The following is a 69,583-nucleotide window of genomic DNA, read 5'->3' on the forward strand; positions in this document are numbered from 1 at the left end:
CAAGTGCTCAATGGGCCTCAGTTTTGAGTAGAGGTCCCAAGGCCCACCCTATGCCTCACTTAGGGCCAACCACACTCAACTAATCCTGCGATGAGGATTCAAAGAAAGGCTCAAAGAGGACTAACATGAACACTGTCGGGTTCATTTTATCTTTACGTTAAAATGCTTATCTTCTCTGGAAGCCTGGGTGGCTCAGTCAGTTGAGCGTCTGACCCTTGATTTCAGCTCAGGTTGTTTTGTGGTCATGGGATTGAACCCCAAGCTGGGCTCTGCACGAGGCATGAAGTCTCCTTCAGATTCTCTCTCTCCCCCCATCTCAAAATAAATAAATAAACATTAAAAAAATCAAATTAAAATAAAATAAAATACTTACCTTCTCATCTGCTGACTGACTTTAGAACTACTCTAATCTCGCAGCAGTATTCAATGTCCACTTTTCTCCACTAACTTCTTCGGTTCTTAAATATTTAAATGCCTGCCATGGGCAAGAGGAGAAAGCAAAAGGAGAAAGAGGATATTCAGAAATGGTATGACTGGGTCAAGCTCTTCTCGTCTTTCAGGGAGGGGAACTTGAGCACCCCTAATGGGTGTTAGCCTAATGGGGATCTTAGCCCACCTTGACTTTTTTGCTTCCCAAGGAAGCCCAGTCAGAGAGTGTACAGGTGCTCACGGATTTTCCTGGCCACCACCTCCTAGGGAATGGTAATTCTGTGATGGGAAGGAATCAAAAACCAGGTACAGAGAGCAAAAGCTAGCTTCACACACAGCAGAGAATGGGAAACTGACTTTTAGGTCCCAGAATTATTGTCCAGGACCCCTGGAACTCACTTAGCTGACCTCTGAAGAGTAGTTTATTTATTAGTGTGAATATTAAACGTTCACATTTTTTAACAAATAATGAGGCTTATTTTTTTATGAATATAATTTACTGTCAAATTGGCTTACATACAACACCCAGTGCTCATGAGCCTTATTGGTATTTTGGAATCATATTCACCAAAGGCCTTCAACAAATAAAAGTTATTTTGTACATTTGGAAATACTTGGAAGACCGTCATTATAAACATATAAGCATAGTACCTGCATGAATATAAATAATTGTTGGGAATTGATTATATCATTCACCCTTTCCACCAAATCCTATTCTTAATAAGGGCAGCATCTGATTGGAATTGCTTAAACCTTGTCATTATTTCTCCTATAAGCAACTGCAGACTGCAGGCTTAATTAGAATGAAATTGGTATTTTGAACAGGTATTCTACCCTACATTAACTAACTGGATATAAGGCCAGTAGCATATGATCCATTATAATAATATATAATAATTATATAAGTAAAGGACACACATGTATATAACATATGTTTTTTAATCCTCATATATTGGAGACATATTATATTATATTATATTTTAGGAATATATATATATATATATATATATATATATATATATTCCTAATAGTGGGATTAAAAAAAATTATAGCTCAAGTCACAACATTTGAATCGTGAAATCTGTTGCAAGGATGAGAAAATCCATTTATTGTACTGAACTCCATTTATTGTACTGAAAGCAAATGCCTGTTTAGTAACCAAAGAATGTACACCTTTGGAGAAAGTAAATTACAGCCCACTTCCTACTCAGGTAATTACATTCTCTGCTGGTTTAAATCTCCTCCCAAGGTTCTGTGCCCCACACAAGGTTCTCCCTGCTCTGACTTTGAACCTCTGGACTTTGGAGTCCATTGGAGCATGGTCCCCACTTTTTCTGAGCAGCCCCATCCTCAGTCCTGAGCAGAATTACTCTTATGATGGGGGTTGACTATTTATTCATGTGTCTGCCATCTGCCACCCAGAGCTGAGAGCATCTTCCTGGGGAGACTCTACTTAAGAGCGGTCACAGCTTATTACCTGTCTATCTGAGGTACAAGCCTGAATGGCTTTTAATTTTTTGATGCTTAATGTAGAGAAAATAGAATTGCTTTTGACTGATCCTACCAAACTCTATGATGCATGCACTTCTTTTCTTTTTCAGTGGGTTACAGGAAGCTAGCCGAACAAGACTCTATGGAGAGGGGCCAGTGCAGTGGAAACACCGTGCGAGGGGCCACATTGCAATCTTGGGCTACTGGCTCTGTTACTATCTGGTTAACCTTAACCAAATTCCTTAAGGTCTCTGAGTCTCAGTTTCCTCATTTTTTAAAATGTGCTAAACACACAGTTGTTATAAAGAGCAAATGAAACTATGAATGTGCTATCACCTATGTAACACACAGGTAGGCATTATGATTGTTTACAAAGTACAAAACTATTCTTATAAAGATGTATAATACACTGTGTATCATGCTCACCACTGGCATGCTACCTTACTACTTTATGGAGAAGATTATATACTATAAAGGAGAAGTTTTATACTAGTTATAACTATATTAATACAGTTATAAGAATGATATTGTTAATACTAATATATAAAATTAATATGAATATTAATATAGTTATAAGAATAATGTAGAAAGTATATTAATAGAACTACAGTGAAACCTTTAACAAAATCACAAGGTCTTAAGGAATTGCAAGGCAATGCTCACTTTTCCAAATTTTGGTCTATGTTAAATTGTCAGTGAAGGCTGAGCTGGTATCCTATAGATGCCTGAGCCTGGAAGAAGCACAATTACATTTTCATTGGCAAACAATTCTACTCCCTCTATAAATCAACATCATTTCCTCCTGGCCTCTCCAAGATTCAGCAGCTGTCATAAGGTTGCCAGGTAGAATAATGATTCAGGACCCACAGACCACACTGTCTTATTGAACTGCTCCCAAGCTCACTGGCTCTGGGACCCAATAAATCATTGCTTTACAAGTCATCTGGAACGCAAGGTGCAGCCCAGAGTCAAGAGTCAAGGTTCCACAGTACTGTTAGGAAATATTTGTTAAAGGGAGGGGGGAAAGATTTTCTTCTTTTGTCACATAATAACCTTTCTCTTGATCCTCTGACTGGTTTCCTATCTGCATGTTTTTCATCCTCTGAATATTTAACAATGCCACTTCAGTGTTCAGATACCATTGTAGTTTTGTTTTTTGTTTTTTTTTCTCTTGATCTTGAAGCTCTTCCAGAGCCCCTACCGTTTTTTTAAATATAGAACTCAGGATTCTTTCTTGTGTGGCTTCCACCGTATTCTACCCCACTTCCCATGGAGATTACACACTCAGTAAAGAGTCGGCCTGTTTTCAGTGTCCTGAGCAGATGGAGACAAAGTTATTCTCCACTTTTGTTCCAAGAAACAAGGCAATGTTGTGTTGCCAAGTTTTTGCTTTTTTGTATTGAGCAATTGGAATAATCATAATACCAATCTCTCTTCTTTATAGGAGTGTTACTATTTATAAAGTTCCTACCCCTCCAGTCTTTCACCATCCTGGTCTCTCTTGGAAGAATTGAGTGTGAATTATGCTTCGTGATAACACAGAGAGCATGGGTGAAGGATAAAGACTTCATATATTGAGCAATACCTAAGATTCCAGAAATTATTAGATTTGCTGATGAAACTGAAAACACAACAAACTTCTCTGTGTCTTCTTGTTTGTGTATAAGACTTTAATCACTCCACTTTACTCATGGCACCTCTCCTGATTTCTTCACTTTTTGCCATGAGAATAATGCTTTCATCATGGGAATCTACCTCCAAAACCAAGAGGACACTGTATACACTGTATGTTAGTCAACTTGACAATAAATTATATTAAAAAAAATTTTTAAGGAGGACAAAAAAAGAATGATGCTTTCAGTTTATGAGCAATAATTTGCATTCTTTATACAAAAATGAATCCATGGACACCATTATAATATTGCTATGGGGGAGACAAGATTCCTGATGAATGCTCACATTAGTGGATGGAATTCTACGAAGAAGCAGAATAGTAGCATAGACTCAAAATATCTCCCCCAAAATAAATTGTGGTGGTGGATTTAATCTGTGCCCACAAATTATTTGGTTCTTCTGCCTCCAGGAGGGGAACTCCATTCTCCTTCTCTTCGATGTGAGCCCAACTTAATGACTTAAAAGAGACATAAAATGACTTAATGACTTATGACTTAAATGACATAAAAAGAGAAAAATTGTAACACTATATGGCAAATTCTGGCAGACACCACCTTAACTAAGTGATCAACGTTAATATCACTGTAATAAGATATATCCACATTTGTATCCTCTAACACAATAGGATAAGAAAAGCATATCACCTATGTGGTGTGCCTCCAAATCCATAACTCCACAATTCATGAAAAACATCAGATAAACCCAAATTGAGGGACATTCTACAAAACAGCTAACCACTACCTATCAATAATGTTAAGATCATTAAAGACAAAGAAAAAAGAGAGAAAAAAAATCATCGATGGGAAGAGATCAAGAAGACGTGGTAATTAAATGAAATATGGATTAGATCCTGAACAAAAAGAGTATATTAAGGGAAAAACTGGTTAAATCTGAATAAAGTTTGTATTTTACTGACTAGTATCAATGTTAATTTCTTAGTCTCAACAAATGTCTTAAGGCCCTGTGAAGTGTTGATGCTAGAGGAAGCTGGTTGAAGGATTTGCAAGACCTCTCTGCTATCTTTGCAGGACTTTTGTAAAGAAAAAAATATTTCAAAATTAAAAAAAAATGGTAAATAATGTGCATGTTTATGGACATGTTTAATGTAAGCATAGATGGGCTAAGATAATATTCATTCTTTCACTCAGTTCATTCTCTGTACATTTCTTGAGAGTCCGCTCTGTCCTAGGCACGGGGGAAACGGTGCTGAAGGTGGCTGAGATTCCCACACTCATAGAACTTACAGTCTGATGGGTATAACAGGCAGAATGAGTGATACAAAAGACAGGATGCTGCAGGTGCATGTCATGTGGTACCCAACCTGTTCTGAAGGTTAGAGAAAGCTTTCCTCAAGCAGAGGGGTTTGAACTGAGACTAGAAATGTCATGTAAGACAGGGATGGGAGCTGTTTGGGCAGAGAGGGGACACTTCCAGGCAGAAGGAGCAGCATGACAAGGACTCAGAGCAAGGAATGAGGGATGAGAAAGAAAGCCAAGAAGTGAAGTTAAAGGGTAGAGAGAAGGATCTAGACAGGAAGGCAGGGGCTAGATCATTCAACGTCTTATAGGTCAGGGAAAAATTTAGGATTTGGTGCTAAAGTAGTAGGAAAGCCCTGGAGAGTGTTAGGTAAATTATGTAATTATGTTGCAACTTCTGTCTCTCAATTTGATTAGTTCCCAATTTCCTAAATCAGTATTGCTCATGTTTGAGAATGGATTAAATTTCCTGATTGTTAGTGACTTTCATAAGAAACATATCATTTACTTTTCATCCTGACCCCAACTCCAACCTCAGTTCTTATTTTAGGGGTGAGGAGGGGAAAGGACTTTAGCCAATTGTAACAGGATCTGATAGCCCAGGAAACAAAGAAACCCACTGCTGAGATGAGCCAAAGTCTCAAGTAAAACTTTTGTTATTCAAAGGCTCTTGTAGTACAGAAAAAAAAAGTAGTACAGAAAAAAAAAAAAAAAAAATGGCAACAGGTTGTCCACGGGCATTGTTGCTGGTACAGGGAAATGGCTCTTTGTCCCCCTCTGGCAGGGAGCAGAGTTGAAATTTTCTTTACTGATTGAGCCAACTGTGGGTGACCTGTCTCTGGGCAAGCGAAGGTATTAGCCAGTTCGCTCCCCAGGTCTCGTTTCCCTTTGCAAGTCCTCTCCCCATCATCAGAGTCTTGGGGGGAGGCAGGGCCCTACCTCCCACTATGGGTGCACCTGACTTAGGGTTAGCTAACTGGGTGTCCGCACCCAGATCTCTGAGACACAAGCTATCCAGAATTCTTCCAGGGGATGGAATAGTCACAACCAGGTCTGGGACATTGGTGGCAGCAATGCCAACAGAGGTGTGCAGAAACCAGATAGGTTCTGTGGCATGATTTGTGGTTCTCCAGTCTCCCTCAGCTCCTCCTCATTTGTTGATCCTTATTCTCTGTGGGAGATCCAATGTCTTCCCAATAAACTTCTTTATCTGCAGGTCTTTTTCTGACATTGATGGCAAAATACATGGACTGTTAAAAATAATTCACATTTATATAGCACTCAGCATTTGCAAGCAATGTTCTAAGTACTTTGCTATACACATTATCCCCTTTAATATTATAAAATAGAGAAATAGATTTCTCTGCTGACAGAGGGAAGCCATGTGGCAGATAATTTACTTTTTTTTTTAAGTTTTTTTTCTTATATTTTTAATGTTTACTTATTTTTGAGAGAAAGAAAGACAGAGTGTGAATGGAGGAGAGGCAGAGAAAGAGGGAGACACAGAATTTGAAGCAGGCTCCAGGCTCTGAGCTGTCAGCACAGAGCCTGACGTGGGGCTTGAACCCACGGACTGCGAGATCATGACCTGAGCCAAAGTCGGACGCTTAACTGACTGAGCCACCCAGGTACCCCCAACAGATAATTTACTTTAAGAAGAAAAAACTATGAATGGAAGCCTATTTTCACGCCCAGAGATAAAAAAGTCAGTTTTCTCTAATATCAAAAAATTGGAAGCAAACTGAGATGTTTGAGAATATGGGAAATGAATAGACAAATTATAGCTCAACCACCCCAGGGACTAGTACACAGCCACTTAAAACAATAATGAGCAAAACTGAGATGTGGGACTTGAAAAGCTTATGATTGCAATTGTATAAAAAGATGAAAGCAAATGGTCAAGGAGTGGGAAAAATTATGTGAACATTTAGATCTGTTTTGTTAGGGTGGTGATTATAAGTGAGTTCCCCTCCCCCCCCCACCCCATCCCCACCCCCGGTTTCTAAACTCTGTCTCAGGTTGTTACATTATATCCATAATTTTAGAAGGATGTTATATCTATAATTTTAAAAGGAAATGCTCTTTCCCTCATTATATGTTTATCCCAGTGTTCCAGGATGATTCTTCTGCAAGTGTTGGGAAATCCCTACAATCATTCCCTTGGCAACCATTTAAGATAATGAACTTCAGGGTCCCTCTAAAGTCTATGCTGTTAGGGCAAATATTGACCACAATGTTGAACTGAAGTTTTCAGTATCAAATCCCAAAATGGCCCCAAATTGCGATCCCTATCAGTTTCTGTTGTAAGGTTAAAACCCTAATCCAGATGTACATATTTGGGGATGTAACCTACCACTGCCCTGACCCAATCATTCTTGCTTTGTTTCTGCTTTGCAGAGAACTGGGACGTCAGCTTCAGTTCATGAAACTTTGTAGATTTTTGAGACATCAGTCCTTTGATTCACACTTTTACCTTTTATGCAGGCTCATACCCTGGGGCATTTCCTAAACCCTCAATTTGTGATGCTCTTATCCACTTTCTTGATTCTTAATCTTGTCTTTCCACTTCTGGGGATCAAAATCTACCTTCATCAAGAAACCTTCCCCAGTTCCCTAAGGAATTCTCCGTAAGACACCAAACAAACTAACAAATAAAATTAATTGAAAAAATTAAATTAAAATAAAATTAATGAGTTGAACCACTAACGAAACAAAAGTGAAAATTACAATATTTGTAGGTCAAAAAGGATCTAACATCTACAATTTCACATGGTTTGGTCTAATTAATAGCAGGCAGCACACCTACAGTGCACAACATTGGCAGCCCTTGTAGGTCACACTTCAAAGTCACCAAGGTCACTTACGATTGCCCATCAGAATCTGCAGCACTCCTTGAGTCAAATTTGACATTGCTTATGACAAGTGGGCCCCGTATCTCAAGTTCGCTACCTTTCCCATGCATCCCAGAGATTTATAGTTTGCACCTAGTTGAGACATTTTCAGAAAGAAACTTTGGTGTCCCTCCTGGCTAAGACACTACTAATTTATTTAGCCAGATGATCTTATTAAATAAGAGCTACTAAATAGTTCTACTCAGTCAAACAGCCTGATTATCTTTCAAAATTAAAAAAATGCATGAACCCTGTGACCCAGCAATTTGACTTCTTGGTGACTTGCCCAACAAGTATACCTATACTCATGCAAAATGAAGTATATTTAAGAAAATTTGTTGTTACTTTGGTTTGTGATAGCAAAAGACTAGTTTTAACTATTTAAATCAGTTTGGTACTTCAATACAGAGCATTGGAATAATACATCTCCGAGATACAGAATTGAGAAAAGAGACCAATGTTACGGTATATTTCCATTTCCATGGGGAAGTGGTGTCAGGAAAATATCTCCTGTTTGGAGAGGAACTGGGTGGAACGAGAAAGGGAGGGAAATGGATCTTCCCGAGTGTGACGTTTGGTACATTGTAAATTTGTCTGCCACGTGCGTGGATTACTTACTAAAAAATGAAAGTAATGATTTTTTTATTTTTTTTTATTTTTTTTTTAATTTTTTTTTAACGTTTATTTATTTTTTTGGGACAGAGAGAGACAGAGCATGAACGGGGGAGGGGCAGAGAGAGAGGGAGACACAGAATCGGAAACAGGCTCCAGGCTCTGAGCCATCAGCCCAGAGCCCGACGCGGGGCTCGAACTCACGGACCGCGAGATCGTGACCTGGCTGGAGTCGGCCGCTTAACCGACTGCGCCACCCAGGCGCCCCTAAAGTAATGATTTTTTTAAACGAGCTTTTTCCCTTAAATGAATCAGATTGAGAATTAAAAGCACAATCTTGCTCTGATATTGACTGAAGTAGGAGTCCCTATCATTGACTTTAATACAGTTATATTCGCCTGGTTCATTCCAACCTTCCTGAAGTATTTATGCAAAGGGTCATACCTCTCCTTGACGTGAAATTCCCAGACCACTCTGAAGTGTCCTTGGTTTGCTCTTTCAAGGCTGGAGAAGGCTTAGCGAGGCAATTTCAAGGAGAGGCAGGGCATATCAAGGAAATTAAGCATAGATATAGATATTACATACATAGATTTATATCTTCTTGTCAAGAGCTAAGAACACTGGCCTCACAGTCAATGTCTCCCCAAATTTATACAATATTTATTTGCTTCTAGAAAATTAAATTGTTAAAATTCTTGAAAGTAGAACATTCTTTTGAGTAGGGAACATGTTCCCCCTATAATTTTGAAAGCAATTTGAGCCTCATTTCCTATTCAGTCACCACTATCTGTTAAGTACTAAGAATCAGGCACACCAAAATCTAGGATAATGTTTTTCAAGGTTGTTCTATTTTTGGTTTAGTTCCTTGCCTTTAACTTTTAATTGTCAAGTAAAGCTAAATCTAGGTCAGTCCCTTATGTAATAGACCACACATTTGATCTTTGGGAAGATTTTAGACATCAAGGCTTTTGAGGGCAGAAAAAAGAATGATAGTAAAAGATAACCCATCCAATTATGTTTTTATTTCAGTAGTCCTGGTGCTATACCAACCCAGTCTTCCTCAAAACAACTGTAGTTTGTAAGTGGCCTGGGCAATTCACTTTGGGCGAAAACTGAAAACTTTGGGAGGAACACTGAAAAATAAGTTTATATTGTACTCAGGTGTTTCCAACTGGGTTTTCTTTCCTTTGCTGTTGGGAAATGCTTAAGCAAATAGTATTAGAATATCTTCAAAGCCTCTGGCAGACTAACTGCCAGACAGGTCCTTCTGTATCCTCAAAGATGCCATCTGCCCCACTTTCCTGCTACCCCTAAGTTGCCTTCAGTCAGACCTCCCAGTATCATTAGGATACGTGTATCAATTCCCTTCTAAAAATGAATTTTCTGGGGTGCCTGGTGGCTCAGTTGGTTAAGCGTCTGACCGGCTCAAGTCATGATCTTGCGGTTTGTGAGTTCCAACCCTGCGTCAGGCTTTGTGTTGACAGCTCAGATCCTGGAGCCCGTTTGGGATTCTGTGTCTCCCTCTCTCTGCTCTTCCCCCACTCATGCTCTGTCTCTCTCTCCTTCAAAAATAAATAAACATTAAAACATTTTTTAAAAAATATAAATCTTCGGAGGCACCTGGCTGGCTCAGTCATACAGCATGTGACTCTTGGTCTTGGGGTTGTTTGTTACAGTAGAGTCTACTTTTTAAAAAAGTGAATTTTTCATTTTTTAAAGGGAAATGTAAAAATATAAGTAATTAAATTTAATTGAAATGAAAACAAAAATTGAAAAGTAAAGGAAAACATATGCCACATATATACGACAAATTGTTACTATTAATAAATAAATACTCTAATATTTTAAAGAGAAAAGAATATGAATTGGTCATTAAATATATAAAAAAATGTCAGGGCTCCTGGATGACTCAGTCAGTTAATCCTCCAATTCTTGATTTTGGCTCAGGTCATGATCTCACAGTTCATGAGATCGAGTTCCTTGTCGGGATCCACATTGATAGCACGGAGCTTGCTTGGGATTCTCTTTCCCTCTCTCTCTGCCCCTCTCCTACTCACTCACTTGTGCTGTCTCTCTCTAAAAATAAACATTTTTTTTTAATGCCAAACCTCATTAATAAAAAAATGCAAATTAAAATTGGTATTATTGGGGGCGCCTGAGTGGCGCAGTCGGTTAAGCGTCCGACTTCAGCCAGGTCACGATGTCGCCGTCCGTGAGTTCGAGCCCAGCGTCGGGCTCTGGGCTGATGGCTCAGAGCCTGGAGCCTGTTTCCGATTCTGTGTGTGTCTCTCTCTCTCTGCCCCTCCCCCGTTCATGCTCTGTCTCTCTCTGTCCCAAAAATAAATAAAAAGCGTTGAAAAAAAATTTTTAAATTGGTCTTATTTCACCTGTCAAGTGAGCAAAGATAAACACTGATGTTACTATTCAATATCTGCTACCACGTGGGAAAATAAACACTCTCAAAACTTCCTATAGAATTCTAATTCTATACCTTTCTAAAGGGCAATTGGGCAAGCTGTGCCAAAAACTTTAAAAGGTACAATTTTCCAGGGCACCTGGCTGGCTCAGTTGGAAACACGTGCTTGATCTCAGGGTCGTGAATTCAAGCCTCACACTGAGTGTAGAGATAACATAAATGAATAAATAAGTAAACAAACAAACAAATAAACTTTTTAAAAAAGTACAAATTACCTCAGTCAACTAGTTTTACTTTCTAGGATGTGTTATATAGAAATGTATAAAGATATATGCAAAGTCACCTGTAAGAGTGGTCATTGCACTGCTTGATTTTTTTACTGTCAATATGTCAAGTTCACAAAAGAAAAAAGCTTTTCCTCAAAAAACAATGTAAAGGAATAAGTGAATCTCCTTTGAAAAGCATCTACTGTATGTATGAAAAGACTCATTTTCCTTGGGGTCTTTTACTACCCATTAAAATGAACTGCACATTATTTTTACAGCTTGAAGTCTTCTGAATAAATTTGTAGATGTTCTCTTCCAAAGACTCAGTCTGGAAAGATTAATCTTTGGTTTTGGTTTTCAAAATGAAGTCTATTAAGTGGTCTTAAAAACAGAAGTGGGCATCGTTGTTCATGCAAATTATTGGTGCTTTAAAAGTCTTGGGCTTGGTGAGGACTGGCTTTCTCTTCCTTTGCACTGGATTGTAAATTAGGGGGAGAAAGCAATGGGAAAGCAGCCCTGTAATGGAGGCACCCACTGTCCTACACATTTGGAATGAAGGCCAATAGACCTTCTAAAGTTTGGAGGCCTGGAATGGGCCTTTGAGATGACAGTGGAGCTTTGATTTTACGATTACAATTAGAGATCAAGGTGAGCACCCAGTGCCCAAAGACTTGCCCTGATGGAAATGAATACACACCTGGCTCTAATACCATAACCCAGCTAGAATACAAATAGAGCATATTATCAGCCATCAGAGCATGTTGTCCCTGAGTAGCAGCAGACTGAGGAGCAGACTTTAAATCAAAATGAAGGAGAGTGCCCCAGAGCCCCTCATCAACCATTCCTCTGCTGGGCTCCCCATGGAGCCAAGAGAGAGGGAGGACCTTTCTGTAAACAGCCAGATCAGCAGAATGAGCCCTGGGATTCAACAAAGTGTCAGGTGAATTCACTGTACACAGATTCTCATTTGCCTCTTCTTCTGTCTGACAGATTGCTTCTTTGCAGACCTCCAGAAGGAGGCAAATTGCTGGGAAGGGTGTGAGGATAGAGGTACACTCATATACTGCTGGTAGGAGTGTAGCAATATTGGCACATGATTTGGGGAGAGGGACAGTTTGGCAGCGTCCCCCAAGTTTTAAAATGCACATACAGTGTGGTGAAGCAACTTTGTTTCTAGGAGTCTAGATCAGTTGGTTAAGTGTCTGACTCTTGGTTTCGGCTCAGGTTATGATCTCAAGATTTGTGGGTTTGAGCCCTGCATTGTACTCTGTGCTGACAGCAGGGCTTCCTTGGGATTCTCTCTCTCTCTCTCTCTCTCTCTCTCTCTCTCTCTCTCTCTGTCCCTCCCTGTTTCTCTCTCTCTCTCTCTCAAAATAAATAAATAAACTTTTAAAAAATGAAATACTGTGGCCATGATTTAGAAAGATTCTCTTTGTTAAATGATCCCCCTTGGGGGGAACATCCTTGATTTCCTTAAATGAGCATAGATATGTGTGTATGTAAATGTCCAGTTAGCACTGAAAAGAATTTGAAAGTTTCTATAGTTTCTAAAGTTTCTACAGTTAATAAAGATTCCTCTAAAAAAGGATGTAGTTAGGATGGAAGAAGAAAGGAAAACCCACTTCCTACTTTATCAATTTCTGTGTTTATTAAGTAATGTCCACACCCAACGTGGGGCTCAAACTCACGACCCCAAGATCAAAAGTCACATGCTCTACCAACTGAGCCAGCCATGCACCACCCCCAATTTCTGTATTGTTTAAGATTGAAAATTTTCCTTACTGTTTTTACTTGAGTAAGTAATGATACCTTTTTTAAAGGAAACAACCCTGTATCTGTACATTTAATAGCTCATGTGAAGGTTCTGTTTTAGGTGACACTATGTGTCCCTTTAGCTCTTCCCAATCCAGAGGACACGAGTGCTGGGGAGATGTGAAGGTAGTGCCTCATGGCTCTGATGGTCAAACTGAGTTTTGAGGCGGGGTGTTCACCACAGTATGGCAAGGTAAGCAGCTACTTGTTACTCACCCTACATATGAGATCAGAGTGGGATCTCCACTAAGCTAAGAGCTCTGGATCACAGCAGCCTTCTGTTTTCTCTGCCTCTGAGCCTAATCAGTCCCCAGGGCTGGGGTGGGGCTGAGCCCACACTTGAGGGGCCAAATGGGCTGTGATACAAGGATGAAAGAACCTGAGCGAAGGCAGAGAAGGCATTGCCTCAGGAAACTCGATTTCCGTCCAAGCTCCAGCCCTCTCAGCCTTGAGCAAATTTCTCAATCCAATTGATTCTAAAAGTGCTTCAGTTTAGAGGAGGCAGCCCCGGGCGGGCGGCGATAGGGGAAGGAGGGCCAAAAGTGGCATTAGAAGGCCTGGAAGCTGGTTCTCGCGTCCACCCTCTGGTGGCCTTGAGGACAATCACTGCAACCCTCTCAATGCTCTCACTCTTGTTTTTGTCAGCTGTAAAAATAATCCCCAAATGATATCCTATCTATTTGAACAATACATTCTATAAAGATGTCCTCAAAGTCTCACGTAAATCTAATATTCATTATGGTCTGTATAAACGAAGATTGATAAGCCCACAGCCAAAAACTGTCTCCAAGTAGGGAATTATGGGTGACCATTGGCTGACAACTCAGTCGCAGGCTGTACCAAGGCACTTGGAACCTGTTTTTGAAGTCAGAAGATATTTATGGGGGGGATCGTGCCCTGGTTGGGGACCAATGTACACTCCCACTGACCTTTTCTGAAGGATCTCCTCTTCCTCGATCTTCTTGAGATACAAGAGTATACTTTCTGCATCTTTTTTATGCTTTCCTGGAGCTTTCTCCCATGGCCTTGTGTAGAGAAGCTGGTCTCCTAAGTGCTGAACGTTCTAGATCAAATTTGGCCATCGATTTTTATTTACAAAGCTCTCCTAAGAGAGTGTTGTTCTCCCCTCCTCCAGTTCTGTCGCTGTGACTAGAACTTGAATGTCCAGGAACACCGGCAGCAAAGCCACCGTTCCCGCTCAGGGATGCCACTCCCTATCTCAGTCAAGCGCTTAATAGCTGAGGGACTCACTTGTCATGTTTCCCTTTTTTATCTTTCTGTTATTTTACTCCCTATTTTCTAAGTAAGAAGTTAGAACAAAAGGAGAGAATGAGAGAGGGAGGAAAAAAGGACGAAAGGCAGGGAGGGAGAGAGAGGGGAGAGAGGAAGCAGAGGATAAATGGAAAACCTGAAAGATGAATGACAGAAATTGCAAGGAGGACAAGGGAAGGATTTGAGGACAGAGGATGGCCCCATAGAAGCAAGAGAGGATAGTCCCAGAGGGAGTTATTACCTACTATTTTACTGAGAAGATCAGGAAAAAACCAGCTCCAACTCCGCCACACTCACCCAACCGTACCTGAGCCCAGCAGCTCTGCTCTCCCCCATTATTGTTGACAGACCACTCCTGCTACCGACCAGACCAATGTCTCCATGTATGCGCTGTATCCTATTTCTTCTTGCCTTCTTCTAGACTCCGATAAGACAGTTCTCCTCTCTGTCCTTGGCACCACCAATTTTTCCTTCTCTAGTGCATGATTGCCCAACAGAATGCAAACATGTCTTCGTGTCTATTATCTATTTTCCTGTTCTCCGTTGCAACAAAGATTGCAGCGATAGTTATGTTCACTTGTGCTGCCTCAGATTTCTCTCATCTCATTATGTTTCAATCTCACTCCGAGAATATTTTGTTCACTTTACCCAATAGTTCATGACAAGGTCCCCAGTGACTGCCACACTGACAAACCAAACAGCCAATTCTCAGACTTTACCCAGTCTGAACTATTTCATAGCGTTTGATGCTGTCTTTGATTACCAATTGCTCACTCTCACTTTCCTAAAATACTTTCTCCAATTGCCCTCCTGGACCACTCTCTCTTGGTTCTCCTCCTGCTTGGCTGGCTGCTCCAAGGATCTCCTTTCCTGATTTCCTCTCAACCCCTAGACCTTTAAACATTGCCACAGTTTGATCCTCAGACAAATTCTCTGCTTCATTGAGTACCTCACTGATTTCATTCAGTCTCATAGTTTTACAAATTGTCTCCTTGTTAACGATTCCCAAATTCCCCAGGCTGGAGAGCCCCACCCTGAACTCCAGACTCATATATCCAACACTTATCTGACATTTCCACTTAGATTTCTAACAGATGTCTCAAACTCAGTCTACCCAATACCAAACTCCTCATTTTTCTCCATAATCCTACCCAACCAGTCTTCCTCATCTCTGTAAATGTCAAGCTCAGTTTTCCAATTTCTCCAGCCAAAACTTTGACTTTTCTTACTCTCACAACCCTACCTAATCCATTAGAAAAAATAATGATACACCCAAAATCTAATCACTTCTCACGACTTCCACCACTCACATCGTTAGCTCTTATCTGGATGATTGGAACAACCTCCTGACCTTATTATGCGTTGTTGTGGGTACTGCTCGTGGTTCACCACACTCCATCATCCTTTCCTTTCTTTTTTTTTTTTTTTTAATTTTTTTTTCAACGTTTATTTATTTTTGGGACAAAGAGAGACAGAGCATGAACGGGGGAGGGGCAGAGAGAGAGGGAGACACAGAATCGGAAACAGGCTCCAGGCTCTGAGCCATCAGCCCAGAGCCTGACGCGGGGCTCGAACTCACGGACCGCGAGATCGTGACCTGGCTGAAGTCGGACGCTTAACCGACTGCGCCACCCAGGCGCCCCCATCCTTTCCTTTCTTTACATGTGTGTTGACACATTTCCCACTTCTACTTATAGTTTTCTGTGGACATGTGACTAAATTTTGGACAAAGGAATGCAAGAAGGGATGTGTGCTATTTCCAAGGTAGACTTAGAGACCATGGGCATTCTTCCTGCATTGTCTTTTCACTTCCCAGGAGCCAGAATTGGAAGGCCACTGTGAGCCATGTAAACAAGAAGAAAGGGGAGTCTAGATGTGTGAATAATCATGTCAAGCAGAGCTGTGTGACAATATGAAACACACAGCTCAGGCTGTTAGGTAAGAGAAGAACAAACTTCCATCTTCTTTAATCCACTGAATTATAGAAGCTGAGGCTTATGCTATTTAGCATGGGAAGCTCAGGTGGAGAACCTAAAACATACAAGCTTTTCAAGAAAGGGTTTGAGATGTTTCAATTCTGTATCCTCTCCCCCTAAAAATGAGTAGTTCCAAAACATGGAAAACAAACCGTAAAGTCGGCATTAATAAACATCTACATGAATAAAGAAGAGTTAACATTAGGTCAGCACACCAGCTGCAATTCAAATCATATGTTATATACAAATATAATAAAGTTTAAATCATAAAAACAAAATGCACGATTCATTTCCAGCAAAATTCAAGACTCTTTCCAAAAAGTTTATACCAAATAATTATACATACCTGTGGGTACATTTTATTATTTGATATGATGTGTGGTAGGGCCTCAGAGTAAAAGTGCTTAGGTTCTGGGGTGGCCTTAAATGCTACCTGTCTTAGCTATTTACTAGCTGAGTTACCTTGATCAAGTCCTTTAAACTCTGAGACTCAGTTTCCATCTCCTGCAAAATGGGAAAAGAGCAGGAAAATAATACTTATTTCACAGGGTTGCAAAGGTAATCAACAAGTACATTGCTTTTGAAAATACTTGGCATACATTATGGAAATGCATGGAATGAATACTTTTACATTATAGGTTTCATAGAATCTCAGTGTTTGAAGTGCGTCTAGAAGTCAGTTAAGCCTATGATGCTCAACCCTACAAAATTATCTGGAAAGCCTTTTAAAAAAATGTTTATTTATTTATTTCAAGAGAGAGACAGAGACAGAGAGAGTTTAGGTGTGCACACGAATGGGGGAGGGTCAGAGAGAGAGAGAGAGAGAGAGAGAGAGAGAATCCCAAGCCAGTTCCGTGCTGTCAGCTCAAAGCCCAATGTGGAGCTCGATTTCATGAACCATGAGATCATGACCTGAGCCTAGACCAAGAGTTGGATGTTCTACTGCTCAACCGACTGAGCCACCCAGGTGCCCCATCTGGAAAGGTTTTTAAAACACACATGGCAAGACCCATCTCTTCAAAGAAGTGAATTAAGTAGGCCTTGAGATTCTGCATTTTAAGTTTCCTATTCACAAGAAACTCGTATTATTGGTTAAGCACTAAGTGGCTGGATGACAGAGTAGAAAGAATTTTCACATTTTTTTTTAATTTTAAAAATTCAGAATCACACAAATGTATAATTCTATTCAAAAATAACCAGATTAAAATTGTTTGATACAATAACCAATAGATAAATGCATGTTCTTGGAAAAGTCCTAATAAGGCTAGCCCTGAACAGGAGTTCAGGGTATAGGTCAATTTTCTCAACCATCCCTTCACGCAGATTTAGCCAGATTCTACTTGAACATTTCCAATGTCTCCACTCACACTACCTTACAAAGCAGCCCATCCAGTTGTCAGACAGCTATAATTGTTAGAATATTGTTTTTGCAGGTCTGTGTCACAGTGAGGGATGCTATAAACATCATCATGGAGGTGGGAGCATGATCTGACTCACAGCATAACTGAATTCATCGATGATAGTGAGGTACTTGATGACAGGGTTTACTGGATACAATTCTGGTGAGTCTCTGTCTGTCACCAAGACAGAAAACTGACATTGATTTTATCTTCAGATTTTTGCTTGACCTACTGATGCGATTGTGGCTCTGGTTATCAGGGAGCTCTCAAAGTGGGATATGAGTCCTTGTTTAATCAGTGCTGTGTCTGTCTTGTCCCTGATTCTTATTATCTAATGCAAATGGGCTTCCTTATTACCTAACATAGTAGCTTCAAGCAGAGAAAACCATGCAAACTGAAGCTACAGAATTCAAGCAACTGAACATCGTCATGTCCTAGGGACAATGTAAGATTTCTTGGTAAATAAATGTGCCAATTCCCCAATCCAAATGCACTACAATAGCCAAAAGAGAGAAGAAATCACTCTGAAAGAAAGGAGTGGGAATTTTTTAATTTTGCACTTGGTTTCATGATTTTGGAAGAGAACACAGCTTTTTCATTCCAAGAGTATACCAATTGCCCCTGCTTTATCCCCACCTCCACTACCAAATTCCTATTATTTATTCTCATTTGAATGGTCTGAAAATGTCAAGTAACAGAAAGGTTGTTATCAATACTGCATCAGCCCCCGATGGATTAGAGGGAGAATGATGTTTGTGGCTCTCTGTAATCCCTCCATCGATTCTGGGATTCTGAGCTTCTCTAGGGAATGCAGCAAAGCCACAGGAAGTCCCCAAAGGCAAGATGTTGCAGGCTGTTCTCTGGTTCAGCTGCCAAATACAGAAAAAGTAATGTAGGGCAAGAAAATGAGAGGAAACTCTTCCTTGCCTGTAACTCAGAGGCAGATGAGAGCATGGGTTATGTTATTCCTCCTGAGAGCCACCATAACTCGTCAGTCTCTAAGAAATAAAACTTCCACGCATGTCTTCTGTTTCCAAAATGAGCTCCAAAGTCACCTGCTTCAAGTAGCCTTATATGGAATTAGAGATGTGTACTGATGTTGCCTCCAGCCCAGTTCTGTTTCCAAGTCCAAAAATAGATTTGAGGGAGACTTTGAACAAAATCTTTATACTCTCTGTGCTTGAGTTCCTTTAAATTGAATGGCATTTGCCATTCACTTTCATATAGAAGTGAGAGGAAACAGCTGCGGTGGGATTCGTTAAAAGAGAGAGAGAGATTTTGAAGTATATTGTAAAGAGAGAACAATGAGACATAAAGTAGCCATTCTTTACTCTTTTAAACAGTAATTTATATTTATTGAAATTCATGTACACTCATAAGCTATGGGAAGATGGAGCATAGGTGAGTATTTTGATAGAAACGTAGAATAAAATAACAGAATAACAGTAACTGAAAAACTCGGATTTCCTATACACACAAACGCACGCAAATTAGGATCACAAGCACTGTTATGGGCAGTTCTAACGACATTTTCTTTATTCTGCTTTGAAACGTGTTTGTGGGCACTGTATAGGACTGTTTTAAATTCTCAATATTATGCTTTATTTCATTAAAATGAATTTGCTCTAAACAAAATAAAAATGTTCAGCCTTACCTGTCACAAACATGGAGTATTTCATTTAAAAAAGTACTTAAGGATGCCCAAAATGTTTTATGTAAAATATTCATTACACTACAGGAGAATGGGATAAAGAAATGAGGACATTATACATGGTTTTCCTAGAACATCCAGGCCCTAAAATGACCACAACTGACATTAACAGTGACGGTATGTAAAAATCAAGAATAAGATATTACTACTTTAATAACAACAAAAACAGAGTTGAAATCAATGTTTTTATACCATAACTGTGTTTAGAAATATTTTTAGACTATGCAATCATAGGTGCATCAATATTGTAGAATGTTTGGTGTACGTATATATATATATATATATATATATTTTTTTTTTTTAAAAACACACATTTAGCGATGTGTATGCCTCGTGGCAGTGTTTGCTTCATTTTGGAGGAAAAAAATTCTATTATTTGTATTACATACAGAAACTAGGGAAAGCTAGCGTTAGTTTCCTCCTTATTTTAGTTTTCTAACTTTGCATTGTTTCAACATATCTGCTTTGTATTAAATATTGAAACAGGAAAAGAGAGAAATCCCCATTTCAAATACACAGAAGAGCTAAATAGGATTTTAATTTTTTCAAATATGATTTCTACTTTTGCACACTTCATGTACATGCCCCACAGGAGGAAAGACAGAAGAGGTAAAAGTGAAGCACGGTGGAATTTGATTTTGCCACAACCCCAGCAAATGCCTGTTAGATTGATATTCCTTCCCTGCAAACATCTGGAAAGCAGTGGCAACAGAAAGAAGTCCTCAAAACTTGGCCGATCACTAAGGAATACTTCCTTACACGAATAGGGAGCTATGTGGTCGCCACTAGTTCTATGGGTTTCCTCAACAAGACGAAGTCTGCACGTTCAAGTTTTGAAACTATGAACTACAGTATTCCACAGATGATCGCTCCTGGTGTTTAAAAGGCCCCTGCAGAGGTCTAGTCAAAATATTTACATTCCTCTCAAACTGTACCGCCAAGGAAAAGAGAAACATAGTGAGAGGACGAATCAAAAAGAAAACTTTCCTTTCCAGGGAGCGGAAAAAAAGGTGTCAGGCCGCGGGGTCTTCTCCATCCACAGTCCTGTTCTCTTCGTTTAGATCAGGCGTGGATAACACACCTTTCCGGTGAACGTTCCTCTATGGCAGGTGCTTTAGCACGATTTTGTGCCAAAATTAGGGTTGTATCAATTGCTGAGAGCCTGTGGGCAAAAGAAAGCCGTGAGTGGGCGTGTTTAATTGTCAAGCGTGTTCCCCGGGGCGCTGCACCCGCGCTGTAAATACACAAGTGAGTGATGGGCACGTATATGTTTTTCATTAAGTGCAGCCACTGGCCCAAAGTGAGTCAGGTTCTGGCGTGGAAGCGTGTTCGAAGCTGGGAGGCGGCAGGGACGGGATGGGGGTGGAGGAAGGAGCAGGCGGGGATGATGATTAGCGAAGGAAATGACCCAACTCCCTCCCTTCTGTTTTCACAATCTGCGTCACGCTTCTGTACGCGCCACGCCAGCGGCGGGCGAGCGGGCGGCCGCGCGGGCCAGGTCACTTCGGGCACTCGTCTGGCGGTCGCCTTCCCCACGCAGGTCCTCCAGCTCCGACGCTGCCTGCAAAAGGTCCACTCCTCACACACACCCCCTCCCCCAGGGAAGGCCGAAGCAGGGACTTGGCCTGGCTCCTCGGGGTCAACCCTGAGACAGGGAACCTCTCCCTTCCCGGCGCCCCCCGACGTGGGTGCGGAGCTGGGAGTCCAGAAACCGGACCTGAAGCCGCCACCGAGCCCGGCCTGGACTCAAGCGATGAGGGAACTGCGGCCAGCGAGGAGGAGGAGGCGGCCCGGGGCGCGGAGACACCTCCGCCCGCCCGGCCACAGCCGCGCAACTCGTGCGGCCCGCGTTCTCGACAGAAAAGCACCTTCTGACCATTAGGAGTAATTCTCCATCATTCCTGTTAGAACAAGTTAATGTAAGGGTTGGGCTGGGAGGCCCCGGGCAGGGTCACGTGGGCCCCCGTCACTCCGGCTCCCCTCGCCTCTCCGGTTCGAGTTATGCCATCAAGCTAATATATTGTGACTGCTCTTCTCTCCTGTGACAAAGGCTTGCAGCTGCCTCCAAATCAATAGACGTCAAAGAAATATGAAAACAATCATGACACAAAACTTAAATCCTGGCTGGAGCCTACATAATCAGAACTGTGCTTCTGTTCTCCAAGCCGCCGATTAATTTATCCCAAAGTTTAGTCAAATTTTTATTCCGGTACCTTTTTCCCAGCAGATCCTGCTACATCTGTCGGGTTTGTAATGTAATTTGTAATTACTGCCCTTCATGTGGTCCGGTGCCTTGAACCATCTTTAATTAAAAGCATAATTAAGGGAAGATCTAAAGAAAGACAATTACCAGATGGTCTTTTTTTTTTTTTTTTTTTTTTTTTTAGAGGCGGTAGTTTCCTGGAGAGGGGCGTAGGGTCTGTCCCCGGCACCCGGTGCCTGGGTAGGGGGCGGCGGGGCCGAGCTGCGCTTGCGCACTGCGTTAAGCCTAGGCCCCGTGCCCTTCCCCGCCCCCCACCCCCGGGCACCAAGCCCAGAGGCCGCGCCCCAAGGTGAGCGCCAGCGTCTCAGCGGTGCCCAAACCCCTGGTTCTCATCGCTCTTTCCCTGGGTTTTCGGGGTGTAGGGCGGTAGCGGGGAGGCTGGGACAAGTTCAAGTTCGAAGCGACTTCCAAATCCGCGAGGGCGCTCCCGGAACCGGCCCCGCCCTCCCTTGCGCGCCAACCTGGGAGCTCAGAAGCCGAAGGACGCGAGGGCTCGAAAGGAAGGGGAAAGGAAGAGAGATGGTCAGCTGTCCCCGAGAGGGCAACCTGGCGAGGGTGCCCCAGCCTAGGCCCTCCCTAGAGCCGGGCCGCCTAGGGTGGGAGCTGCCGGTCTGAGAACCCTCGGGACAACAAGACAGCAGCGCAGCGCCCGTCGCCCGCAGCCCCGTCGGGCAAAGTGGCCCTTTGACAGCGATTGTCTCGGCTGTCGGCTCCTCCGTGTCCACTGGTCCCTGGAATTCTCAGAACAAGTTTCGAGGAGGAGGGAACAAACACATTCCCCACCCCTATCCCACCCCCACATCCCCGAAATGAATAATGTAGTCAGGAGCCAAGATTTCTGCATTAGCGCCGCGTTGCCCCGGCGGCTGGCTCGAGGATTCCGAAGTCGGATAATGGAAATTAAACTGTTGTTGTATGGCGGGATGTCATTATGTGACTGTTCATATTCAAAGTCAGGCAGCAATGAATTGTAATCATTTCAATTATCTTCAATACACTTTCTTTAGGACACAAGTTGTCAAAGATAAAAAAAAAAAAATACATTCTTGCGGCTCCGTGGGTCCATTTTCCAGACGGTTTGTTGTTCTTGCTGCCTGATTTGGTTTCGGCTTTTATTCCCCAGCCTCAGAGTCTCTTACAGAGACTCCGACGGAGTGAGCGAGCCCCGGCGGTCCTCGCCGCTTCTCTGGCGCTGCGTGCCTGCTACCAGAGTCCGGAATTGGCCTCCGTGCGCCTGGCGCGCGTATTTTGGTTGCTTTCAGGTTTAATTAACTTTGAACAACAAATATGCCTGGAGATGTAGATCTGGTGTCGCCTTGGGGAAGGGGGCCGTCGTATTATATTCTGCATCCTCCCCAGCCTTAGAGGGTGGGCTGGCTACAGCAGCCTGCGTCCCCGGAGGCCAGCGCCATGCGTCAGAAAGGCACGTGCTGGACGGTGCCCGCGCCTCCGAGATCCCTCAGAGAGCCCGGGTCCATCTTCTTCCAGCCGGGAGAAGGCAGGGAAGAGCCTGGACCAGTGGAGCCTGCTTTCCTTTGTCGAAACGACCCTCAGACCCGTGCTCGCTCCCTGTTGTCCCTGAACGTGAGGCAGTGGCGATTTGGTTGTGATGTCCTCGCGGCATGGCAAAAGAGCCCTCCGCCCCCAGCCCAGGCAGAGGGAGTAGGGGTCGCCTTTGAAGCCCACGTCCATCGCGCCTATTAGGACTAATCCCGATCTTTACACTAATATCGCTTCTCGGGTTTTTATTATAATCATTTGGGAGGAAATGAGCTCTTGCCAGGCAAATAGCACCCCGCACCCCACTTTTCATAGCTGCGCAGGGCCGAGGCCTGAACAACCCCGCGGGCAATCCCCGAGCTGCCGATATTATATTTGTGAAATGTCCTTTTGTTGAAGCTTTTAACACCTTCTTATAACGAATCATTTGTTCTTTTCTCTTTAATTTTGATAGACAATTAGCCATCAGAGATACACCAGTTGACTGTAACCGAGCATTAAACTCGCCTTTATGTAACGCTAATTTAGCATAGCTGCTTTGTTTAACTTTGCTATATAAGAACCAGGTTTTGTAGCAAAAAAAAAAAAAAAAAATAGGTGTAATTTTATGTGGGGCTTCATTTCTTTTGGCCCTGTACGCAGCAAGCCCTCTCCTCTTTGTGAAGCATTCTGCTGGGGCCTGACGCCATTTCCCGTGCCTAGCACCTGCAGGCTGGGGTGGGGAGGGGGGTGGGGGAATTAGCATTGATATAGATTTAGTTGAAATGTAATCTCTTAAATCTGTCCAAGATTCGGGGAGATAATTACACTTTCACTGAATTGCCAGGGGTCAGCGTCTCAGAGGACCTGAGGAGTTGATTTACTAACAATAGTGTTACATAAAAAATGGCGTTTGAGATTATAATGTTAATGGCTGCGGTCGCTGGGGAATGCGGCCGCTTCCAACTAATTCCACGTAACTTGTTTTTTGCCTCCCTTTTCCTCCCTCCCCTTCTTGTCCAGCTCCGTCTTCTGAAAGATTCAGAGCTTCTCGGTGTTTAATTTGGTGGCAGGCTCCGGGAGGTTAGGACGCTGGAGCTTGGGGTTGACGCGCTTTTTCTCAGAGAAATTTCGGTGACAGGTTGTGGCTTCGACATCAGGATTGGGCTCTTCCCCCACGAGAAGCAAGACTAGGGCGCAGACTTCGCACGCCCCACGCGCGGAGACTCGGGCTGGAGCGGAGCCCAGGCAGCAAAGGCTGACCACGGCTTCGGGAAGAAGCGCCGCGCCCTCCCAGGCCGGCCTCCCCGGCCCGCCTGAAACTGGACCTGCCCCGCTTCTAACCGCCTCGAGTCGCTGGGCTGGACGAGAACGAGGCCCTGCTCTGAACCCTACTCTCCTGCACAGGCCGCACTTCCAGCCCAGCAGCCCCAGACCTGTGGACACTCACTTCCCGCCGCCAACTTTCCCAAGTTCCAAGTGGAGTTTGGCAGGAGGTCTGGACGAGCGTGCAGAGAGGGCCCCCGGAATACCAAGAGACACCTCAAACCCCAGATTCTAGCTTGCGGGTGGGGATAAGCTTTGAAACTAAGAGATCAGCCTCCTTTGGGGTGGAGACGGTGAAGGAGTTTACACTCCCGCATACACTTGTCGAACTCTGGTGGAACTTGACCCACATCGGTCTCCACCCACAGAGACTAGATTCCCTGAGAAAGCCCACGACCACTCTTAACTTGAAACCCCATCGGGAGTTCAGGCACTTCAGCTGCCCTGGAAACTGCTGGCCGGCTCTTCCCCACCCATGGGCCAACCAGGAGCCCCTGAAACTGTGCACAAAAGTCAAGGGATGAAGGGGGGGGAAAAGCAGCTCCTCTTCCTGGGTAGGACGAAAAGAGCTGGTTTTCTGACCTCCTGCAGGGCAGCTCTGGGCCAGGCAATCAGAGGAGGTGTCCAGATCCTGGGAGCGTCCTCAGGCCACACCAGGGTTCACCGGCTTGGGCCTGGACCCAGGACGTGGCCATTGCTGATACCCTGGGTCCAGGAGCTCAGATTTTTTCCTGAAGGCGGGACTTTGGAGTGTGAAAGGGGGGCGCCTCTGCCCTGTACCTCTTACTCCCTTCGCGGTAACATGGGTAGGCTGAGAGCTCCAGGCTCGTCCTGCCAGACTTGGGCGCAGGCCTTGCCTAGGCTCTCCTTTGGGCTGGGAATTCTGCTTCTGTGAAGAAAGGGTGCTGGAGCCACCACTTGTGGTTCCGAGGAAAACAAGGAGCTGCCCCTTGGCCTAACACGTCCTCACCCATCTTACCTAGTCCCGTGGCGCCTGCTGACTGGCCAGGCACCAGTGGCCCACGGGGCGCTCCGGATCTCACCCGACAACTCGACAACTCGGACGGAGAGGCCTGGGCACCTAAGTCCTTGGCCCTGGGGGGTCCTTGCACACCGTGTGTTTACGTGTGTGCCCCCTTATCTTATATGTAACAGCAATATATATGTTAATTGAAAACTTCTGAATTTAAAAAGGTTGTGACAAGTTATAATTTGTCCTGTCAATGCCTGGAATCCTTATTTATCTCTTTAGCTTGCCTCCCGCTCGCGCCTGTCAGCTAACAGCTTGCCTAACTCGTTGACTTCCTCACTCATGGCACGGAAATGACAAATGTGCTGTTTTATCCGTACAATTTATTTCATTATTGTTGCCAGCACGACGCATCACAATCAATCATAAGGAAGTCCAGTTGGCAGGTGTCAATCTTGGTGTGTTTTTGTACGTCTCAGTCTATATTTAATCCAATTATAAGGGTCACGGAGTAAGTGCCAATCCTCTTGTTACAACTCACATCTTATTTAAGATTTAAAGTAAAAAAAAAAAAAAAGTCAACTCCATCACATGGATCTTTTGGGGGAAGGGAGGGGATGTCTTTGAAACCCCCCCCATCTCTCTTTCTCTCTCACTCTCTCTGTCTCTGCCTTCTCACCTCCAGTTTAAATTATGAAGCTATCCCTTTTTATTAAAGAGTTGCAGGGAATCCGAGTTTTATGAGCATTTGTGTGCAAATGAAGGCTCTCGTTATTTTGCTAAAGTAGAAGCAGACTTAATGATGAGAGATCTTTCCGCTCATTGCCCATTCAAATACAATTGTAGATCGAAGGCGGCCTTGTCACGTTGAGAAAAAGTGAATTTCTAACATCCAGGACGTGCCTGTCTACTTTCAGCGAATTGCATCCAATCACCCCCAGGGAATTCAGCTAATGTCTCAGTCTCCACCCGGACAAGGGAGAGAAAGAAATCAAACATGGTGCCACAGACTAACTTAACATGAAACGTTTAGAAAGAGGAAAAGCAGAGTTTTCTTGAATTGATTGCAATAGAGAGTTCCTTAGTGGGGAAGCAAACTGGAAGGATTTGGAGATTTCCCCAATTGTCCAAGAAAACTTTATGATGGGGTAGAATGGACGGAAAAGAGAAGAAACTAAGTATTTCTTTGAATGAGAGCAGGAAAATAATTGAATAGCAGAGAAGCCACACTCCTGCATAAATCATGCCATTATGCAGTTCTTTAGACCTGAGTGAAGAGATAGCAAATATTAGCTTTGCTAAATATTTCCCTTTTTGACACCCAGATTTACAAAACATTTCTCCAATTTTTACTTAAAATCAAAATCTTGTTTTAAAAACCTGTCACTTACAGGAGAGGAAGAGTAGGGAGAGAAGAAAGGGCAAGAGCCACAGGCGCTGCTCAGTAAATTTAATTCCTGAGATAATAGATAATATATGGATTTCTGGCTCATGTATCTATTTGAAATGACACACAATATACACAAGTTTGTGTTTTTTTTCTCAATTAGTCAGGGACTTTTGCCTCTTCGTCTATTACTCTTTATACAGAAGAGTTTTATTAAATCCCTTTAGAAACTGGCACCCATTCAGGAATAATTTTAAATCATATTATATTATTTTAAAATAATACTTTTTTTTTTTTTAAATAGAAGCTAACAAACAGGATGCATTATCCTCCAACTTAGTAAAATGAAATGAAAAGACTGAAGGGGAAACATCCATTTCTACTTTTCAATTGTTGCATGACTCAATGCCCATTCTCTCAGAAAAGAAAAATACCAAATCAATTCCTACCCACCCTGTAGCATAGATCCAACATAGGGGCTCCCCCAATCTGAAAGCTGCTTTATTTGCATAAAGCAGTTAAGGAGAGAGGGGGGAGGGGGGAGGGAGGGAGAGAGAGAAAAGAGAAAGAGAGACAGCGAGAGAGGAGAGAGAGAAACATACCTTGGACAAGAACAACAGATCTCCGCTACAGTTCAAGCCAAAACGGCTCTCTATCGTCCCCTCTCCCGCTGTCCTTCCACCCAAGCCTTGCCCTCTAATCGGTCCTTTCGCTCCCTTCCTCCACCCCTACCCCCTATTTCAGGCCCCTCACCCCCATCAGTCCCCACGTGGCGTCACGGGGCTTCGGGCAGTGGTAGGCCGGGGCTGACCTGGGAGCCCCCGTAGACCGGGCGGCTGCCAAGCTCGCTCACTGCTGTGGAGAATCAGGGTTTGGGACTACCCTGGGTGTCAGTGAATTTCAATCTGGGCTAGCCTGAGCTGAGGGGAAGCCTGGCAGAAAAGTGATTTCTTTCCCGTTTCTGGCCCTTTGCACCGCACCTACAGCCCGCCTTTGGTCTCACTCTGCATCCCAGGTTGCCAGTCGTCGATGACGCCCCCGGGCCTCCGGCGGTGCCCTTCTGCCAGGTGCGGCCTAGAGAGGCAACCTCTGCCTAGGTGGGTCGAGGCCGGGCCTCGCAGGCTGAGCACCACGAGGGGGCCGGGCTGGGCCGAGACGTCCACAAGACCCGTGCAGGCTGGAAGGGGAGTCCCCGGCTCTTGGGTTCTGGGAGGATCTCCAGAGTTCTCTCTGGTAACAAATGACCCTGGGTACCGAGTTTCGGCAGCGGCTCAACTTGCGCCTTCCCTGGTGGCGACCCCGGCACGGGCTTCCCTTGCCTCCTCCCGCCCTGCCTGCTGTGCCGGGGGCAAATGGAGAGCGGCTTCGGCGTTGGCCCGGAGCTCGGAAGAAGGGCCTGGTCCGGCCTCGCCTCCACCGCTTCCCGCTCCCGCGCGGCCCGAGCGCGCCCTTTATTGACAGGCAGATAAGCAGGCGGGGACCATGGCGTTTCCAGCGTCGCTCTCGAGCACCCTGCTGGGTTGCAGGGATCCGCGCACACTTAATGGCCTGGACTCCAAACAAGCTCGGAGCAGCCTTCCCGGCGGCCTCCGGTCCGGACAGAGGGGGTAGGTGGGGAGCGAGAAGGGGCAGAAACTAGAGAGTAGGGAGGCCTACTCAGGCTCCGGGCCTACTCGCAGTCCAGACTCCAGGGCAGACCACGGAGCGGAGGGGACCTCAGGCCATCCGGGGCCGGGGGCTGGACCAGGTCCTGGAGGGGAGCTAGGAGATTACCAAGAAACCAGGCCACAGGACAAGGCCGGTGGCGGCAGAGAAACCGGCAAACGCCTCCCAGAGCCAATCCCCAGCGGAGTCTGCCTTGGGGAGACTGGGCAGTGGTAGGGTCCTGCCCCAGATTAGAGTGGCCAGTAGGGGAATGGATGCTCGTTGCCCCTGACACGGGAAGAGCAGAGGGCTGAGATGGGAGGAAGTGTGGGGAACTTTTTAAAATAAGAAAGAACACCACGCTTCTACCTCCCTGCCAGCTGGCTCCGATTCTCCTCCCCTGCTCTACCCTCAGGGTCTCGGAGGGCTGAGCAAAAAATGAAAATAATAAAACCAAGTGCGGCCAGGAGGAGCCTGCAGACGGGCTCCCCGGACCCGCCTTCCGACCTGTTGTGAAGTCCTACACCTGTCCAGGTGTGCTGGGAGGGAGCAGCACCTCTCTCGCCTCTGCGCCCTCAGTGCAGCCCTCTCCCTTCTCCTCCCCCACCTGAGCAAAGTGCGGAGGCACTGGCGCCGGAAGCCTCCTCCGGCCTAGGCCTCCCCCTCCTCTTTTGCCCACACACCTGCTCCCAGGTCTACCAGGACTGGGCCTTCCCAGGAGCTGCCTGAAGGCCATTCCATACCCCACCACTTCCCTTCCTGCCACCTTGTCGAGAGCCCCCTACCCTCCAGGATGGACCTCTGTCACTTCCTAGTTCCAGACCCGGATGGACGCGGAGCAGGAAGGGATTAAACGTTGAGAAGCCCCCTCCCCTATTTGGGGGGAAGGGGGACTCGAGAAGGACAATGCAGGTCTAGGTACCCTTCCAACGATAGCCAGCCCAGCTCTACTAAACCTTCTCCCAGTCCACGGCGGGTGTGAGGGGAAAACAAGCAGATAGCCAGCTCGGTAACCAGGCCACCTAGCCCCAATTTCTGTTGTTTTCTCGGCTCCTGGAAGGGGAAGCTTGACTTCAGAACCTGCGATTTTCCTATTTTCCTCCTCTAGGCCACAAAGTGAGCAGTTAACCACCAAGTCAAAGATTCATTAAATCACCTATATTTTCTGTGTGACTGGAGTCTTTCAGCCCAAGGGGGCGAGTCGGGTGCTGTTTGGAGCGTCCTCACAAGAACCTAGTTGGCTTGGCCAGGACTTTGGCGTAGCCTGGGGTAAGGGCTCGCTGGTCCTCTCCCCGGAGCCCTCGACTGTGCCCAGCTGGTGACTTTGCAAGCGCGAGGGCCAGACCAGGGTACCCATCGTTCCTCGAGCTCCTCCTGAAAACCATTCCTGCCAGAGGCCCCTCTCAACCCAGGCGCAGCCTCCAAGTCCCTCAGATAAAGTGACTCCCTCGGTGATCGGAGGAGGGGACCGGATGGGCACCTGGGAAGGTAGCTGGCCAGCCTAGTGGCAGGGTCCCGCGTACCAGCGAGGAGGAAGAGAGCACTCAGGAGGACTGGTTTCCTTGGGGTTGACTACGCCCTAAATGAGGGCTGGGCGGACCCGGGCCGGGTTGGGCGTGGGTAGTTACGTGCTGGACTCTGGAAGGCCAAGGCAGGGCATAGAGCGAACCCGACTCGGGGTGGGGAGGGGAAGGCTCCCGCCGGGCCCCGGCGCAAGTCTGCGCGGAGCGGAGCCCAACTCTAGCCGCCATGACGTCACGCGGGTTGGGCAGCCAATGAGGACCGCGCTGGCATGGATATTAAGGAAAGTTAGCGCCTGCCTGAGCACCCTCTTTTCTTATCATTGACATTTAAACTCTGGGGCAGGTCCTCGCGTAGAAAGCGGCTGTCAGATCTGCCACTTCCCCTGCCGAGCGGCGGTGAGACGTGTGGGAACCCGCGCCGCCAGGCTCACCTGCCTCCCCGCCCTCCGCTCCCAGGTAACCGCCTAGGCTCCGGCCTGCGTCCGGCTCGGGCCCGGCGCCGCCTCTCTGCTGCTCGCGATGGGTGCTCCCAAATCCAAGGCCGCCTCCAAGTAGCTCAGGGGCTTGACTTTTGCTTTTAAAAGGAGGCATTACAAAGGTGGAGTTAGTGAGGGCGGGATAGCATGGCGGGCGGTGGGGGTGGGGAGAGAAGGGTTCTTAGCTTTGCCGAGGGTGCTTTTCTGCAAAAGTAGCAAAATGTTCCAGTTCCTAGAGTGGACTTCTAGTTGGGCGCTGAGCTGGGAGGGGGGGAGGGGCGGGGAGTGGGAGATGGGGATCTGCTGCTGCTATCTGCAGAAGCCGCTCGCAACCGTGAGAAATGCAGGAGGGGATGCAGTTTGCACCCAGAACTCTCCCAAATCTCAGTTCATGACAAGCAGTCGCGAAGTCCTCACCAGCGCCCGGAGCGCGTGGAAACGCCCCGCCGCGGGTCGGGCGGAGCGCTACAAAAGTTTCCAGCCGTTGCAAAGTGTAGATGGCTGGACCGAAACAAAGTCTTAGAGATGGGAGTTCGTTTCTCAGAAGGGAGCGGAGGACGAAAGAATGCTGCCCGCAGAGCTGGGCAGCACGTAAAGCCCCAGCGTGTGATTTGAGCTTCACTTCGGAAGACCTAATAATTAACGATTCTCACTGAACTAGAACGCGGGCTCTGGTTACCGCGGGCGCTGCGCTCGCTGTCTCGGTAAGAAGCTTGTGGGCGTCAGGGGAGGCTGGCCGCTGAGCGCCGGGGAGAGCAGCGCCAGGCCACTCTCCTGCCCCGGGACAGCCCAAGCCCGGCGCCAGAAGTTTCTCCGAAGTGCGTCAGGGAAGGGACCACCCTAAACTTAGGCTACCTGGTGGTTCTGCGGAGCGAAAGTTCCGAAAGTCCAGCTCCAAGCGGCCACAGACTCCGAAGCGGGCTTAGGCATGGCATAGGAGCGCTGGCCCGGGGAGGCCTCTGCGTCAGGCCGGGGCTCGCCCCTCACTCCCACTCGTGCCCTGACGCCATCTCTCTAGACCTTTGAGAGGCACCTTCGGAGGACGTTTGTATCTCAGGCACCTGTGACAGGTGCTTGGGATCACTGTCCAGCGGGGGGGGGGGGGGGGGGGGGCGGGGGGGCCCTGCCCACCTTGCCTGAGAAGCAAGAGAGTGAGGGAAGTGGCCAACCGGCCGTGCGCCTTACCTGGGCCTTGGTTCTCTCCTCCGCGGTTTCCTTTCTCCGGAGCTGGGCGGCAAGCAGGTTGCCCGCTTCGCAGTGGGAAGTGGACCTTCTCCTCCAGTCATAAATCAAACCCCGTCATCCTCGGGCCTCCTCCCTCATTAGAGATGTTTATTGGAGATCGTGTTTATTCGGCTGTCACGGCGAGAAAACGCAGTGACATAATTACCTCTGACCAGAGTTCTCTCCCCGCGCCCAGGGCGAGACTGAGACCTCCTCTGTCGCCTTCTCACTCCTGTGCCCTCCTTGATCGGAGGGCGTATGTGGTTGGCTTGTCCAGTTTTTCTTAGACCTTCTCATATAATTTGGATTATTGAATGAGTTACTATTCAAATTTCCCCAGGGCCTGGGCGTTTATTTATTTATTTTAGAATATGAAAGGAAAACCGAAGGAACCTAACGCCCCTCCGGGGCAGAAGGGGGCAGAGCGGGAGAGACGGAAGGAGAGTCCCTCTCGCTGCGCTGCGCAAACTTTCCGGCCCTCCCGGCTGCTACGCTAGGGGCCCAGACGCCACCCGGAGCCAGAGGCGGCCTGAGCAGTGGGGAGCCGACCGGGAGGGATGAATGCGGATATTGCTGGTGGTGTTTGTTGTTTTATTTTTCATTCTTTCTCCTCTCCGGAGGAATCTCAGACTTTGGGGCCCCAGGTGGAGGATTCTTGAACTCTCCCCCGCGGAACTCCGCGGAGCCAACCCGCAGCTTCACCCCCCCTCGGCCCCCCCCCCCCCCCCCCCCCCGCCTCTTGGCTACGCCGGGCTTCGGTTCCCTCCCCCCACCCCTAGTCTCCCACCCCCCACGTCTCCCGCGTTAGCCAGGTTTGTAAGTCATCATCTGCAAGTCAGAGTTAGAAACTGATGAAAAGCGCCGAATTGTTCTCTAATTGAAAATACTTTTTTTTGTGTGTGTGTGTGTGACCGCACCGACAAATATCTGGGATCCCGGCTTTTGATCCCTCGCTGCCGCCTCTGCTCCAATCGCTAATAAAACTCGCATTGAGCCCCTTAGTGCCTTGATTAACAGGCAGATTAACTCTTACTGGGGTGGGGAACAGCTTGTCCCAATCAATGTCATTTTAAAAGCCCGATACGCTTAGCTCCGGTTCCCTGGCTGCTCGAGCGAGCCAGCCATGACATTTGCTCCCTCCCCCTTCCCCAGCCTCAAATCCCCCAGCAAAGCCCCCAGTTCCCAGCTCGCTTGTTCCCCGCTGCACTCCCGGACAAATTGCAGGACTCAGTCCCTGGCGTTTAAAACAAGCAGGTGTTTTAAGTGGGAATCTCCTGGGAGAAGGGACTGAGGTGGCCTTGGCTTGCTTTTCGTTTGAAGCTGAACTCTTCTTGCCGCTTGAGGGAGGAGGTTACGGGCAACGGAGAGACGGGGAACCGTCCAGGGTGATGAAATGGAAAGCAAACTTTCCTGAGAATCCTACTTGCAAAAATCGGAGAGTGCCACTGCTTTGCAAGTATTCTACACACCAGGAGTTTTAAAACTGGCCCCTATCTGGACAACAGCAGTAGGGTCCGGGAAGCAAAGGCTTGGGAGTCCCACCTGCGTACAAGCTGTAGGGGTTTCTTCGCTGGGAGACCCAGTTGGATAATGCTTTTTAAAAAGTATTTTTCTGGGGGGGGAAGGAGGAGAGAGAGACTCTTGCCGCCTAATGTGAATGAAAGAAGACTGAACCCAGAGAGCGCCTTGACACACTTGTCATTTGGCAAGAGGTGAGGAAGGGCCAGAGCACCGCGGCTTTCCGTAGCCGAGCGTGGTCACAGCCTGGAGGCGCCACCCTGCCGGCTCCCGGCTCTCCCCGGCTTTCCCGCGGTCTGGGCTCTCAGAGGCTGCTGAGTGAGCTGGAGACCCGCAGGATGCCGGAGAAAGGAGAGGGAGAAAGACCCCGAGTGAAGGAGGCACCCCGAACTGGGTGGCAGGGGTGGGCGCCTTTGCCTTTCACGCTGGTTTGCCCTGTTTCGTCAGCTTGGCTATCCTGGGAACCCACCTTCCTAGGGCCTGCAGAGAGAGAGAAAGTCCTTTGAGGCTCTGCAAAGTGAGCAGGTGTCTGCGGAGACTTTCCTCCTTCAGAGAAAAGCTCGTCTCCACCCTTCCCCGTGCGCCAGCACCGTACTTCTGGTTGGCGGTGGAAAGCGGCAGTTCAGAGGTGTCGCGACACCGGGTAGGAGATTCTTGGTTCTGAAGTCGACAGCCGAATGCGCATCTCTCAAGCACTGGACATGTCTTTGCCTTGCCAGGGGCCGGCTCTGGACCGAAAACCTGGGGAGTGGGTACAGGCAAAAACACCAGGGACTGCTGGGGGTGAGATGCTGCCCGATCTCACACTTGTGCGCCAATACTGGTCGAAGGCTGCGGGCACTCTCAGGGAGCTGCGATCCCCCAGCGCGACTCCCTCGGCACGGAGAGCCTCCCCTACCCTGTTGGATGACCCCGGCGGCCCCTGCGGGAAGAGGCCGAAAAGACGTCCTTCTCCGGCGCCAAGGGGCGGGAGGGGGTGGGGGGGGTGCAGGAGTACCTGGCGAGAGGCGGGAAAAGGCGACACTGAAACGGAAAGCGCGATTTCCCCCGCCCTGGAGGGCAGCAAGTGGGCCTCGGTCCCGTTGAAAGCCGCAATTAAAATGGCGACCTGAGAGTTGTCTCAATTTTGCATACACCTCTGGCCCAGGCTTGCTGCACCTTCGTCCCAGCTCCGCGCGCCGCCACCAGAACGGGTACTTCGCAGAGGGCGCGAGACGCCCCACCAAGTAGAACAGCAATCGCACCCTCCTTGAGATTGCAGAGACTCTCTCCTCCGGGGAGACCAGGAAATCTCGCTCTCCAACCCTCTCTCCTTAAACTTTGAAAACTCTGCCTCCCTTTGGGCTGAGCTCCCCCCCAATATTGACACATTGGAAGCAGCCAAGTCCTTTTTGTTTCTTGTTTGTGCAGAGGGGTTTGCAAGAGTCCTCCCCTAGCCCCCACCCCCACCCAATGACGTCAGCGGCATTCACTCCCGGCTCCTGGCCTGTTATGATTTTTTTGTTGTTAAAACTTTTCTCCGAGGTGAGATGGGGGTTGAGGAGTGGGAGAAGGACCTAATTCAAAGAGCCAGTGCCCTGGGGGGGAAATAGCAACAAGATTATGGCTGCTTCTTTCCGAGGCAAAGCTTAAGAAGGTGCTAATCCACTCGGTCGCTAATTGAAAGGTTGTAAAAATGATATTTGCCTCCAGTTCGGACAGTCTCTGGGCCTCATCCCCCCCCTCCCCCTTTGCCTATGGCCAATGGACTTGAGTTCAAGCTTCTTTAACGCTTGTTTGAGAAGTAAAAAGGGAGAGAAAAGGTACGCAGATTCCTGCTGGTCTGGGACCTGGGCCCGATGCCCCACTTCCCGGGATCCTCCTAAAGTCGCGGTCCTACGAAATCTCACACTGGAGAGGCCACTGACCCCAGCGCCCGGCACCGCCTCCTTCGCCTCTGGCCTGGGTTTTCTCCTGGAATTGAGTGCTCCTGGGACGCGTGCAGGAAGGGCCATCCCTAGGCGGAAAGAGTCAGCGAGTTGTGCAACCCCAACCTGGTCCGGGCGGTGGAGGCCTCCGTTCCTTCGGAGCTCTGCCCCGGCTCCTTGGTCAAGGCGTTAGTGGGTCCAGATTGGGGAGAAGAGTGTGAGGCCCACACTAGGCCGGCAGCTCAAGGCAGCCTGCAGCGTCCTTACGGTTCCAGCTCCCAGGGAAGGCTGCCACAACGCCTGTCTGCCGCGAGTTCGGGGTGCACAGTTCGTTGATGAGCTCTGACTTTCAGCACTTCTCCTAAGTCAAGAGGAGTCAAGTGTACCCAGTGTGGCTTCATTTCAGCCTCCCTGCCTCAGCTATGCCATCCCCATTCTCTTTTGCTGGGTCCTGGGGTGTGTCCCCCATCCCAAATCTTCCACTTCCCTGCCACTTGGGCAGCAAGCTCCGAGAGAACTCGAGACTTCGCAGGAGTAGACAGCCGCTCCCTCCCCTGTCACCTTAACTGCAAGCGCCAAGGGGCGCCTTTGGAGTGTACTGAGGTGTGTCCTAATCGTCCGGCATTCAACAAATGGACTTCTGGTGTGTGGTCAGAAGAGAACAGCCATTTGCTTACTTTCCTCCCCGTTTTCTGGCAACAGCTGAAGGGGAGCTGCCTCCTGGGACTGAGCAGACCCAGGAGAGGGAATTTCGTTGTGGAGACACACGCATCGCACACAGATAACCAGTGGAACACATCGACACACGCTGACACACGGACATCACCGGCGAAGACACACACACGACTCTTCCCCAGCATTGGTCATCTTCCCCCACCCCAGGCCTCCACCACCCCTCCTCCCCTCTCGTCTCCCCCTGGCGTCCCCTCCTCTCAGGCCCCTGGAAAAGCAGCCGCACTTAGTCAACAAATGGCACGTGGGAGAAGTTGGTGAGTGTTTGGTAAGGACTCTTCAGGGCTTTTCACAAGAACCCTCTGTACACAAAGTAAGTGGCGTGTTTGCTCGGGCCTCTCCAGCCGGGGCTGTGCCTCCGCTCCGCTGCGCACCGCGGCGTCCGAAAGGAGAAAGGACTGAAGAAAGGGCCGGGGTAGCAAGAGTGGGGGAATGGGCAGGCCCAGGAGGCCTAGACTAGGGAGGCCGCCGGGCGTCGCCTAGTTCCCAGCCAGGCGGCCTCCTTTCGGCCTAGGCTTCGCCTCGGCCTCCGTCGGAGTGTTGCTGCCGGGACCCAGTGCCGTTCACTCCCCTTTTCTCTTCTTCTTCCCAGAGGCCAGGTGGGCTAAGGCGCGGCCGCTGCTGAGCTCCGCGTCCCAGCGCCCTAGCGGGGATGGGGTAGGGCGGGAGGAGAGGGCGGGCGGGGGCGGGGCGGCAGGCCGCGCTGCGCTGGAGTTGGCAAGAAAGGGCTTCGAGAAGCTGCAGAAACTTGCTCCCTCCACGAACTGAGAGTCCTGCGCCCAGCTCAGGGGGTTGGGGGGGGGGCGCGACCCGCAGCCCAGCGGCCTTCGCTCGACCCCTCAAGTTCGTGGCCGCAGTGCGGGCAGCGCTGACTCCCGGAGCGCTAGGAGCTTAGAGATGTCGGCGAGCGCCAGCTCCAGTGCCCGGGCTCGGGGGCCCAGCGCCGGGGAGAGAAGCCGGGACCCACCATCCGAGCCGAAAACAAGTGTATTCATATTCAAACAAACGGACCAATTGCACCAGGCGGGGAGAGGGAGCATCCAATCGGCTGGCGCGAGGCCCCGGCGCTGCTTTGCATAAAGCAATATTTTGTGTGGGAGCGAGCTGTGCATTTGCATGTTGCGGAGTGATTAGTGGGTTTGAAAAGCGAACCGTGGCTCGGCCTCATTTCCCGCTCTGGTTCAGGCGCAGGAGGAAGTGTTTTGCTGGAGGATGATGACAGAGGTCAGGCTTCGCTAATGGGCCAGTGAGGAGCGGTGGAGGCGAGGCCGGGCGCCGGCACACACACATTAACACACTTGAGCCATCACCAATCAGCATAGGTGTGCTGGCTGCAGCCACTTCCCTCACCCACACTCTTTATCTCTCACTCTCCAGCCGCTGACAGCCCATTTTATTGTCAATCTCTGTCTCCTTCCCAGGGATCTGAGAATTGCTCTCACACACCAAACCAGCAGCGTCCGTGGAGAAAACTCTCACCAGCAACTCCTTTAAAACACCGTCATTGCAAACCATTGTGGTCTTTAAGCAACAACAACAGCAAAAAAAAAAAAAAAAAAACCAAAACACCCCAACCAACCAAAACTCTTGACAGGAGCTTTGACGAAAGAGGATGCCTCATAAAGGTGAGTCCGCTTCTTTCTTCTTGCTTCATCTTAATTGCAATATTCAGGCAGGTCGCCCCTTTCCTCCCTCCTTCCTTCCTCCCTCTGGCCGGTCCCCTCCCCCACTGCTACGCCGGGAGAGTTGGGCCGGAGAAGTTTCCACGCAGGAGCCCAAACTTTCTACTTCCAGCGAAAGCCCGCGTCGGAGGGCGACAGCCGGCGAGCGGGAGCGGCGCGGAGCTAGGGGCAGGCGGCCGGCTCAGCCCCAGCGCCAGCGCCAGCACGGGCTAGGCTCGCTGGAAGAACCGAGGCTCCGGGCGCAGCAGCAGCCGCGGCTGCCGACCCCAGCGTCGCTAAATGCCCCCGGCCGGCGGCAGAGGACGAAGAGGCTCTGCGGTGCCCCAGGCCCGGGATCGGCTTCGGAGACCGGGCGCCGCCGGCTGCTTTGTCCAGCCGAGGGCCCAGCGAGCGCGCACAGAGCGAGCGTGTGCAGGGAGCGCCGAAGAGCCAGCTCGCCGGGCTGCCGCCCGCCCGCCCTCCGGCTTTGTGCGGCGCTCCACTCGGGCACAGAAGAGTCCGCGGGCACTCGAGCGCCGAGGGGCACCGCGCCCGCCGCCAGCCGGAGCAGTCTTTCTGCGAGGCAGCCACACTCTGGAGGCAGAGAGAAAGAGCGAGTGAGCGTGAGCCGAGAAGGAAGCCACCAGGCCAAGGCGGTCGAACGCGCGCTCCGAGGGAGCTCAGAGCCGAGCGGCAGGATTGTCAGCTTCCATCAAGCCCCCGGGCTCTTGCCCCCAACTTGAGCGCAGAGCTCGGAACTTGAAAACTCTCTGCTCCCCAGGCTTCCCCCAACCATCGCCCTGGCCCAGCGAAAGCTGGGGCTTCCCTATCCTCCAGCTCCCAGGCTCGGTGGGTATTTTTCCTTGTCTTCCTCTGACAAAGCTACAACCCGGTGTTGCCATTTCAACAAGTTTCAAGGTGGAAAGGTGGATTGCTTAAAAAAAAAAAAAAATCCAAATCTCCTGATTTTTTTTTTCTTTGTGAGGACGCAAAAAGAAAAAAAAAAAATCAATAGGAAAGCATTGGCTTTCCCCTTCGTCTGATCACATTCTCTCCCAGCTAATTAGTCTGAGTAATTTGAGAGCTTTTCGATTCTAAGACCCCAGGAGGAAAAGTGTCTTTTCAAAGTTCATAAAGTTGTTGCCTCTTTCCTTGTGCAGATTTTCCAGTCTCCCTGGATCATAATAGCCCTGAATTTTAGCAAGTGTAATTGGGGGAAAATGGAGTTGAATTTCAAGTGGAAATGCTTTCTTTTTTTCGAGTGCTTAAACCCAGCCCTCCAGTCTTGAGTGATTTCTAGAAAGTTTAAAAACAAAGTGAACGTGGTTTCTTTTTTTCTTTTTCTTTTTTCTCTCATACTCTCTAAAGCTTCCTAAGCCATTTTGGACGTTTAACTCGAACTTGGGAAGGTTTGAGGAGGGGGCGGGAGCGGAAAATGAAATGAAAAGCAAAGAGCTTGAAAGCCTGGTGAGTTTACCAAGGACAAATAATAGTTGTTGCCGTTGACATTACATTTTTTATAGCCGGCGACCTTTGCAAACGTCTGAAGGCAATTTGATTAGTTGTTATCTTATTTGGCCCTAGAGAGTGAAACTTTGTCATCTTAATTGCTAATTACTCTTTGGCTGGGGGCCGGTAGAGACGAAAAGTGAGCTCTCTTCTTCACCCCAGCTAAGGAATTTGAGGATGGATTTTGAGAATTAAGTGATTAAAAGAACTGCTTTTGAAAGCTGAGGCTTGAGTTGGGGATGGGGGTGGCAGTGGCCCAGTGGCCTAGAGGACCAAGGCCCCATTGGACTCTGAAGCATCTGGAGACTCTTCCCCCCGCCCCCCCCCCCCCCCAGTGGGTCTCTGACTAGGTTAGGGCTGTAGAAAGCCTAGGGCTGAGCTGGGGGACACTGGCTGCAACTAGGGTTCTAGCCTCTCTAGCCACCACTGCTTCCGGGTGTCAGTGTCGCCAGCTTCCCCGGTCGCTTTTGCACTAAATGTTAGCGATTACTTAAGTAATTAAGTAGCTTCTTAGCTGAGATAGACGTGGGAATGGAGCAGAACTGGAACTTGAGATGCTCCCACCTTCCCAGTTGCTTCAAAAACTAATCGGCTGGGCCTCTCTGGAATCAGCTAGTGAATTTTTTTTTTTTTTAATGGCTTCAAGGATGTATGGGCCAGGAGGGGGGCATTCAGTTGTGGTTGAGTACAGTGTGGGTTATAGAGAGGAATTCGGGAAGTTTTACCCCTTCTAGGAGAAGCCCACCTCCCCTCTCCCTGCCTGCTACTATTCTGCAGTTTCGGAGTCCCACTTTGAGGGGGAGCACATTCTTCAAGAAGTTGGGGTTTCTCCTGCCTGTCCTAGATCTGACTATGGCTGTGGGGACTGAGAGACAGGAGGAAGGCCCTGGGAGCCAACCCAGCTAGAGGTAACTAGGTAACCCTCTCCTCTCTCCAATTTTACCAGACCACATTCAGAAGCTGGGTAAATTCCTCCTCTTAAGTTTATTTTTATGGATTTAAGCTGCCTCCCAGCTAGTTAATAAATTAGACCATGAATGGCCTTGAAGAGAAAAAATGTGCTTCTTGGAATTCTTTGCTTGTAGGCAGGCAAAATTAATAATCACAATAAGAAAGCAGAAAACAGAATGAGTATTTTAGTTTTTTTTCTTTAAACAGGGAGAAATAATGCTGTGACTATTTAATTATTTTACTTCTTTTTTTTTTCCTGCAAACCTCTTGAATAGGTTCTTTATTGTAACTCTCTCTTCCCAATTGAGCTCCCCACGGTGCCGTTGTATCTTTTTACAGCCCCTAACAACTCACACCAGTAGCACAATTACCTCCAGATATTTATAACAAGAAATTACTTTTCTATTTTCTCCCCCCCCCCCACCTTCTTCTTAGGGTAAGGCAGGGAGGGGGTGGTGGAGGGCGAACCTTGGGGGACCCGCACTGGGTCAGGACTTACAAAGCTAGAAGTGTCCCTCTGTTCCCTTTTGTGGGTTGGTGGGTTGTTGGTACATTTGGTTGGAAGCTGTGTTGCTGGTTAGGGAGACTCAGTTTTGCTCTTTGGGTTTGGGGAGAGCTGGAGAATAGAAGCCATTGTTCGCTGCCTGTAGGCTTTGTCGACCACGCTCACCCCCTCCTGTTCGTACTTTTTAAAGCAGTGAGGCGAGGTAGACAGCGTGTGTCACAGTACAGTAAAAGGGGGAAGATCTAAACACCAAAAGAGAAGTTAATCACAATAAGTGAGGTTTGGGGGGGAAAAGTTGGGCTTGCTACTTTCAAAGTCCCAGAAAGGCTGGGAGGAGGGTGGAGTGGGGACCTGACCGGGAAGCTTTGAGGGAGAGAGTGGAAGATGAAGGGGTAACCAGAGTTGGGATCTGGGAGCCTTGGAGCCACTAGGATGGTGAAGTTCCTTAAGGAAGGAGCATGGGCTCTGCAGCCCTGATCTTCCCTAGTCTGCACCCAAAAGCACCCTGAAGTTCTGAGATTCCCCCTTCCCCTCACCTCTGAACTTCAGGTATTAGTCTTTGGCCTCGATTCCTAATGCCACTGTTTCTCTGGTGCTCCCCTTTCCCTTTAACTGGTTCTTGATATTTTTGCAAAATGGTTCCCCGACTTGTCAGATTCTCCAATTCTCCCAAGCCAGGCCAGAGCAGCTACTTTTAAAAGGTGGGGACTTCTGCATGACAGGCTGCTGGAAATGTTGTTGTGACTCTGAGATTTAGGGTTCTATGGTAGTTTGAGCCCTAGATGCACGTTTTGTTTTGTTTTGTTTTGTTTTGTTTTTCTGGGAGTGTGACTCTGAGAGCCCATGGGCCTGTGCTTTTGAGCCACAGCTTGACATACCTTTCTCTCCTTTTGTTTTGTCTTAGGGGGAAGACTTTAACTAGGGGCGCGCAGATGTGTGAGACCTTTTATTGTAAGAGTGGACAGACTTCCCAGATTTCAGGCAAGTTCTGGGGGCTGCTTTGGGTTCCAAACCCCAAAAAAGTCAGAATACTTGTTCATTGTTGTTCACGTGGAAGAAAAAAAAAAATCAAAGTTGGGTTGTTTCTCCTGATTAAAGAGTTAGCTACTAAGGGGTTTGGGGAAAACAGCTTGGGGATATTGGAGTATTTTATTTGTAGCCCAGAGGGTAGATTTTGTATACACTGTAGGGCAGAGGTGGATGCCCCTCTGATGGCCCCAAGCGATTGAGTGGATCATTTCCTCAAGAAGGGGCATTCTCCTGTCCCGGTTCCAGGTCGTCCTCTGTCGGGAGGTAGGGCCTACCTGGCGCTGGCCCTGGATTAACGCCTATATCCTTGCTAACAGAGCCCCATTTTCGAGCCCCGTGGGATCCCGCGGCCCCCAGCCAGCGCCAGCATGCAGAACAGTAAGTGCCTCTGGTCTTTCTCAGACTTCGGGCTGGGGACACGCAGACCGGCAGGTCAGGGGAGGGCGCAGAGGTTCGCGGGTGTCCACGCGGGCCAGGCCCGCCAGGCACGAGGGAAGAGGCAAGAGGCCCCGGGGACCTGAGACAGCTGCGCCCCCCTTCAGACCCGGCAACCCGAGAGGGGAAGACGTTTACTCTGCTGCTCTCGCTCCTAGAAGAACAAGGGCTAGGCCCTTCAGAACAGCCCGCTAGAGTTTGCGAAGCTGAGGTAGAGAAACCCCATCCCCCCCAAATCCTGTAACTCATACCCCCTCCCCGCCCCTGCCCGGGCTCTGACCCCAGAGAGAGAGAGGCTGGGCTGAACAGGGCGGGGCAGAGGCTTCTCCTAGTTGCCCGAGGAGAAGGAGGCCCCTTCGGGTTTAGCCAAGACTGCTAGTCACCACCATCCGGGAGGGGCGTGGGGGCTTCCCTCCCCCAGTCACTCTCTGGACGGCTCCTCCCCTCCTCTACCCCCCCCCCCCCCAGCTACCGGCCTAAAAGGCAAAGGGAGCGGGGTACGCTGGCCTGCGGTGATGGTGGGGTGGGGGGAGGTGGTAAACTGGAACGCTGTAACCCTGTACTACCGGCCAGAGCAGGTTTACTGGGTCTGGGAAGAGACTGGCTGTCCAGCCTTGGAACTGGAGAAGCTCCGCCCTGGTAGCTGCAACTGTGAGGGTTCTGATCGGTCCAGGCCCGCAGTGCGTTTGATTCTCGGGCTCTTTTGCCTCCCATCCTCTCTGTGCTCAGGCCCTCTGGGCCCCAGCCCACCTTCCTGCTCAGTCCGTGGGGGCACTGCTGGAGTGATAGCGGTAGTGGGTGCTGGTATGTGGCAGGGCTTGTTTGCAGCCCGAGTCTGGGAGCCTGGAGGCCCAGTGAAACCAGGCCCGTGCTGAGGTGCAGAGTCTGGAAGCAGTTCGAGGGTTCAGCTGCAGTAGGAGTGCAGAAGGGCCCAAGTCTTCTAGCAACCTTCCCTTGCCGAACCGCAGACTTCGGAGGGTCTCCAGTGCCCGATCCATCAGGCCTGGAAGCGCCAGCCGCCCCAGGTGCTTCCGCGGCTTGGTGGGCGCGAAGCGCAGGAAAGGATTCAAAGGTGGCGAGCTTTAAGGCGGGTTAGTTGTGCAGAACCTGCCAGGCCCGGGAGGGACCTTCCTTGGCGAGGCAAAGGCTTCTGCGCACCTCTCCCGGCTGCGTGTTCTCCCCCTGCAGCTCAGGCTCCCCAGCCGTAGGCTCTCGGGCAGGTCCCGGCCGGGGCCCGCAGCGCTGAGCGTTTGCCGCCGCGGCCTGGCTGGCAGGCCCCGGGGGGGGGGGGGGGGGGGTGCGGGGTCGCGGGCCGGCCTGCAGGGCTTTGTGCCGCTCGCTCCCGGGTGTGCGCGAGGCGCAGAGCATCCAAATTGACACCATATGTTTTCCTATTAGATGCTTCGCGGTCGAATTCTAGGCGCATAATCATCGCCACTGGGCGAGAGCGCCAGCCGTCCCTAGGGAAGGGACACAATGATTGAGGCTTAACCTCTGAAGGGGAACTTAGAGCTGCGCTTCCTCGCTGCCTTTTCGATGCTGGCAGAGGCAACCTGGCGTCTCCTGGGCGAGCACCCGCCGACGGTCGCCGCGGAGGTGGCGGGCACGTTATTTTTATTTTTATTTTTTTGCAATGAGGGGAGAAGGAGGGAGGTCTAGGATTAGGCGGCCTCACAAGCCTTGGCATTCATAGGCTGGGAATTGCTCAGGCTGGGCGTGAAGTTTGTAAAATCTTTCTCGGTCTCTCTCTGGGACAGCCTTTCTCTTTCCGGGAAGGCTCCCTTTGCCCAAAGGGAGGGCTCCGCAGCCCTAGCAGTAGACTGGTGTTGTGAAGCAGAGGAAGGCAATAAAGGGAACTTAGGGGAAACCGGAAGCGCGGTCGAGGCCTTGCTCTGTTGGAGAAGTGGTGTCCCGGCGATGTCCCTGCTTGCGCTGGGCCCGGCCGGAGCCCAGATCCCCCAAACGCCTGTCACTTCTCATCGAGTTGAGGCTCCGCCCCCCCCCCCCCCGTCGGTGAGGGCCCCCCTCCGCCCCAAGCCTTCGGCTACCCTGAAAACTCGGCTCCCCTCGAAGGGGAAACGAGTGCAGTTCAATCTCGTCTGAGTGATCTACAAATAGGGACGGAAAGGGTCGTTTTATCACGGTCCCGTTTGTCGTGACGATGCAATTTCCCGGAGCGGAGCACTGTCACAAAGTGACAAGGCTGCCACAAGCGCCCCGACTGATCTTTTCAATTAGCCTTCCATGCATGATCCGGAGCGACTTCCGCCTATTTCCAGAAATTAAGCTCAAACTTGACGTGCAGCTAGTTTTATTTTAAAGACAAATGTCAGAGAGGCTCATCATATTTTCCCCCCTCTTCTATATTTGGAGCTTATTTATTGCTAAGAAGCTCAGGCTCCTGGAGTCAATTTATCAGAGGCTCCAAGGAGAAGAGAGAAGAGGAGAGAGAGAGAGAGAGAGAGAGAGAAGAGAGCTGAGCAGGGAGCCACGTCTTCTCCTGGAAGGGCTGCTCTCTAGAGTCCGGGGCTGCAGGTTGGAGATTTTTAAGGAAGTGGAAATTGGCAATTGGCTTTATTTGTGTGCCTGTGGTTTCTGGGGAGGGCTACAGAGAGGTGCTAACTCCCTTTCCTGGTTCTCTAAGATTAGACAATGGGGGTGAGGCTGTGAGAATAACAAGATAAAGGAGGGATAGAAGACACTGTGGTGTGCTCCTTTGCTTTTCTTTTCCCTTTCCGATTTTTGCTAATATCTGTCCTTGGCTGTGTGGAAGGCCAAGTTCAGCAGCGGAAGTACAGCGAGCTGTGGCCTGTGCGAATGGACTCCCAGCTCTCGGCCCCACAGCTGCAAGCCGGCGGACTACTTTGTGGTTGGAGTTATCTGGAGCTCTGACCCTCACGCCTGTACTGGAGGCGCAGGTTGGGGTTCACCAGCCGCAGATCTGCTGCTGTGGTTCTTCTCTACTCCTTTCCTGTCTCTTCATATGTGTATGCAATGTCACGTAATATATATGTAATTAAAAAACAAAACAAAACTCCGGTGCTTGCGCGGTGCCTTCACCAGAGTTTGGAGTGTGACAGCAAACGTTTCTGGACTGTGGAGTCCAAGGAAATGCTGAAGAGCTATAGCATTTGCTGTAACAGTTCTAACAATGCAGAGACCTTGGAGATTCAGTGTGGGTTCCGTAGAACCCACGTTTTGTGATGCCATTCAGAGGCGATCTTTGGAAGGATGTTTTCTGAAACGATTGTTTGCACCTTGTGGGTTCAGGGGCTGGCTGGGGTGTTTATGAAGAGGGGCAAAGGGCTGGAGTGACAGCGGCTGTGGGGTGCGTGTGTTCTTGCTCACTGGCATGGATCTGTAACACAGCGCGACTGTGTTGGGGCTGGGCTGCCCGATGCCCCGCATGGTTGCCTGGTCCTGGAGTCGTTTGTGATTGATAGCAGGGACTTGATCGCTGAGGTTGGCATGGGTTGGCAGGGAGCTGAGGATGCATTGTGGTTGTCTTCTCTTCCTCTTCTCCTTCGTCTTCCTCCTCCTCTTTCTCTTGACTCTTCTTCCTCTCCTCTCCTCTCCTCTCCCCTCCCCTCCCCTCTCCTCTCCTCTCCTCTCCTCTCCTCTCCTCTCCTCTCCTCTCCTCTCCTCTCCTCTCCTCTCCTCTCCTTTCCCTTTTCCTCAGGTCACAGCGGAGTGAATCAGCTCGGTGGTGTCTTTGTCAACGGGCGGCCACTGCCGGACTCCACCCGGCAGAAGATCGTAGAGCTAGCTCACAGCGGGGCCCGGCCGTGCGACATTTCCCGAATTCTGCAGGTGATCCTCCCGGCGCCGCCCCACTCGCCGCCCCCGCGGCCCTCCACTCTCAACGCCCTCTCTTCATTTCTTACTGTAAACGCTGCTAATTATGGACCCCCCCCCTTCACCCACCCACCCCAGCCCCTACCCCACACCCGGCCTTCCCCGCTTTCCCCTTTCCTTCCAGTATCCTTCCCTATCTCTTTCAACCTGGGTCAGTCACTTAAGATAACTCATCTGCTTAAGGAAAAAAAAAATGTGTGTGTGAATTAAAAAAAAACAACACCTTTCTCTTTTCATTTGATAAAAAACATTTATTGTGGTAACAGTTTAGGAACTATAATAAATTGAGTTACATAAACCAGCATAATTTTATTTCCCTCTCCCTCATGCCACACTCACCTCAGATTTTGAGATATTTGTTTGCATTCTTCATATTCATGAGGAATATTTATTGATTTTAAAAGCCAAATGCTATTCACCTCCTTACCTAACTCACATTTACAAAATTGAGCATATTTTTAAAGGAAAATAAGTAAAATTTTAGTTTATTTTCCCCCTTTGCTCATTAAAATATGGCACTACTTTAAGCAAGGTCAGCACACAAAAAAAAGTCTTACTTCGTTTTGATGCATCTTCAGGCAATGTTTCAGAAAAGTTTTTTTTTTTATAAAAAACCTTAAAATTAGTTTTTTTTTTTTTAGTTCAAACTGTTTGAAAGTATCATCATATTTGTAGTGTTTAGGGCTACAAATGTAATTTTAAGAAAAAAAGCTCTCTACAGTAAGTTCTCATACCATTGAAGGTATATTTTTGTGTTATAGACCCATGCAGATGCAAAAGTCCAAGTGCTGGACAATCAAAACGTAAGCTTGTCATTGTTTAATGCATACTTAAACAATTTTATTTTTGTCTTGAAATTATTAATAATGTGGTTTTCTGTCCACTTCCCCTATGCAGGTGTCCAACGGATGTGTGAGTAAAATTCTGGGCAGGTATTACGAGACTGGCTCCATCAGACCCAGGGCAATCGGTGGTAGTAAACCGAGAGTAGCGACTCCAGAAGTTGTAAGCAAAATAGCCCAGTATAAGCGGGAGTGCCCGTCCATCTTTGCTTGGGAAATCCGAGACAGATTATTGTCCGAGGGGGTCTGTACCAACGATAACATACCAAGTGTAAGTTCACTGAGAACATTCCCCCTCCCTGCCCTAAGCCCCATGCTCTTTCCTCTTTACCATCTCTCTCTTCACTTGCCCACCCCCCTCCTCCCTACCAGTGTCATCCTGTCTCTGTCTCCTCCCCGCTCCCCCTATGTCACCTCTGTAGCTGAGGGTGTTGAGAGGAGCACGCTGACCTTTTTTTGATCTTCTGGAAATTGGGAGTCAAGTGTGGGGAACTGTTCACCTTATTTGCATGTTTCAAAGTGGAGGGTGGAGGCACCCAGGGAAAGGCACTTGAATGAAGAAGGAGAATGAAAATGAAAACCAAAATCTAACCTCCTCCAACTCAGACTGCCTGACCCTTCCTTCAGGTGTCAAACATCCACTTCTGCCCTAATAGAAAACAAAGTGAAAGAAAGCTCTACACCAAGCCTGTCTTTTTCTTTCTTTCTTTCTTTCTTTCTTTCTTTCTTTCTTTCTTTCTTTCTTTTTAGGAAATCTTTTAACAAAGATTAGGTCACTGTAGACATCCAGCAGAAGTGAAGCAAATGCCCTCTCCATCCCACATTCCCTACCCAACTCAGTTTCCACACCCAAAGTGATGGCTGTCATTCTGTCCACAGTGTCTCTGTCCCAGGATGGCTGGGAGTTTTTTCTTCTTCTTCTTCTTCTTCTTCTTCTTCTTCTTCTTCTTCTTCTTCTTCTTTTTTAATGTGTTATGGGTCATTCTTTAAGGGAGTGGGCGTGCTGAGATGGGAACTGAAGATAGAGCAACTGTCTTCTGGAGACGCTTCCATTTGGTTTGATTTTGGTTTGATTTACAGGTGTCATCAATAAACAGAGTTCTTCGCAACCTGGCTAGCGAAAAGCAACAGATGGGCGCAGACGGCATGTATGATAAACTAAGGATGTTGAACGGGCAGACCGGAAGCTGGGGTACCCGCCCCGGTTGGTATCCGGGGACTTCTGTGCCAGGGCAACCTACACAAGGTAAAAAGCCCAAGCACCTATCCTCAAAACTCTCCATATATGCAGCCACTTGCCATCTTCTCCCTCAACCTTTTCCCTCTCTCCACGTCTGTGCTTGAAGAGTGGGACACACTGACTTGCCCTGTAGGAGGGTAGTATTTGTTGAACTATCTCACTGGCCTTCCCATTTGAGGGTTGTGTATGTCAGGAGTAGTAAGAATGTGGCCCGTGTGCGTGTGCGCAAATATGTTTTGGGCAGTAGTATGTGTGTAAGAGAGCTAGCTGCGTGGTGCCCTATTCAAATTTGCCATTAAAATGCACGGAGAGCCCCCTTGCTGTAGAAGTGTGACAAGTTAACACACTGACAGACTGGGAGGTAAACATAATTGTATCGTTTTGCTTTTTGCCGTAATTGACAAATTACGTGAGTATGAGTAGGGTGCACATGAAAGGGCCAGCAGCAAGATGCAGTGCAGAGTACAGGATAGGGCACAGGAAGTGGTGGTCTCCCAACTCAAACAACACCATCGTCTCGGTCGGTCGCGTTCCTTCCGTTCCTCTGGGCCCCCAGTTCTCACTCTCTGTGGGTGGCAACTGCACAGAAAGGTGGGATGAGGATACTGGGAGCCGGCCTCCGGGTGTCCGGAGCCGCTCGGGGCGTGGGGGTGGGGGTGGGGGCTGGTAGGAGAGAAGGAATCAGGACCCTCGAAGGATCTAGGAGAAGGAACGGGGGAAGAGGAGCAGTTGGGGGTGGGGTGGCGTAGGTTGGCTCTCCCCTCCCCTACACACCCCGAGGTAGCTTGGTCAAGAATAGGAAACAGTTTACTCCGAAGATTAATCGGTATTTGTTGTCCTTGTGACAAGGAGATAATATGCGGGATAATGGGACGTGGCGTCTCACTCCCAAGAGCCCGACGAAGCCTGGGGGCTCCGGGCCGGGGGCGGCGGCGCTGGGACGCTGACGGGGCTGCCCGCGCGTCAGTGCGCTCTCGGACCCGCTCCGGGTGCCCCGCGCCTCCACGGAGCCGGGCTAGAGAAGGGAAAATCGGTAACAGTATGCGAAATATCTGGTACAAAGGATGCTTCTGTCACTCGCAAGAATTTGTTATGGGAACAATCCTGTCGCTCTGTAATTGCTCATTAGAGAACGTTTTGTTTCTCATTAAGGCGACATGAATAAGCGTCTAGTTGAAGGAGACAGCTGTAGAAATGTTCCACAAGAGACCTCTGGACACGATTCGGCACCAATTGCCAATTAGACATGTCAGTTTTAAGAGCAGAAAACAATATAGGACGGACACTGGGAAGATAGAGAGCAAAGCGCTTGCTCCTCGTTTCCCAGCGCGGCCGCTCGGCCGGCAGAGGCCTCCTGATGCGCTGGGCCCCGGGCTCCCCTGGGCGACCCCGCTGGCCAGCTCGTCCTAGCCGGTCCCGACCCCGCGGCCTCCTGGGGTGCCGCTCAGGCGAAGGCCCAGGCCCACTCCCGCCTCTGATGAGGACAGGGAATGACAAGGCTGAGTGCGGACCACCACACCCTCACCTGACCTTTGAAACTGTTGGATTCCCACGTGCGCACGCCGGACACACCCAGGAGACACCCGAACTTGGCATTCCCCAGCGCCCGCCCCTAAACCCCCAGCATCCTGAGGTCCCTGTGACCCCTCCCCCGCCGAGTCTGGCCCCCAGGGTCCGAGAACTCTTGCGGACCGCGCAGTGTCCGGGTCCGGGAGGGCTGAGCCCAGAGCCTCCACGCGCTGGCCCTCTCGGTGCAAGAGCTCACGTTAGCTTGGGGCCTAGAGCGTGTCCACCCGCCTGCTTTCCAGAGCCGAGACACAAGTCCCGGGCAGCCGTTTTGCCAGCCCCTCCGCTTCCACCAGAGGTGGCGCCCGATTAGGGCAGCTTTTCGTCCCGGGAAGCTTGAGGGCGGGAAGCGAGAGCCTAACTCCACGACCCTGTCTGTGGTGACGGTTGCGGCGGGAGGTGGCGCTAGTTCAGGAGCTTTGAACTTTTAGGCGGCGAATCGCTGGAGAATTCTGACTCCCCAGCTGTCAGTTCTCGTCCCGCCACCCCGGCCTCCGCAAGAAACTCGCTCGGGTGCAGCGACCGCGGGCCCCGACTGCCGACCCCACTGGGTGGGGGGGGGGGGGAGGACGCGTCGGTCCCCCACCGCCCACCACCAACCCCCCCCCCCCCCCCCCCCCCGAGCGAGGTCCCGGGCGTGGGGGCGCCGCGGGGCGCTTGTGCCGGGCTTCGGCCGACGCGCCCTGGGAATCCCCAGACCTTTTGGTGCTAAGAAGGCCCCCCTCCCCTTCGCCCCCTCTCCCGGCCCGGGAAGCCGTTTTGGGGTTTTAAAGAGTCCATTACTCCGAAAGCATAAGGCGAGGTTAGGTCTCAGAGGGAGACAAATATGGTTTCCATCTGATCAACGCCATGCGGCGGTGAATAAAATCGTGACGACGTGGGCTGACAACAAGAGACAACTCTATCCAGCCCCAATTCTCCAGCGATTTGGTGGTTTTAGGGATCACGGAGACACTTTTTCTTATCTCCTCCCCCCCACCCCCACCCCCATAATACCCAGGCCCTCTATAGGATTTAGTCAGTCTCTTTTCAACAGATGCTACAATGTTTTGATCCGCGCTCTAGAGCTGAAAAGGTGCCGCAACCGGGTTGCTATCTTTTCTTGCTTGTTTTCCGCCTCACTGATTAAGACACTAAGAAACTAAGGAATGATTTTATTTCCCAGCGTCCTTTTTTTTTTTTTTTTTTCCTCCTCTCCTTCTTCCAGGAAACAAATCCTATCCCCGGCGTCAGATGGTCCTGGGGCTGGGATAATGGGAGGCGCTTTCACTCGCCTTCTCACGGATTAGGCTGGAAGGTGGACGGCGCCCATTGAAGGCCTCTTCTTTTCGCGCTCCGAGGGGGCGCCTTTTAAAGAAGATATCTTAATTGTCTGCCACTTAGGTTTATCATATGGAGAATTCGAGATCCAACTTTTAGTTTTATTTTGTTAAAAGCTTTAAGAGTGGAAGGTAAATCCACTAAAGAAAAAAAGGGGGGGGGGCGCCCAATCTAAGAGTGACCTTTCCTTCAGCGCCTGGCTGCGAACAGTTGCTACTTTGACAGTAGTAAACAAACTTTCAACGGGGCACGCCCGCTCTGCGGGGTCGTGGAGGGGTCCTGCAGCCACGGGTTTCTCCTGGCCGGCCTCTCATTCCACTCCTTCCCCCCTCCCAAAGGGCTCTCTATCCCCACTGACTCTCCCCATCCCTTAAATGTCAATTCTCAAGTCAGAGCCATGCCGGCGTTAGTGTGTAAGAGACAGAGAGACAGGGGGAGATGGGGGGGAGGGTGGGGAAGAGAGAGTGCAACCCTCCAAGTTTTAGATTAGGAAAATGTCAGAGAAGTAGAGAGTAGAGAATGCTATCTGCAGGGGTCTTCTGAGGGAGACCTGGGCAGCTTTGTTTAATTGGTGACATTGAATATGCCAGAAAAAGGACTGGGGTGGGCATGAGTGACCCACCAGAGCGAGGTAGGATTGTGTTCTCCTCAGCGCCCCAGTCCCTAAATGTCTCATGGTTGGAGATTTTTGTGTTTCCCCAAAGCAATAACCCACGGAACTAGTTTCTAGTTGGCCAAAAAGGGCTATTTGTAAAGTCTTCCTCGTTCACCGAATCTGAAAATAAGGGGGGGGGGAGGGATTTCTTCTTTCTTTCCACTTTGAAAAGTCACCTGGAAACTTGGGGCAGTAAATTAGTACAGACACTTGTGCCCACACACGTGGGTCCAGTGTCTCCTTCAACTAAGTACCCTCTCCCACCCCCTCCCCATCTCTCTGAAGTAGCAGGAGATGACCCAAAGTAGAGCCAGTCTGTTTAGCAATTGTCTCTCTCTGTCTTCCTTTCCCCCTTTCTCTCCTTGTCTCCTTAAGTCCTCTTGCCTTTTTTTCCTCTTGGCATTTCTGTCCTTCTTATACCTTTCTGGGCTCTGTCTCTTTGGAGCCCTTCATCTTTTTCCTGCCTCCTCTCCTCCTCTCCAACCCCCTCCCCCTCGGCCCTCATCCTCCCTCTCTGCTTCCCTCCTCCTTACCTCGGAACTGGTCTCCATCCTCCCTGCCTTCCCCGTCCACCCTTCCCACACAAGCCTGCCTGGTCCCCAACGACTTTTCCTGCCTCTCCCCACCCCCTGCTCTGGCCCCCTATCCACCCTCCATCCCCCCAGCCAAGCGCCCTAAATAGCATTGAGGCGACCGCTCTTCGGACAGTGATTAATGATAGCAGAGCAGAGGGGTTAACACACTTCACTGAAAAGTCTGTTGACTGGGCTTCTTGTAACACAATGTGGCCCGCTGCACGCCTCAAGAGAATCCTTTTGTTGTCCGCGCTCATTGTGGCCTCAAAATTCTGCCCACGAAAGTTTGCCAACGCTCCTGCCCCAGGAGTTTAATAGTTTCCCTTACTCATGGGGCATTGTGCAGCGCTGAAAAGCAGCCCCTCGCTATTCAAGTGTTGGTGGTCATCTCAATAGATCTCCAAGGGCCCATATGGTGGCCAGTGCCGATGAATCCGCCTGTTTAAATGGGGGAGAAAGTTGGGGTTTTAAAACATTTCAAAGTTTCTGAAAAGATCCCACTAGATCCTGTCACAATTCCCTGAACTCTTTGAAGGCACTGCCTATTGTCTCCTGGTTATAAATGATATTCCTGGCCAAGTCGATTCCCACCAAGGAGCTCCTAGAGGCCCCTCCCTCCCGCCCCCCCACCCCCACCCCGCTGCCACCGGCCAAATTTCTAGGATGGGGGGGGGGCAGCCCCTTTGGTATCCCTTGGGGGCCTCAGGACCCAAGACCCAGGACCCAGCTTGCAGTGGCTCTGGAGGCCCGGTGAGGGCTGAGTCCTTCCTTCAGACAGGCTGTGGCCTCAGGAGCAAGAGGCAAGGCAAGATACAGCTAGCCCAAGTGTACATCTTGCCCTGGAAGCAGCAAGGGAAAACAATAAAACTTTCCCCTGTTTAATGATAGAAATTACAGTAAAAGTGGTGGAAATGCCCTAATTAAAAATGTACCACTTAAATGATATGCCAAGGATTCAGCTGCGGCATAGCATATTTAGCTAGTTAGTGAACTCTCTACTATTTCTTTTTTAAAATTACACGTTAAAAATTTAAAAGAAATCTTACTTTTCTCTGGTGCAACACATTACAAAGAATGGACAGTCCTTTTATCTAAATATAAAATTCCATTTTCAGCAATTATAGCCTGTTCTTGGTGATGATATAATTACAGCTGTGCTCGTAATAGGTGTCAAGGCAAAGCGCACTCATACAATAGTTGAATAAAACTGCAGAACAATGCAAGCATTTCTAAATTCACAACCTTTAAAATGAAATTGACTGTGCAGAATTCAAATAAAAACTAGATAAATATTTTTTTAAAAAGATTACAAGCTTGGTTTGGTTTCTTAATAGCATTTTCTACAAACCTATCAACATCTAATTGATTAGATAGGAATTACTGATTATAGATCAGCTGAAATCTTGAACATCACTCTTCTATTTTCCCAACAGAGCTATAGGTAAATAAATTCTGTAGGGAAAGGGGAAATGGGTAAGGCATTTGGGACTCAAGGTTAGTTATGAAAGACCATTGTAATTGGAAACTTCAGCACTCGTTTTGTTATTTAAAGAAATGCCCTTCTGTGATGTCCATATCGTACAGTCTCTTCTTGATGAAAACAGAAAGACAATGGTGATAAGATAGCGTACGTCACTAATGTCTTTTATTAGAGGAAGACTGACAGTTACTTTGGGAATGCCTTGAGACTGTCACAATGTACTGCTCTTGGAGTTTATGGCTATACCCAGGCCCCTTTTGGAGGCTCCAAGTTATTCCAGATTTCTCTTACTGTCCCTTTCTTTTTGTTCCAGATGGCTGCCAGCAACAGGAAGGAGGGGGAGAGAATACCAACTCTATCAGTTCCAATGGAGAAGATTCAGATGAGGCCCAAATGCGACTTCAGCTGAAGCGGAAGCTGCAAAGAAATAGAACATCCTTTACCCAAGAGCAAATTGAGGCCCTGGAGAAAGGTGATGGAGTTTTTCAAAGTAGGGAGGCCGTAAATCAAACTAAATGCCACATCTTCAGTACAAAGAGCTAAATTTAGCCAGGGCCCTTTGCATAGAGGACTGAAAAGCTTTCTTTTTTCTTTCTTTTTTTTTTTTTCCTGGGCATCTTTTCAGTGTGTGTGTGTGTGTGTGTGTGTTTTCTTTCTTCTTTTCATGTACCAGTAATTCAAAGACTAAGAGTCTGACTTCTCATAAAGAAAAAATGATGGTTTTGCTAATTCAGGCCACAGAAGGGTCCTCGAATGAATGTCATTCCGAAGGAAATTTAACTTGGTTCTGGTGGGATAGCTCTTTCAAGTACAGTCAGTGTTCATAGTAGCGGCATTTTAAAGGGAGTTGGTTGGAAGGGACAGAAATGGGGAGGCGGGAACCAGTTTGATCCAGGGCTTCGTTGACACATTTTGCATAGTTCCGGTGCAACATAGAAAACGCCACTTACTCTTTCAGAGTTTGAGAGAACCCATTATCCAGATGTGTTTGCCCGAGAAAGACTAGCGGCCAAAATAGATCTACCTGAAGCAAGAATACAGGTACCCAGAGAACATGTGGTTTCATGCTTTGCCCTTTCTAGACACAAAGGTGCTTCTAAGGAACACCGTTCATTGACATAAACAGTAAGAGATTCAGTCCCCTAAATGCTTTGCTGTCACCGGGGGATGGGGGTGGGGAGCAGAGCAAGTGCCAGGGGGGAGGTTGAGTTGGGAGTAGGCACAGGCCTAACCTGTTCCATCTGACTTCCAGGTATGGTTTTCTAATCGGAGGGCCAAATGGCGAAGAGAAGAAAAACTGAGGAATCAGAGGAGACAGGCCAGCAACACACCTAGTCACATCCCCATCAGCAGTAGTTTCAGCACCAGTGTCTACCAGCCAATCCCACAACCCACCACGCCTGGTAATTTGAATACCACTGCCACTAAGTGTGTCTCACCTGTTTGCCCTGGCTCTGACTTTCAGCATGACTGTCTGAGGTGTCTCTCTCCCTGCAGTTTCCTCCTTCACCTCTGGCTCCATGTTGGGCCGGACAGACACAGCCCTCACAAACACGTACAGCGCTCTGCCACCCATGCCCAGCTTCACCATGGCGAATAACCTGCCTATGCAAGTAAGTGAGGCCGCCGGCCGTCTGCTTACCGGGTGCCTTAGAGAAGAAGTGGAGAACGGGTCAGGGCCTGCAGACCCCACTGGCCACGCATGTGCCCTTGGGAGCCTTTCTCACTGCAGCCATTAGCTTAACCAGTCAAGGCTGAGGTGAAAACAGTCAGTCCAGTCTTGTAGTTGGGTTGATGGATTGATTGACTCGTGCTCTTAAAAAAAAGCACAAAAGCCAAATTAATCTGCCTTTTGCTCTGAGAAGATGTTAGCTTGATAACGTTGGGTGGGAATGGGCATGTTTTGCGTACTGGTGAAAGTGGTGTCAGAAAATGGAAATAATGCTGACACGTTATTAGATAGCAAGGGGTTAGTATATGTAAATTCGGGTTTATATTAATGTGTTCATATAAATGAATATATAACCTGTGTGTGCATTTTGGACATTATTTAGTGTATATGTGACAAACCAGTGAGGAAGAAAAAAAGGATCAGAAATAAGATTTATATTTGCCTTGTGGGATATATTTTGATATAAAGGAATGGTGAGTTTTCTTTCTACAGCTTATGATGAAAAAAGGAATACAGGTGCTTGCTAAAAATTTAGTGGTCTTTGTCATGGATCATGTAATGAGTTTGTGGTGCTCCTCGCTGCCTGGGTAGGTTGATGTTCTTCACTCGGTGTGAAGAACCTGCCTCTGCCCTCCATTCTGTCTCGAATGTTTATCAGCTCCTATGTGTGCAAGGCCCTGTAGTAGGTTAGCCCTTTATGATGGAAGTTGTATAGGGCAGGTGGACTATACTAGAACTTTGGAGCTGGATGGATTCTTGATGGGAAAAAAATTGGCCTTCCTTCCGGTGGGCCTTGTTGGTGATTTTCCCAGGACTCCTGTTTGTGCAATGCTTGGAGGATGCCGGATGGTGTGAGATTGGCCAGCGTGAGCCCCTGCTGGAAGCAGTTCTGGGGTTACACAGATTGTTTACTCACCACTGAACATCTTTTGATGAGTTTCGAGTCCAAATAACAGCAAAATAAATGTTTCCCAGTCTCCAGACGAATGTACGAGCAGCTAGATAAGCGACTTCAGAGGAATTATTCACATGTTTATTTTTATTTCATTGGGATATTAGTAGCCATAATGCAATTAATGTAAATTAAGGGATTAACAGCCCATTGGTTGGTATTACTACAACTGCTTTGGAATTTTCCAGAAGTCAGGTTGCCTAGAGGAAGTGATTTTGGGAATTAGAAACAAATGCAAGCTGAAATTCTGGCAGGGCCCTCAAGGCCTGCTTGCCTCTTTGAACCTGAGGTTACCACTCATCCTCTGACTTTAATAAGGCCACGGAGTGTCTTGTTCGGTTTTGCAAATTGTAGCAATATCTAGGTTTCTGCAAAGATAACAAAGTTTGTATATGAGAAAATATTCAGAACCAATTAAATAGGTGCTACTCTTTTATTCAGGTTATTTCCACCTATAAAGTGGTGTGGGGTCAATTTATTTCAAACGTTACACAACTTATATGAAAGTTACACAACTTATATGAAACAAAACATATATACTTTTGTAAAGCATAGAGAAAATTAAAAAGTTACTAATGATTCTCCTGTTCAGAGAAAATTACTCTCTGAATTTTGGAGTTGGGGTGTGCTGGTCTGTCTGTCCATCAATTCATCTTGTTGACCAAAATCTTCAGCCATTTTACAAAGGGTGGGTGTCTCCCTCTGAACTTTCTCTAATGTGTCACCCTCTCTGAGAATGTGGATCTTGAGATGTTAAACATTTCTGCAGTTTGTAGAACGGAGTAGTGCCATCGTCGCCCTTATTCCTGGCATGATGCTTGTATTAATCCATCCCAATCTTGCTGGCCTGGCATAGCCCCATGGAAGCTCATGAGGGATTTTGTCCCAGCTCTGTGTATTTCTTATTCAGTTAGGAGAAAGGTTTGCCTCCTCAATACCACCAGACCAAACACTTAGAGGGCAGTAACCCAATTTTGTGGATAAAACCCAACCTGGGTTTTTAGGTCTGTAAGGAAGTCACAGCTAATTCGCAGGATGGGGCTAGGTATTAACTGATGCTTCTAACCACGTTCATCGGAGATCATTACTGATGTGTCTCTTCAAAGAATCTTTAATCCAACGAGTCCTACCATGGAAGGCTCCCAAGGTCCCTGAAGCAGACTTTATGGAGAACTCTGTCTACAGTTCTCTGCCCAAAGCCTGAGATACAGGATTTGGGGGTCACTAGATTCCCAAATAGATTGGATTTGCAGGAGAGGGGGTGTGTTTTAATGGAAGTCCTCATGCTATAGATTCTCTGAAGATGCCATCAGAGGTCCAAGATGAAAATGGACAGAAACCCTATTAATTTTATGGATAGTGCCAACCATCTAGCTAGACAGTTGTCTGAATTTATATTACTTTTAGGCAACTTTACTCTAGTGGTGGTCAACAGAAGGACTGGTTGTAGGCCCGACTGTTGATACGGAATTCCAGTACTTTCCACCAGGGCACCTTTACTGATCAGACGTGTTGGCACAGTTCCTGGGGAGGACAGAGCCCGGGGATGCGGCTGTGTGACGTGCTTCTCGGTAACCACAGGTTTGCCTTTCTCCTCTCAGCCCCCAGTCCCCAGCCAGACCTCTTCGTACTCCTGCATGCTGCCCACCAGCCCTTCGGTGAACGGGCGGAGTTATGATACCTACACCCCCCCACATATGCAGACACACATGAACAGTCAGCCAATGGGCACCTCGGGCACCACTTCCACAGGTGAGCCGCCCTTCCCTGCAGGCTGCACAGAGGTGGCCTTTGCAGCTGCTTTTGCCAGGTGATCTAACTCCACTTGAAGTTACTCTAAAAAGAACCTCCTGGCCGTGTGTGATGGTTTGTTTAACTCTTTGCTGTTTCCCTCACTTCTCTGGGGGAAAACTGATCAGAAGGGGACATTTAGTCAAGCTGTACTAGTAACTTGAGACCATGTAGACAAAAAGCAAGGTTGTTTTTCCTGAATTTGGTCACAGAAGTTATATATGAAGACAAGGCCTGAGAATGTCAGCTTTCTGAAGAGAGATTATTAGCCAGAGCTCAGCAGCGAGGGCCTCCGAGTGAGGGGCATGGTGAGTGTTTATCAAAAGACTTCTCACCCTCCCAGCCCCTCCATGCCTTTCATCGCAACTGAAGAAGTACCACATTGGTTTGCCAGAGATAGTTTTACTTAAGTTTTTTTTAACGTTTATTTATTTTTGAGAGAGAAAGACAGAATGCGAGCAGGGGAGGGGCAGAGAGAGGGAGACACAGAATCCGAAGCAGGGTCTAGGCTCTGAGCTGTCAGCACAGAACCTGACACGGGGCTTGAACCCACGAACCGTGAGATCATGACCTGAGCCAAAGTTGGACGTATAACCGACTGAGCCACCCAGACGCCCCCTTTGCTGGAGATAGTTTTAATGCTAAAGTTCCAACCATGCAAACAAATGGAGGTGTTGTGTGTGTGTGTGTGTGTGTGTGTGTGTGTGTGGACTTGGAATTCAATAGATATGTGTAAACATGTAATCTTGTTTCTGAAGGTTCTACTTTTGCTTGTGAGACTTTAAGTATTTTTTTTAAATACAGTTAGAAAGTATTATGAGATTTTTTTTTTAAACCTATAAATTCATGCTCCATGCTTGTCTCTCGAAGGGAATTTCTACATGGCTATTTCTTTCATCCACTTCTAGGACTCATTTCCCCGGGTGTGTCAGTTCCCGTTCAAGTTCCTGGAAGTGAACCTGATATGTCTCAATATTGGCCAAGATTACAGTAAAAAAAAAAAAAAAAAAAAAAAAAAAAAAAAAAAAAAGATATATGGTGTTAATTCAGTCAGTGACTATGTGGACACAGCAGTTGGGCGTTCAGGAAGGAAAGGAAAATGGCTGTTAGAAGCACTTCAGATCTGCAATTGTGTCCTGTGTTGTACCACTGGGGAATGGACTTGAAGCAAGGACCTTTGTATACAGAAGGCACGCTATCAGTTGGAACAAATCTTCATTTTGGTATCCAAACTTTTATTCATTTTGGTGTATTATTTGTAAATGGGCATTTGTATGTTATGAAAAAAAAAAAAGAACAACGTAGACTGGATGGATGTTTGATCTGTGTTGGTCATGAAGTTGTTTAAAAAAAAAAAAAAGGAAACCATGATCAACAAGCTTTGCCACGAATTTAAGAGTTTTATCAAGATATATCAAATACTTCTACCCATCTGTTCATAGTTTATGGACTGATGTTCCAAGTTTGTATCATTCCTTTGCATATAATTAAACCTGGAACAACATGCACTAGATTTATGTAAGAATATCTGTTGGTTTTCCAAAGGTTGTTAACAGATGAAGTTTATGTGCAAAAAGGGTAAGATATAAATTCAAGGAAGAAAAAAGTTGATAGCTAAAAGGTAGAGTGTGTCTTTGATAAAAATCCAATTTGTTTTATGTCAAAATGTAAGTATTTGTCTTCCCTAGAAATCCTCAGAATGATTTCTATAATAAAGTTAATTTCATTTATATTTGACAAGAATACTCTATAGATGTTTTATACACATTTTCATGCGATCATACGTTTCTTTCTTGGCCGGCAAAAATTAATTGTTCTTAGATATAGTTGTATTACTGTTCACAGTCCAATCATTTTGTGCATCTAGAATTCATTCCTAATCAATTAAAAGTGCTTGCAAGAGTTTTAAACTTAAGTGTTTTGAAGTTGTTCACAACTACATATCAAAATTAACCATTGTTGATTGTAAAAACCATGCCAAAGCCTTTGTATTTCCTTTATTATACTATTTTCTTTTTAACCTTATAGTGTGGTGTTACAAATTTTGTTTCCATGTTAGATAATCATTCTAAACAAACGGTTACCTTCATACATACTCTATTTTATATCCTGATAGTTCTTAAAGAAATAGTTCTTACCGCTTCATTAATTACAAATGTGTTCAGAAAAAAAAAAAAAAACCCACTTAAAGCCGTGTGTAGATCTGTGCCCATTTGTACCCACAACGCACATATATAAAAATGGTCACATTCCCCGGTTAGCCATTTAATGCAAAAACTCAAAGTCTAGAAATAATCTAAAAATGCAACAAGCTATTAACTGGGAATTGTCTTTTGAATTAGGGCTGGCATTTTCAATCTGGGCAGATTTCCATTGTCAGCCTGTTTCAACAGCGATTTCACTGAAGTATATTCAAAAGTAGATTTCTTATACAAGACTCTCTGAAAGCTGTTGCCTTTCTCAAATAGGCCCTCTCCCTTCCCTCTCCCTCCCCTTTGCACAAGAGGCATCATTTCCCATTGAACCACTACAGCTGTTCCCATTTGAATCTCGCTTTCTGTGCGGTTGTGGATGGTTGGAGGGTGGAGGGGGGATGTTGCATGTCAAGGAATAATGAGCACAGACACATCAACAGACAACAACAAAGCGGACTGTGACTGGCCGATCGGAGCTAAAGGCCTTCAGTCATTGGCAGCTTAAGCCAAACATTCCCAAATCTATGAAGCGGGGCCTATTGTTGGTCAGTTGTTATTTGCAATGAAGCACAGATCTGATCATGTTTAAAGTGGCGGCACGCAGGGCAGGAGTGCTTGAGCCCAAGCAAAGGATGGAAAAAAAAATAAGCCTTTGTTGGGTGAAAAAGGCCTGTCTGAGACTTTTATTTCTGTCTGTTCTGTGCAACATATAAGTCAATATAGATAAGTTTTCTGCAAAGTTCAGTCAAAGGCTGGGGGTTCTGGCGGTCTAGAAGAAATGCTTGCACAGGCAGAAACCTCTGGGGACAAAGACACATTTCCACTGAATTGTACTCTGCTCTTTTGTTTTGTTTTGTTTTTAATCCCCAAAGGCAAGTGATCAGAAATACAGAAATTAATTGGAGGCTTTAAAAAACAGCCTTCTCTTTCCACGTCTCCTATTTTCTGGTTAAGGAGTTATTTCTGAACAGATCATTGTGATTCATCTCTGTGGCATGCTATATATTAATCATTTTATTCCACCAGAGTTACTGCACATTTAGAGACACCTTCCGAGGTTGAGTGCAGTTTTTTTACGTGCGCAGTTTTCGTCAACGTCAACCTTCGTGCACGCTCGCACACTTCTGCAGTGGCGCGCGCACGCATGCGCACTGTTGGTACAGTTGCCCGCGCAGATATTTCTACCTCCTGACATTTTGCAGCCTGTATTCCCTGAGGGACATGTACCCAGGGAACTGTCAAGAGAAGGGCCGTGTGGTGTGTGCTGCAGCTGCTGGCTGGCTCACTCTTTCCCCGCAAGGAGGGGCGGTTTCCAACTGGCTATGATTTGGGTCAGGGTCGGGCAGCCAGTCCTGGCCCAAGGCTCCGCTGTGTGGAGAGCACGGACTTGGGAGAACTGGGTGTGGCACTGGGGGCACAGGAGCTGGGAACGCGAGAAGGGGAGCGTCGCGGGAGCCGAGGGTCTGTGTGTGTGCGCTCGGGCACGTACACCTGTCCTCTGAGGGTCAGGACTGCCAGGGCGCAGTGGCGCAGCCTGGTTTAGTCTGAAGCATGGCTGCACGGCTGCAGAAGCTCACTGGTCCAGCAGGACAGAGCGGCTGCCTTGCCTCCTGCCCTCGCCCTAGGGAGATGAGCTGTCCTTCTGAATGGAGCTCCGGGCCCTCTCCCGGGGCCAGCACTGCAGGCGCTGTGTGGAAGCAGTGCCCTCGTTGTGGAAATAATTTATTTTTATTTATTTACTGATAGGCATATTTATATATTTATCCATGGGAACGCTGCAGGGATGCTTCGATGCCATCTTCCAGGATGGTGGCCATCTATCTGTCTGGGATGTCCTCAGTAGAATCACAAGACTAATGGCGTATGTTTTTCTCCAAACTTGACTGACTTAGACCAAGTGAACAGAATTAGAGCTGAGTGAATGCGAAACATCCAAATTACTCTGAATGAAAAACTGCTTTTTACTACAATGGATTTCCAGAATATTCTCCCCCCAAAGCTGGGCTTCCTAACTCTTAACTGGTAAGCAACTGGCTTCTTGCTGTGGCTTACACAATCATTTCTCCCCACCTTTTTTCCCCAATGAGAATTAGGTTTCCGAAAATTCACTCAGACAGTATTAAGCTCTAGCTTTGTTCTGTTAATTTTTTGCTATATAGGGTGGGGTCTGTATTCTTCTGCTTCTGTCTTTTTGCTCTGGGCCTTAATGTTAACAAGATTTACAAAAAAGGCTTTTCTTCTATGACATTTGGCTCAAGAAGGCCAAACACAAATTCTTCCCTTTTCTGTTTCTCAAGATTAAACCTCAAATGTGGTATTTTTTGTTTCCTTGTTTTTGTTTTTTGCCTGGTCCTGAATGATTTCACTTGCTCATTTTTAAACTTCCAAATGTAAGTACTTAGGGTATTTAAGTTCGGTGGTGTTGATGGTGACTATGTTTGGAAAGCATTAACAGGATGTTTTAGAACTGGCATTCATAATGGGCTCTAAACAAATGAATAGCCACCCCCCCTTCCCTTTTGTATGTGCATGCGTATGTCTGATTCTTTACAATTAAAAGACAGGGAATTGATTGCAGAGTGTTGCTTCCTTTTGAAGTGGTGGGTTTTTAAAAAAAAAATTTTTTTTTTCTGTCTAGTGTTAGTACTTGCAGACCCCAGAGGTAGAGAGAAAAAAGCAAATGGAAGAGAGGGAGAGAAAAGGGGTAACTGATGGCTACCAAGAAGAAATTCAGAAGGTCTTAGAACCTCAGCACCTGAGAACAGGGTGAAGCAAAGTATTTACCTCACGTTAAAGAAAGGCAAATCTAGTGTAAGGAATGAATATCATATAGGGTTATGAAGTTTTAGAAACATTTAAAAGATATGAGGACATTTCAAATACTGTGTTTGGCATGGTTACTGAAATATTTATATCTTTGAGACAAGTTGATAACTGAAAAAAAAATGTGTTAATGGAGTTCGTAATGTATCAAAACGGCCTATATACCTACTATGGCATTACTGAAGACCAGTATTTTTATGTAGTAAGTTATCAGCATATGGATAGTTGATAATGTTTTCAGAAGAAAGGAAAACACGTTCAGAGTGGGTTTTTACTAAGGGAAAACAAAAATATACATCCCTCTGTAGCTTATTTTTACAACGCCTGCCTAGTGAGTGAGAACAACAAAGCACTTGGATCTGAATTTTGGAAAGCCCAGCTACTATTATTGTTCAACATGCACTTTTACAGAGTTTGAAAAGTTTTTTTTATGTTTAAGACAAGGGTTCAAATATGCACATTCGATTTTTATGGTGTTTGTCTATTTGCATAGCATATACTAACTAGTAATTGGGTGTTCATTTTATAGACATGGTAGCCAGGGTAGTAAATCAATGACCTCTCAAGTATTTTGAACAAGCGATTTACATATCTGATGACCTCACGTTTCCTTGTCAGAGTCAAATGTTATATAACTGTTCCATTGTGTGTTTGTACAAAGTGAATCCCAAGATGGTAAGAAAAGGGTTAGAGTTATTACAATAATAACCCAACTAAAAATATCCACTTGAATTTATTCAGATTGTTCATAATGCTCTCAAGGGACATAGCGACGCTTTTGTGGAGTACCTACACATTATTTATTATCTATGGACTAAATTGATTTTTTGAAGTTGCTTTAAAATTTAAAAGCACTTTTGCTTAATATAAAAGCCCTTTAATTTTAACTGACAGATCAATTCTGAAACTTTATTTTGAAAAGAAAATGGGGAAGAATTTGTGTCTTTCGAATTAAAAGAAGTGAAAAAAATAAACCAGACATTCTAAAAAAAATAGAAGAAACCCGATTTTTAGTACTAATAAAATAGCGGGTGACAAAATAGTTGCCTTTTTGATTTTGATCACAAAAAATAAACTGGTAGTGACAGGATATGATGGAGAGATTTGACATCCTGGCAAATCACTGTCATTGATTCAATTATTCTAATTCTGAATAAAACCTGTATACAGTATGTGTTTATGCTACAGTGGGTTTTTTTTCTAAGTGACTGACATTCATCATATTGGTTAGACAGTTTTAAAAACCTAGTCTTTGTTTTCTACAGTGTTGTCAAGAGCAAATAAAGTATAATTTGTGGTGTATTACAAGCAAACTGCTTAAAAATGCTAGTTATAATTGCTTCAAAATTTATTCTAACATATCTGAAGATGTATTTTGGAAATTCGGTTTCTCCTAATGGATGTTGAACAGCTTTTTATAAATCGAGATTCTTTACTTGAATGCAAGTTACTTTTCAACCTTCACTTTTTGTCTATGTGTCAAAAGCTTTGAGAATATGGAACTATGATTCAAAAACCTACTGTTTTATATGGAAACTATTTCGATATGCTATATACTCCAAAATGCACATTTATGTGGTTATAAATGTACATTCCCAACCAATGCCCATAACTCACAAAGGGCTTACCTGATGCAATGGAAATCTGAGTTAGTTCTGCCTTGTCTCAGACCTGCGTTCTGTGAAAATCTCTCGCCAGGCTTCAATACATGCTTTCCCCTAGCATTAATGTCACCGTCAGTTTGAATTTCAATCCTGAATTATGTCTGTTGACGTAATTTCATAGTGCTGACTTCAATTGTTTAGGATTACTAAACAGAAGACCATCAACTTCTTCTTCCATGCTTTCTGTCACTCAAGTTCTTTATTTATTAACCACGATGGCAGACTGCTTATCTTTAATGGAATTTTAATCCTGAAATATTATTTTGCCTTCATCAGTTTAATAACAGGATGCATAAATGCAAAATCATTTTATAATAGTCTTCATATGTTAGCAAATGAGTTTTTCATTTTGAAAAAAAAAAAAACTTTAGCATTTTTGGGGGCAAGTGACTTTTTCAGAAATAAAGAGAAAATGTTTTTCATATGCAATTACAAAGCTCATACTGTTTTACAGGCTACCCGCCGTCATACGCACTTCACCATGAACTAAGTGCCTTAATACACGTACACTAATGACACTGTGAGGCACTTTGAGTTTTTGACATTTTATTTAAAAACAAGGTCATTTGTTTTCTGTAGATAGGGCATAAAACAAAATTTTCAAATGAAAGCATTTTTGCTCTACTCTTTCTGTAGAAAAGGTTGGTTAAGGAAAATGAAGAATGGTGGCCTCATTTTGCAATCCTAACTGTTTTCCAAAGATTGGAGGGTCAACTCATTAAGAAAAATATTTACATAAGCTATTAGCAGTCATAATGAGAGCGTCATATAATCCTGCGCGCAGCTACTAAGGAGGAGTCACTAGAAGTCCAGGTGCTTCTTGCCTCCGGCCATCACGCCACAGCCTGGGCCCAGCAGCTTGGAGGGCTCTGCCAGATCCTGTTTGCTCGAGCGGCTCACTGTGTCTGACAAGTCTGGAGGCAAATGCAGTCTCTATGGCAGAAGATTTCAGGAGAAGGAAAGAAGAAAAAAAAAATTAATTTTGCTTTAGCTAGCACACTTCAGAATACAATATTATGCTCTGTTGATCAGCATTTAGTCTTGCATATAAAATTCCTGCTAAAACAATTCTTCAGACTGAATGAAGCCCAAGAGAATTACATTTTATTCCCACTATAGGTTTTACAAATTGTTGCCGTTGCGGAAACTGGACCAGGGATCTTAGGGCAACATTTCTGGAGTCCAAACCTAAACATGTTAAGATGTCTCTTATTTAGGTCCAAATGAAAACATGTAAATGCATACATAAAAGGCATACTTGAAAAATAACACTGTTACAGTAATGGCAGGGTTGGTCTTTGGCTTTGTTTTGTTTTTGCCAGGATTCCAAAATGCTATTTTTTAATTGACTGTAGCTTCAGCTATTATGGATTCCTACAAATGCTTATTTCCCTTTGTCTGTTAAGTTGACCTGATGATTCTATTTCAAGGCTATACTTTCTTTAGGAACTTAAAATTTTTGTAGAAATATTGACACAGTGAAAAAAAAGATACCAATCAAAGGGTCAATATTTTTTATATACTCAGGTAAGTCAGCTATGATATCAATTTCAGGTCTTGGTAAGTTTGTTTCTATGCATGACATCGGTCATGTTTTGAAAAGTATAGTTTAGCTTTGAACAGCTCCCCATCTTAACTATTCTGCAGAGAGATGCGGATTCAAGCAGATGCAGTAACTGACCATAATTATACAAAAGTTACTGTAATTAAGGAGAAATACTGATATATATTAAAAGAACTTTTTTGGGGCACCTGGATGGCTCAGTCAGTTAAGCATCCGACTACGGCTCAGGTCATGATCTGGCAGCTGGTGAGTTCGAGCCCCGGGTCGGACTCTGTGTTGACAGCTCAGGGTCTGGAGCCTGCTTTGGATTCTGTGTCTCCCTCTCTTTCTGCTCCTCCCCTGCTCCTGCTCTGTCTGCCTGTCTCTTGAAAATAAGAGAACTTTTTTGGTTTTCAAAAGGATCTCTATCAAATTCTTTTAACTGTTAGTTCCCCAGCCTATTCAATTTTCATAAAAATCCAAGCTCAAGGGAACATATCTGTTGTGTGAGGCACACAGTGAGAGTAGGAGGCTAAAGGTAAGTGAGGTAGGATGGGTCCTTCAAGGTCTAACCAAAGCCTTGTGGTGAACTGACCTGGAGACAACCTATCTGAAACCCTTCATTTGGAAAACTCCCTTCAATATGAAAAAAAAAAAAAAAAAAAAAAAGTAAGATGAAAAAGGTAGAACCATTTTTTTTGGTCAAAATATTATGATCTGTAAGCATATGTTCTGGTTAGTTTCTTTCCTGATAAAAGGCCTGTTTATTGTCATGTAAACACAAGCTGTGTACAGAGGATCAAAATATTTCAAGACATTAAAAAAATTTACAAAATGCTCTTTGATTTCAGTTTGCCTGTACTTATTTTTTAATGCCAATATACCTAGAATGAAAGACACCATGATGGACATATGTTCAACAAAGATGGCAGAAATGTTGAGAAAAGCTGTACTCGCCATATGATGATATCCATATAGTAATATTCATTTGTATCCATAGCACCCAACCTGTCTTATATTAAATAACTAAATGTCTATTTCTTGAATGATTTTTAAAAGCTCAAATAAAGACATACTTGTTTCTTTGTTTTAAACAATTCTTTCATTTATTCACAGCCTGGTTTTTTTCCAGAAAGCATGAAAGGCCCAGGAATCTAAAAGACATGTATGACTCTAAAGTCTGAGGTTATGAATGTCTTTTCAGTGTTAACTCTGTCAGTGTTCGTGTGAAGAAACTGGAGGGAAAGAAACATCTAGTTAAAAAAAAAATATTTTTTTAATGTTTATTTTTGAGAGAGAGAGAGAGAGAGAGACAGATTGTGAGTGGGGGAGGGGCAGAGAGAGAAGGAGACACAGAATCCCAAGCAGGCTCCAGGCTCTGAGCTGTCAGCACAGAGCCTGACTCAAGGCTTGAACTCAGGAACCACGAGATAATGACCTGAGCTAAAGTCGGACGCCTAACCGACTGAGCCATCCAGGTGCCCCAAGAGATATCTAATTATATGTCTGAACTTCAATGTTTCAAGATCTATTGCCAAGGAGCAAAGGAAAAATGACTAGGATATATGCATGATCTGAAGGTTATCTGCAACTTAAAGAAAATTCACCGTAAAAAAAAAAAAAGTGTGTGTGTATACTTTTGGTCGGGACCTCATAAGGATGATGTCAGATGGTGATTAGGCTATTTTGGAAGTCAACTGGAGTCAACAAATAGTTAGAATCTACTTGAAGCAAGGTGAACAGAGCTCTTCTACATTACTCATTTCCTTACAATTCCAGGAACACAAGTAAGACAAGCAAGCTGGTAACCATCATAGTGAGAAGCCCAAGACACGTCTACAAGACAGGCAGAGACAAAGCAGAAACCAGGTGGGGGAAGGAGAGCAGAAAAAAGCTTCATGGAGATGGGCTAGGTGCTAAATAATGAATTGGATTCTGACATGTGGAAATGGTGATTTGCTTAACGGTAGAGCTAATACATCTTTAAGATGCATTTGGGTGAAGGGTCATACTGTTCTGATAATCTAAATGAGGAAACTAGTGTAGTGTGTTCAGAACAGCATAATACAATTTATTTCAGGAGCTTACCTATTTGCTAAAAATTTCTCTTCCTCTGCTTCTCTAGGCAATGAACGTGGGCCAGTTGGCTGAAAGCCCTTCATAGCAAGAGTAGCTAAATGTGACGTGTGACATGCTTGGAAATCTTTCAGGTTGAATGGCTTTGAAGAAAAGTCAACTATCATTCGTGTGTAACTTCTGAGTACAAAAAAAATTTGGTTGATATGATGAAATGCTTCTGACCAAATGCTACATTGTGAACGCGAGTTGCATACTTATGTCCTTTGAAAAAGCCCAACGATGGCTCTTGGAAATAGGTGAATGATCTTGCTGGCTCTGGTGATTGTTGCTTGAATGAGCTTCCTATGCACTCTAAATTCCCAACCAGTAGGTTTTGTTTTCTTCCTTTCTGAGCCTCCCCCTGTGCGCCATGTCAGTGCGATGTGAAGCAGGGAGGAAGAAGGACAGATCAGGTTCCGGCTTGCCAGGTGTGTGAGGGACTTTTCCTTGGAGGCTTCCAAAGCATTTACGCATTTGACATGTAAATGGTCAGATGCCGCTGTACCCCAGAACTGTCTTCTGAAAAAAAATACGCTGTAAAACACTCCTCATCGCATGTGGCCTCCTTTAGAATAAAGCTGCAAGGCCGTGGGGACGTATAAACTTTTAGACCTTGCTGTTTCCTCAGTAATGGTTTAAATAGAAACCAGATTGTTAAAAAAAAAAAAAAAAAAAAAGAACAAAAACAAAAAACCATACCATTTTCAACGTCGTAAGCCAAATCAAGGTATTTATCTTTCTCGTTTTATACCTGGAGTTCGGAGGCGAGGGCCAAAAACGTATCCTACATCTTGAGTGGAAGCTTTGCCCACCTGATTTTCTTTCCCCAGATTCTGGGAGGAAGGGATTGTGCTGCTAATGCAAGAGCTGCCTATCTGGCTGGGTGCCTACTTTCCCCCTTGATGCCTTGTCTACAATGATGATTTCTACGGAGGCAAAGGGATTTGAGAAAGATGTGACAGCTCCCAGTATCTCACAGAGGCCTAGGTGATCTGCAGTGATCCCACTGGATTAACGGGTCCCTCTTCTCTGGTGCTACAAGGTGGGAAACAGCAGGGCTGGCAAAATACTCTGGCAGATTAGGGGAGCTCCTGCCAAAAGGCACCCTTAGGCCCGGAGGAAGCCCTGGGTCAGAATGAAGCAGGAGCAGCAGGAGCACTTTGCTCTGCAGCTCAGGGGGGGGGTGGGGTGGGGGGGGGGACCAAACCAGAGCCAGACTTCGAGAATCTTCCCCCACTGCCTACGTCTGTGTCTCTTTGTTGGGCTTAGCCACTGTCCGTATGTTGTTCCTTCTTGAGTCGGCAGCTACACTGGGTCCTTGTAGATGTGCAGGATTGGGTTTCCTGGCTCTGGAGTTTCCCTTCTTAATTCCTTTTCTCTCAGCCTGCCAGACCTGCGCTCAGCACTCACCGTTCTCAGACAGAAGGGGCAAGATAATGAACCTAGATTACACCTGGACTTGAGACAAATCGCAGGTAAATACCCATTAAAATAAGTTTAATCAATTTATATTTTTCCTATTTTGCCAAGACCAAACCACCAGGCAC

At 46.9% G+C, this 69,583-nt stretch overlaps 3 protein-coding genes and 1 long non-coding RNA gene across 12 annotated transcripts in view; 2 read left to right on the top strand and 2 right to left on the bottom strand.

The window, feature by feature from the left end:
• Positions 1-19,725: 19,725 nt before the first annotated feature.
• On the bottom strand, positions 19,726-35,463 carry LOC147576574 (uncharacterized). 4 transcript variants are annotated; one of them, XR_015240935.1, is made up of 4 exons: positions 34,014-35,445; positions 33,486-33,757; positions 31,460-31,630; positions 19,726-20,368 (listed from the first exon to the last, which is right to left on the bottom strand). XR_015240935.1 is itself a non-coding variant. In XM_086677752.1 (4 exons), exons 3-4 carry the CDS (start codon positions 31,558-31,560, stop codon positions 30,126-30,128), a joined length of 348 nt encoding a protein of 115 aa, XP_086533878.1. In that variant the 5' UTR covers positions 31,561-31,630; positions 33,486-33,757; positions 34,014-35,463; the 3' UTR covers positions 29,843-30,125. The 4 variants fall into 4 exon arrangements, 2 of the variants coding, with proteins under 2 accessions (XP_086533878.1, XP_086533879.1); XM_086677752.1 differs by lacking the exon at positions 19,726-20,368 and adding an exon at positions 29,843-30,372 and having other exon boundaries at positions 34,014-35,463; XM_086677753.1 differs by lacking the exons at positions 19,726-20,368; positions 34,014-35,445 and adding an exon at positions 29,843-30,372 and having other exon boundaries at positions 33,486-33,979.
• Positions 35,032-41,207, top strand: LOC147576575 (uncharacterized). The gene is made up of 4 exons (XR_015240937.1): positions 35,032-35,912; positions 37,077-37,280; positions 38,685-38,783; positions 41,186-41,207. It is a non-coding gene; the product is annotated as an uncharacterized LOC147576575 (long non-coding RNA).
• On the top strand, positions 41,206-59,062 carry PAX6 (paired box 6). Of its 4 annotated transcripts, XM_086677748.1 has the most exons (12): positions 41,206-41,262; positions 41,628-41,688; positions 45,425-45,555; positions 46,362-46,403; positions 46,498-46,713; positions 47,523-47,688; positions 53,592-53,750; positions 54,237-54,319; positions 54,531-54,681; positions 54,776-54,891; positions 57,504-57,654; positions 58,602-59,062. In XM_086677748.1, the coding sequence occupies exons 2-12, from the start codon at positions 41,679-41,681 to the stop codon at positions 58,685-58,687; spliced, it is 1,311 nt and encodes a 436-aa protein (XP_086533874.1). In that variant the 5' UTR covers positions 41,206-41,262; positions 41,628-41,678; the 3' UTR covers positions 58,688-59,062. The 4 variants fall into 4 exon arrangements, with proteins under 4 accessions (XP_086533874.1, XP_086533875.1, XP_086533876.1 ...); XM_086677749.1 differs by lacking the exon at positions 46,362-46,403; XM_086677750.1 differs by lacking the exons at positions 41,206-41,262; positions 41,628-41,688 and adding an exon at positions 43,779-44,273 and having other exon boundaries at positions 45,419-45,555; positions 58,602-58,729.
• A 5,842-nt stretch (positions 59,063-64,904) lies between these two features.
• ELP4 (elongator acetyltransferase complex subunit 4) overlaps positions 64,905-69,583 on the bottom strand; it is a 248,367-nt gene continuing 243,688 nt past the window's right edge. Inside the window, exons 10-11 of one of the 3 annotated variants that reach the window (XR_015240934.1) lie at positions 68,007-68,552; positions 65,177-65,308 (exon numbers count right to left, since the gene is read on the bottom strand). Coding sequence is in view for 1 of the 3 variants with exons in the window: in XM_025928599.2 (XP_025784384.2) it covers positions 65,177-65,308 (132 nt within the window). In the remaining 2 variants the exon portion in view is untranslated. Of the gene's footprint in view, positions 65,309-68,006; positions 68,556-69,583 lie in introns of all 3 variants that reach the window. The other 2 variants (XR_015240933.1, XM_025928599.2) reach the window with 2 other exon arrangements.

This window comes from Puma concolor, chromosome D1 (genome assembly GCF_028749965.1).
Source record: "Puma concolor isolate L17-30 chromosome D1, mPumCon1.1.hap2, whole genome shotgun sequence".
NCBI lineage: Eukaryota > Metazoa > Chordata > Mammalia > Carnivora > Felidae > Puma > Puma concolor.

What these genes read in the sequence shown, in the direction of transcription:
- LOC147576574 (XM_086677752.1), bottom strand. Translation starts at nt 31,560, where the DNA reads ATGACTGGAGGAGAAGGTCCACTTCCCACTGCGAAGCGGGCAACCTGC. An exon ending in AGGAGAGAACCAAGGCCCAG is followed by an intron (nt 30,373 to 31,459) that starts GTAAGGCGCACG and finishes TCCTTTTAAAAG; the next exon opens with CAAAAGTCAAGCCCCTGAGC.
- PAX6 (XM_086677750.1), top strand. Translation starts at nt 44,072, where the DNA reads ATGTCAGAGAGGCTCATCATATTTTCCCCCCTCTTCTATATTTGGAGC. An exon ending in CCAACGATAACATACCAAGT is followed by an intron (nt 46,714 to 47,522) that starts GTAAGTTCACTG and finishes TTTGATTTACAG; the next exon opens with GTGTCATCAATAAACAGAGT. An exon ending in CGAATAACCTGCCTATGCAA is followed by an intron (nt 54,892 to 57,503) that starts GTAAGTGAGGCC and finishes TTCTCCTCTCAG; the next exon opens with CCCCCAGTCCCCAGCCAGAC.